At 38.1% G+C, this 60,948-nt stretch overlaps 2 pseudogenes; both read left to right on the top strand.

Annotated features, from left to right (window-relative positions):
* Positions 1 to 4,964: 4,964 nt before the first annotated feature.
* LOC114081191 (C-type lectin domain family 4 member A-like) lies at positions 4,965 to 12,389 on the top strand (annotated as a pseudogene).
* A 12,295-nt stretch (positions 12,390 to 24,684) lies between these two features.
* LOC139705100 (C-type lectin domain family 4 member A-like) lies at positions 24,685 to 38,437 on the top strand (annotated as a pseudogene).
* Positions 38,438 to 60,948: the final 22,511 nt, after the last annotated feature.

Raw genomic sequence — 60,948 nt, 5'->3', positions numbered from 1 at the left:
ATTTGCCCTCAATGTGTCAACAGCAATCCCTGTAAGGCGGCTCCTGGGAGTCTCTCAATCCTGTTGGTCCAGAGCCGTTTCACTTCTACAGCCCCTCCTCCCCTTCCTCCTGCCAGCCAGCCAGGTCCTGTGCACCGGAGGAGGTTCTCCAAGGATTTGGTTACACTTTCAGCCCCTCTGGGTGCTCTATTTCCCTAATGACTGAGCACTCTCTCTGTCATTCATCTAAGCCCCAGTGCTGTGGAGCTGTGTTCTGGGAGTCAATAGTTTAATTTTTCCGGACCCCTTTGGTGGGAACACCTTCGGAGTCTGGCAGCTAAGACCATTGGTGTCACCACTGGTGGTAATGGGAGTTGGGGGTCGAGGATCCCATCTGCTTCCCTCAGCCCCTACAATCACGACCACTCCACTGGCAGTAGGAGGACTTGGGGGTCTGGAGTGTCCTCTGTTTCCCTCCGCCCCTACGCCCCTACTGTCACGCCCTCTCAGTTGGCGGTTGGGGGAGTTGGGGGTGGGGAGTCTTCTCTGCTTCCCTCCACCCCTACAGTCACGCCCATGTCACTGTCAGTATTGGGAGTTGGGGGTCGAGAGTCCTTTGGCCCTTACAGTCACGCCCATGGAGAGATTTTGAAGTTTCCCGGTTGTTTGTATCTGATGCGGGTGCGAGTCACACACCTGCTAAAGTAGATTCCGCTGGGAAGGAATCTCTTTGGCCGAACTTTGGTGACTTCCCCTCTCTGCAATGGCGGGCCCCTGCCTCCTTGCTGCAGTGTCCGAAGGGAGGGGTGGAACTGGCTTGTCTCTGGTCTGACCCAATCTCTGGTTTTAGTTCCCAGTTCGCTATTTCATAAAGGCTTGGTTAGATTTCCTTCAGGGGGGGAGCCATTTGCCGGGTGGGCGGGGCCGTTCACAGTGGGGGCGGGGCAGTTAGCAGAGCTGGGAGGGCACAGGCCGTCTGCCGGGCGGAGACCCTTCTTGCTGTGCAGGGCCACTGGGGGCCGCCTGCAGAGCCTGGGGCGCTGGCCGTGGGCGGGGCGCCAGCAGAGCCTGGAGGGCGGGGGGCCCGTTTGCCGGGTGGGTGGGGCCGTTTGCAGAGCCAGGCGGGCAGGGGGCCATTAGCCGTGCGGGCGGGGCGTTAGCAGCGCTGGGAGGGCACAGGCTGTCTGCCGGGCTAGGCGGGGACCCTTCTCGCTGTGCGGGCCGCCGGGGGCCGCCTGCAGAGCCGAGCCTGCGCTGGCCTGGGGCGGGGCCACCAACAGAGCCGGGAGGGCGGGGGGGGGCGTTTGCCTGGTGGGCGGGGCTGTTAGCAGAGCCAGGAGGGCGCAGGCCGTTTGCCAGGCCAGGCGGGGACCCTTCTCACCGCACCAGCCGCCGGGGGCCGCTTGTAGAACCCGGTAGGCAGCGGCCTCGTGGCAAAGAGCCGGGCGGGCGGGGTGGCCCATCACAGAGCGAGCGGGGCCACCAGGAGAGCCAGGATGCCGGGGGCCGTCTGCAGGGCCAGGCGGGGACCCTTCTCGCTGCCCCGGGCCGCCGGGGGGCCGCTTGCAGAGCCGGTTGGGCGGTGGCTGCGGGATTGGACCTCTGCGCCCGCGTGGCCGGCCAAGATTCACTTGTCTGGGGCCAACTGTCACCTCTAATATAACTTACTACTTCCTTGCAGGTCTCCTTTCAGAGGAATTTTGCTAGAAGTTCCTCAGTAGGTAGAATGTAGCTGTTTTAATGGGTGTTTCTGATCCGGTTAATGTGGAGATACTGAAAGTGCTGCTTCCTTGCCGGCCGCCATGTTGGATCCCCCCTTAATAGCATTTATAAGGCTAGTCTTATTTGACTTCACAAACAATGATGTCTTTGGATGAGCAGGTGGAAATTAAGAGGATGGAAGAAATGTTTCAGGAAGTGTTCCCCAGGGAATTTCCTTCTAATAATTTCTGTGTGTTTCGTTGTGAGATCTCAGGAAATGTCAATTTAACAAATAGGTGGATTCATGCATATGTTGTATTTCAGAGTTTATCAAGCTTTCAAAAGTCATAAAACTTAGCATATACTAGAGTAGACATTTGATTTATTAATTTGGTCATTTTAAGTAACAATGGCCATACATATTGTTTGCTAGGCACTGTGTTAGAGAGTCCAGAAATAGCACAGCCACTGGTCTCAAGATATTCATAGAATAGTCAAAATAACCAGTGTTTACAACATGAGATGGGAAGTATTGTGCAGATAAGAAGTGAGCACAGGAAGTTGAGATAGGTTTCCTGAAGGAGGAGACATCTACCTCTGTTACTACCAAATGACATAGATATATTATATATATGTCATTACAACATGGAAAAAAATTGGGAGAAATATAAACATGCCTGACTGGGAACATATAGTGCTATGTGAAAAACTTTGAAATGAAGTTGTAGGTAGCAAACTGAAACAGAATTCAGATCATGAAGAAGGTCATATATTATTATAAAAAAATTTGATTTTTTCCCTAAAGGTTATATGATAAGATATCCTTTGCTACTTAATAAACATGCCTAAAACAGTGAATTGAAACAGCTATTTATTTAGCTCATGCATCTGTGGTTTGGCAATTTAGACTGGTCTCAGTTGAGAGTTTCCTTTGGTCCTAGCTGAAGTTACTCATGCATACGATATTGGGGACCAATCACAGGCAACTTGGCTTCTGAAGAAGAGCATGTGAGCTAGAATGAAAGGAGTAATTTTACCATATTTCTCTCAATATTCATCAGGCAATCCTTGCTTGGTGCTACAGAATGAAATCTATGGATCATCAGTTCTATATTAGATTCAGTGTGAGAACACATCTGTGTTTCCTTAATAGCATTTATAAGGCTAGTCTTATTTTACTTCACAGACACTGATATTTTTGGATGAACAGCTTACAGACTTCCATTTTAGAGGGTGAACGGAAACAAGGCACATCAAAGTTTCAGTTTGGAATTATCCTGGTTGCTTTTGCACATTCCATTGGTCAAATGGAGTCTTAAAGGCAGCTCATATTCTATTGGTGAAGAAATACACCCTACTTCTTGATTGGAGAAGCTACAAAGTCACATTTCAAAGGGGTGTAAATACAAGAAGGGTGGAACATTGAGGCCAGTTTTGCAGTGCGTCAGTGATGTGGAGCCATTGCTGAATTTTGGGCAGGACTTTGACATAGTTAAATTTGACTTAAGGAGGCATACTTTTACTGAGGTGTGGAAATGGATTTAGGAGGACAAAGGGGAAGGTAAGGAGAGGCATTATTTTCTAGAAAATGGACAAAAGCAGACAGCATTGTTTTAAGTGAGATCAAGCTGACTGAGGAAGTCATTGGTTGTGTGTCTTCTGTCATATATGATAATTTGGGAACAAAAAAAGAAAAAGGGGTCAGGTCTCATGAAAATTGAGGGAAAGGTAGTAGAGTAGAGGTAGGGGACCAGGGTGACAGAAGAGGGAAGGGATTGGGGAGGTACTGGGGAATTAAATTGACCAAATAATGTTTCATGCATGTATGACTATGTAACAGTGCATCCTATTATTATGTATAATTATAATGCACCAAAGAGATGCTAATTCACCTTCCCATTGGAAAACATTGAGAGCCTCATTTAAGAATAATGTTTGTGAAGAAAGAGAAGACAGGTAGATTAAAGGGTAAAGAAGTTATAATAAAGGAGGCCAAGGCTTGATTAATATTGAGGATTAAATGACCCAGAGATGTTAAGTGTGGAAATAATATTCTGACCTTGTAAACTCAGCAATGAAGAAGTTTTTCCAAGGCATAGGCAGTGTAGGATGAATAGCGGATTTGTTTTGAGAGATGATTATTTACCTTTTTGGTACAGTGTGTTAACTCAGAATGTACATGTCCAGTGGGAGGCATATTTGCCTAGATTTTAGTAGAGAGAGTTCTGGAATTTTGGAAGTCATTTACATAATGATAGCAAGTCCCAGCATGGAGATATATGCTATCACTCCAGAAGAGGACTTTAAATAAGACATTGGGATTAGGAAAGAACTCTTGGACATGCTACAGTTTTTTTTTTAAAGTGAATGGAGGAAGAGAGCTGATGGAAGAAGATAAGAAGCAGCAGTAAGAAAGGTGAGGCAGGAATAGGAGAAAACAGTGTACTAAGAGCTAAGGAGGAAGACCTGGGTTAATGATTGCAAGAAGGCCATTAAAAATGACTAATAAATGGTCCTAGAAAATTACTGATGATCCAGTTCAAGGAGGGTTTTAATGAAATGGTGGAAGACAAAGCCTGAATGAAGTGAGTCAAGGAATAAATAGGAGGTTAGAGGGAAAGAGGAAATTTAATTTCTTGCAGTAGTGTTTATTAACCCAAGGCCTTGCATATTCTAGGCAAGTGCTGTGATACTGAGATACTACTGCTGCCCAGAAAATCCAACTTCTAGAGGTGGGGGTGAGTTGGTTATAAATTGGGAGAGACACACAAAAGAGATGAAGAACAATGTCCTCTTGGTCAATCTTTGGGTTTTTGAAAAACATTTTTTCTGTTCTTTAAGATCACCCAGAATTGGTTAAAATTAGCAAATTCTTCCTTCCTGCAAAGTACCAGGTTGTGTACCTTCTTAAATAATTTCCATTTCCATCCCACAAAATTTAGCCTTTGTTTGCATATTGGGTTAACTCTGGATGAAGACTATGGATAACATCCTTCAGATCGCATTATAATGGAACTTTCACATCTTCTTTCAACTCCTCATCTTTTAGTTATTCCTGGAGATACCTAATATTTCCAAAGCAGTAGGATTAGAATTCCATTGACTGAGGGGTCATGGGGAAACTTTTTCTGTCAGGCTCTGTCCATTTAGGAAATTGGACATGTGTAGATTTTGTCCATAGAATGCAAGGAAGCAATGTAAAGAGCAATGACCTAATGCTACCAGAAAAATGATTGGTTTTATTCTATTTTCCAGCTTTTTTTCATAAAAATTCTCAGCTGCTTGAAGACAAAAATTATAAAAGATTTATAAAAGCAATGATTCACACAAATCTGGAGTGTGTAACAATCAATTCAACCATGGAAGGTAAAACTTCATGTGCCTAGAATTCAGTTGCTGACTGTAGTATGTAAGATTCCCAAATCAGTATTTTTGATTTCCAGGTAGAACACACTAAGTAGTGGAGTTTCATGGTGATTCTAAGCTACAAGTGTAGAATCATAGAATCTAACATTCTTTCTTAATTTTTTAGTTGTAGATGTGCACAATATTTTTATTTGTTGATTTCTATGTGGTGCTGAGGATCAAACCCAGTGCCTCACATATATGAGGCATGTGCTGTACCACTGAGCTACAGCCCCAGCCCAGAATCTCACATTTTTATATGGATATTTAAAGTTGTCCATGTGAAGCTGGATTTGGAAAAAGGATATATTGTTATTGTATCTCTTCAGACTGTTCTTCTTTCTGAGGTTTCTGCAAGGCTAGTGTTTTTCTCACATGTTAAAAAATTTGATAAAAATGAAGATGAATATATTATTGGGAATGTGAATTTTTTTAACCTTTAAATAGGGTGTTTTAAAACATTTTTAAATTGACAGAAAAACTGAGCAGATAATGTTAAAATATTGTATTTTAAGCCTACTTTGCACACACAGTGCCCATTATTATTATCCTATTCCTAAGTAACATTTGTTACAAAAAATGAACCAATATTCATGATTTTTTTCCCTTTGGTAGTAGAAATTGAAATCAGGTTTTCAAACATGGTGGGCACGACTCTATCACTGATCCACTTCCTTAGCCCAAAATTCTTGATTTTCCCAATTTTTAACTCATTCTTTTTCTATATTCTAATCCTGTACAGTCCTCTGCTTTCCATTGGTTTGTCATATCTCTTTAGTTTCCTCTTTGCTATGATATTTCTTCAGATCTTTCTTGTTAGATGACTCTGAAATTTAGTGGGAGAATAATATTCTGTATATTATTGTTTGTCTCGGTGTTAAAATTTGATGTTTTTTCAATGATTATAGGGGGATTATTTGTTTTGGGGAGGAAGGTCACATATATAAAATGCTATTCATCACATTATTTCAAGGGTATATATTATCAAAGTGAATGTTGACTTCTGATGCTGAACTTGATCACCTGAAGTGGTGTTTGTCAGGTTTCTCATTGTGAAGCTACTTTTCCCTCTCCTATTCCCACACTGTACAGTTCATAAGGTGGTTGCTAAGTGCAGCTAATGTTTTATGATGGAGGAGTCATGCTCCCATTTATTAGGGTGGTGTATTATGTTAGTGCTCTCCAGAGGAACAGAAGCCATGTGAATATGGATATTTATTTTAAGAACTTGATTCATGGAAATGTGGGGGCTTGATAAGTCCAAAATTTGATCTGGGTAACTTTTAGGCTGAAGAATCAGAAAGGAGTGTCAGAAGGAGGCCAAAGGAAATCTGCTAGGCTTTTAAATGTTATTAAATTTTTCAATGATAAAATTTCCATTTTTTACATCTTCTGTTTTTTGTTGAGTCTACTTTTTAATTTTTTTATTAAATTATTTATTCATCCTAGTTTGTTATACATGATGGCAGAATGCAATTCATTTCATATTACACAGAGAAAGCACAATTTTTCAAGTCACTGATTGCACACAAAGTATTTTCACACCACTTGTGTCTTCATACATGTACTTAGGGTAATAATGTCTAACTCATTCTACCAACTTTCCTACTCCCTTGCCCCTCCCTTTCCCTCCCTCCCCTTTGCCCTATCTAAAGTTCCTCCATTATTCCCATGATCTCCCCTTCTCCCCCCACCACCTCCTATTGCCATTATGAGTCAGCATTCCTTTGCTTGTTTTTTGGCAATGGTGGTTTGTGTGGGTACCAGAGGTTGAAGCTTGGGCTGCCAAACCCCTGAGCCACATTCCAGCCCCCTCCCCCCTTTTTAAAAAAATTTGATGCAGGGATTCTCTAAGTTACTTTGGGCTTTTACTTTGTTTCAAGATTGTTTGTATCTTCTTTTTGAAGCATTTTTATCATGGTTGCTTTAAAATCTTTGTCAGATAATCGTAACATTTTTATTGTCTATTTTTTATGGCTATTGATTATAATTTTTTTTTTACTAAAATTGAGAATTTTCTGCTCCTTGATATGATTAAATTTTTTTTGAAACCTGGATATTTCTATTTTGAGGTTTTGGGGTCTAGGTTTTATTTCAATATTATATTTTAGCTTTTTTTCCCCCTGATACCAGTTCAGCAGATGAAAGGGGTCTTGACACATTATTGCCTGCTTGAGGCAACTTGGCTCCTTGACACCTGAGGAAAGGGGTCTCCTTGTTATATCTGGGTGAATATGAGAGTTGCAGCTTTCATGCTGTTTCCCTTGGTCTGTAAATTTAATAATACACACACTTTAAAAATACACATTCATATAATGCACCTATTTGCCCTTCTTACCAATAAAGGAAAAGTCTGGAGCTGTTGCCCAAAGAATTGGAAGTCATTTAGTTCCTGTTGCTACTTTTTTTTCTACTGATGCAAAATCTTGGAAGGAGAGTCAAGAGAACTGCTCTAGAATGGAGGCTCACCTGGTGGTGATCAACAGCAAGGAAGAGCAGGTACTTTCTAAGGGACAATGGAGTCATGAGCCTGTCTGACCTTTGTACATGTCTTTGCTAAGAGGGGATATTGATGCTGTGGCAGAAGACTTTCCATAAGACAGATAGGAGAGGCTCCCTCAGCCTTCACATTCCACAACTTGTACCTTCTTCAGTGTAACTAACCTACCCCCAAGGAAATTGTGGCATTCAACATGTAGGACCTGGGGGTTTAGTGAAAGGATGAAAATGTTTCTGCTTACACCAGCAGTTGCTCTTTCAATATATAACTATTTTCTTAAGTATCAACTATTTAACAGAAAGGAGAATTAATTTGAATGGACAAAGTTAAATCAGGAGACTCAAAGTCAGCAACCAGGAATAAAATTTTAAGAATTTGTGAAATTCTGGTTGTTGTGTGCATGCTTGTAATCCCAGAGGCTTGGGATGCTGAGGCAGGAGGATCTCAAGTTCAAAGCAATGCTCCATAATGTAGCTAGATCCTGTCCCTAATTGAAATATAAGAAATTGTACAAAGAACTCAAAAAATTAGACAATAAGATAATAACCCAATCAACAAATGGGCCAAGGACCTGAACAGACACTTCTCAGAGGAGGACATACAATCAATCAACAAGTACATGAAAAAATGCTCACCATCTCTAGAAGTCAGAGAAATGCAAATCAAAACCACCCTAAGATACCATCTCACTCCAGTAAGATTGGCAGCCATTATGAAGTCAAACAACAACAAGTGCTGGCGAGGATGTGGCGAAAAGGGTACTCTTGTACATTGCTGGTGGGACTGCAAACTGGTGCGGCCAATTTGGAAAGCAGTATGGAGATTTCTGGGAAAGCTGGGAATGGAACCACCATTTGACCCAGCTATTCCCCTTCTCTGTCTATTCCCTAAAGACCTAAAAAGAGCATGCTACAGGGACACTGCTACATCGATGTTCATAGCAGCACAATTCACAATAGCAAGACTGTGGAACCAACCTAGATGCCCTTCAATAGACGAATGGATAAAAAAAATGTGGCATTTATACACAATGGAGTATTACTCTGCATTAAAAAATGACAAAATCATAGAATTTGCAGGGAAATGGATGGCATTAGAGCAGATTATGCTAAGTGAAGCTAGCCAATCCCTAAAAAACAAATGCCAAATGTCTTCTTTGATATAAGGAGAGTAACTAAGAACAGAGTAGGGACGAAGAGCATGAGAAGAAGATTAACATTAAACAGGGATGAGAGGTGGGAGGGAAAGGGAGAGAGAAGGGAAATTGCATGGATATGGAAGGAGACCCTCAGGGTTATACAAAATTACATACAAGAGGAAGTGAGGGGAAAGGGAAAAATAATACAAGGGGGAGAAATGAATGACAGTAGAGGGGGTAGAGAGAGAAGAGGGGAGGGGAGGGGAGGGGGGATAGTAGAGGATAGGAAAGGCAACAGAATACAACAGACACTAGTATGGCAATATCTAAATCAATGGATGTGTAACTGATGTGATTCTGCAATCTGTATACGGGGTAAAAATGGGAGTTCATAACCCACTTGAATCAAAGTGTGAAATATGATATATCAAGAACTATGTAATGTTTTGAACAACCAACAATAAAAATTAAAAAAAGAACTATGTAATGTTTTGAACAACCAACAATAAAAATTAAAAAAATAGATGAATATATGGCCCACCCATTCTAGTCACCTATTCTTAGAAGCATTTTAAAACATCTTTTGCTAATGCTAAGTGAAGTTAGCCACCCCCCCCCAAAAAAAAAAAATGCCAAATGTTTTCTCTGATATAAGGAGGCTGACTCATAGTGGTGTAGGGAGGGGGATCATGGGATGAATAGATGAATTCTAGATAAGGGAGAGGGGAGAAAGGGAAAGGGAGGGGGCAGGGGATTAGCAAGGGCAGTGGAATGTGATGGACATCATTATCCAAAGTACATGTATGAAGACTCGAATTGGTGTCAACATTCTTTATATAGAGAGATAGGAAAAATTGTGGTATATATATTTAATAAGAATTGTAATGCATTCCACTGTTGTGTATTTAAAAAATAAAATCAATTAAAAAACAAACAAAAATGAAAAAAAATAATTTGGGGTTACTTATCATGACAACATAGAAAGACAAGCAATGTCAAAAATATAACATTAATATAAAAACAATTTTCATAATGATACTATGCATAGAATATTGAAACCATGAGAAATAATGTTGTAGTTATTTATTGTGTATATACATAAATGTAATAATAAATTTTAAATATAGAAGGCCAATTGTGGTGGGGTACTTGGGAAGCTTCAATTATATGTGTAATATTTTATCTATTTTTTCTTAATTCAGAGTTTATTTGACAAAATGTTTGAATTTCATAAAGCTGAGCCTAGAGTAAAAAAAAAAGAAATTGTGCTTGGGGACTGGGTTTGTGGCTCAGTGGTAGAGTACTCGCCTAGCATGTGAGGGGCTCTGGATTCGATTGTGAGAACCATATACATATAAAATAAAGATATCATGTTGATATACAACTAAAAAATAAATATTAAAAAAATGGTGGGGATGTAGCTCAGTGGTTAAGCACTCCTGGGTTCAATTTCGGGTACCAAAAGAAAAAAAAGAAAGAAATTCATGATATAATGAAAAAATGATTAAATTTGTAAGGATTTTCTCCTGTACAACTTTGAAGAATGTTCTTAGAGTGCAGAAATGAGGGAAGTTGAATTTGAGATGAGAATTCAATATGGTTGTAGGTAGGAATTGCTTCTATATTTAATAAATTAAGGCTCACAGATGATGTCTTTGATCCTTTTGTGCTCAAAGATCTGCAGTTCTGAGGTCCCCATATGGTTCTTCCTAAACCATCTCCTTTTGTTTTTATTTCTGTATGACCATAAATAGCAATATGACCAAAAAATCACCCTGTACCTTTAAGTATGTATAATTATTAGTTGTTAGTAAAATCTTTAAAAAGATATAAAGAAGATGGAAATGTTAACTATGCCAATTTGATCATTTTGCACTGTGTATATGTATCTAGTTATCATGTTATCCGAGAGATTTTACAATTAAAATAATAAAGATGAAATAAATCTCCAAAATTCATTTTTTAAAGAAAGAGAGAGAGAGAGAGAGAGAGAGAGAGAGAGAGAGAGAGAGAGAGAGAGAGAGTTTTAATATTTAGTTTTTAGTTTTAGGTGGACAAAACATCTTTATTTTATTTTTATGTGGTGCTGAGAATTGAACCCAGCATACTGCACATGCCAGGTGAGTGCGCTACAGCTTGAGCCACATCCTCAGCCCACCAAAATTCTTTTAAAAATATTTTTATTGGAAATTATATTTACACATGAGTGTGGACTTCATTCTGTTTTATTAATACCAGTACATAGCATGATTTGGCAAATTAAAAAAATTTAAAAACAACTCAGTTCAAGCTGAGTATCTAAAGCCTATGACTTCTTTTCTTTTTCTTTTCCTTTAGGATTTCCTCACTCAGAATATGGATAAAAAAGCTGCTTATTTTGTGGGGCTATCAGATCCAGATGGTCAAGGACAATGGCAATGGGTTGATCAGACCCCATACAACCAAAGTGCCACGTGAGTACAGAATTAGATAAAGGAATCCTGGGTCCTGGATCATGCAGGAAGTTTAGAGTGTTCCAGCATCAGTTCTGAAAGTAAAACAGCTCACTCTTGTCATGTTACACACATATTTAATCAATTTTATTGCCTTATTAAATTATCACAGAACCCTAGGAGGCACACATTATTTTTTCTATTATAGAATTGAGGAAATTGAATTTGGTGAGTATAGATAGTTCAGCTAATGTCATCCAACAATAGTCTTTAGAACCAGGTGGATTCTACTTTGCTTTTAAAATCTCTATTTAGTCTGTAATAAAAATTCATGTTTTTAAAGATCATTATGGATTATTGTGATTTAATATTTCTCATAAAACTAAAATCCTAAATTTGGATACTATTACAATATCTCATATTTCTGTAATCTTTAAATGCATTTAAATACATTTGTGTACTTCCACCTTTAATCTTTATATCTTCTTTGTGAAATATATAGTGCTGTTACTCTGGTCCAGTTTTTAGATGGGCAAACTGATAATCTAAGAAATTAAATTATTTGACTTAGAGAACTGGAAAAATTAGAAGATCTAGAGATTTAACTTGTTCTCCAGATTCAAAATCATCCCATTAAAAAGGGGGGGGGGGAGCCTATATTGATACATGGGACCATGGTGACTTCTCTTCATCATATAAGAAAGCCCCATGGATTGACAGTCTCCTGGCAACAGGGCCTATGTTTAGAAGAGAGCCCATGGGTAACTTTAGTCAAATGCTTAATGCAATAAGGTATGAGAAAATATGAATGATGAGGGCACAATTTTCAAGATAAATGCAAGAGGTGTTGGTGGAGATGCTGCATGAGAATAGGGAAGGGTTGGTCTGGGCATATCTGACCCTGACTTCCACAAAGTTCTATCCCAGCCTCTGACCCTATCACTGACTCTATCCCCTTTAAAAGAAGTCTTGGAAGAATAACTTCATCCTTTTTCTCTGTTTCAGATTCTGGCATCCAGGTGAGCCAAGTCATAGTGAAGAGCATTGTGTTGAAATAAATCATCGTCCTACATCTTTACAATGGGGCTGGAATGATGTACCTTGTAAACATAGACACCGGTCAGTTTGTGAAATGATGAAGATCTACTTATGAATCAACACTTTTCATGGACATGTGCTTGGATTTGCATTCATTATTCTAGAGGTAGCTCATAAATTCTTCTTTATGAAAGACATTCCATAGACATTTAGGTATGTGGTTAACTATTCCACTTTTGAGGAAATATTAGTGTTGCATATAGAACTTATCAGTTTACTTCCTACTGAGCACTGAGTACAATAATTCTGAGGGACTTTTACTTTATGTACAATGAGTTTACTCCATATTATTTCTGTACCATAATGATGGTACAGAGTTTTAAAATGGTACATTTTACTAAAAATGCCTTTGACTGTCTCAATTAAGAGAGTGAAATATTGAATCCTGTGTCCAGCCAGTGCTGGAACTCTTCTCCTCACTCTACCTTGTGTTGTATGAGTGTGTTTCTGTGTCTTTTACTTATTTTTCTCTAGAGCATCTTTACATCAATGTGTGTGAACAGGTTTTATGTGAGGTTTATGTTTAAAGAGCGGTATAGAATCAGAAACCATCCTACTGAGTACTAATCACTGAAAAGAATTATAAGAAGTAATATAGTAGTTATGGTTTTAAGCCACTAAGATTTTGGGTAGAATGTTCAGTACTGGGGAGAATACTTTCACACAACTATCATTTTGTAGAAATGATAATGTTGAAGCTGGCTGATTTCTCTGAAGGTGGTTATTTGCTGCAACTCACCACCCTCCAGAGCCCTTTTGGTGTAAATTTTATTCAGATGATTTTAATTCTAAAACATGGATTATGTTACAGTTTAGATATGTGGTGTCTCCTAAAAGCTCATGTGTGTGACAATGAAAGAAAGTTTAGAGTTGATATGATGGGATATGAGAGCCTTCACCTAATCAGTGCATTAATCCCCTGATAGGGACAAAATAAATGGTAAATGTAGGCATGTAGGGTGTGGCTGAAAGAGGTGAGTCATTGAGGGTGTGCCTTTGAGGTGGGTATTTTGTTGTTGTGGGATGATTCTGTTTTTTTTTCTCCCTCTCTGCTTCCTGGTGGGCATGCTCTGAGCCACTTTCCTCTTCTACACTTTTGTTCTCTGATGGTCTATTTCACTTCAGGCCCAGAGCAGTGGGAGCTGGCCATCTATGGACTGACCTTTGAAAACATGAGCCCCAGATGAACTTTTCCTCCTCTAATTTTTTTTTTTGTCAGGTATTTTGGTCACAGAAGCAAAAAAGCTGACTAAAATCGATTCATAGTCCTTTCTTTGCCTATATAGAAATCATCAGTAGTGCACACTTGCTGGGGATGAGCCTCATCATTCAAGGACAGAAGAAATAATGAGGCACAGTCAAGCTGTATTGAAGCAATTGTTCAAAGTAAAGTTTTGATGAAATATTGTGTAATAAAATTTTGGATGAAGTGCTTTGGAGAAGTTAAAAATGTTGTAAATGAAATTTTTAAAATGAGGAACCACCTTTAAGGATTGTGGTTCATGTTTGTTGTCTATGCATCCCTTCTTCCTCAAAAACAATATTTCAATGTTGTTTAAAGTCACACTTTCCTTCTTGAAGCTCCTGTGACTTGGGATGCTGTGAGTGAACATGGAGTAATCCAAGTCAACAATCATACTAGTAGTTGGTTTAGGAATAGCATTAATTTTTAGTCCTGCTAAGAAATTGCTTCTTCCTCATTTCAAAGGCATCAGGGAGGGAATCTCCTTCTCCTAATGAACATGAAAGGTCCTGTTCACAACTGACAGTCATACTGTAACCATGAGGGGAACTAGCCTTCAAATGATAGAAATACCATGGATGGCAGAGTAGAGCCATGGAAAGGACCTGGTTATTTAAATTCTTTTTGGGTCAATGAATTGACTATTTTAACAGCATAGCCTACTGTGAAGTTTTATTGTGAAGACTAATAAATTTCAAATTATTTGTCAGATTGAGTCCTGATGGATTTAAGAAAATATATTTAGTGACTAGATTTTATTGAGATATAGTTTACATAAGTAAAAGGCACACACTTTCTGAGTATAGTTCCATGATTTTGGCAAGTGTATGCAAACCTGTAACCACCATGATTATCTACAATAAAGATTTCTAGCATTGCCCAATGTTCCTTGTCCTGACTGTATGAGTGCAGTGTTGTGATTCCTGCTTTTCAAATTCCATATTAAACAGATAATAAAGTTTGCTTTTTCTTTTTACTTTCTTTATCTCAATATGTTTGTAAGATTCTCCTAAGTTTTTTATATTTTTCATTGGTAGATTCAATTTTTTATGGAATTGTCTTTCATTGTAACATGATTTGTAACATGATCTGTTTATCTGATTTGCTGTTGGGTAAGCTTTGAATTATTTCTATATCTTATCTATTCTGAATAAAGCTTTTTCTTTTACATGTCTTTTTGTGTAACTCTGCATTTATTTTTCTTAGAAATGTGCTCAGGAATGGAATGTATTCACACCACAGTATTATAGAGAATGGTATTACTGCCCTAAAATTTCTCTATGTTTTAGTTACTATCCTTTTCTTCCTGACAACTCCTGGAATTTACTGATTTTGATGCTCTTGTCTTTTATAGGTTGTCATAATTTGGATCTTACACAGATTTTTCCAATGTCTTCTTACCATTAGTAAAGTGCACTTAAGTTTCCTCCATTTTATTTTATGGCCTGTTGACATTTCTTTTTATTGCAGAAAATATTCTACCACAGTTTATTCATCCATTGAAGTACATGTTGATTGCTTCTAATGTTTAACACTTAGGAATGAAGTTTTTATTTGGCCTCTTGTGTGGGTTTTTGTGTACACATGTTTTCTGTTCATTTTTGTTAACACCTAGGAATACTCTTGTTGACTTGGGTGTTAAGACTATACTGAGAACTGTCTTCCAAAGTGGCTATCATTTTGCATTTGACCAGCCATGAATCAAAGAGTTCCTATTGTTATATTTCCTTGCCAGCATTTGGAATTGACAGTGTTGTGAATATTGTCCATTAATATGTGTGCTGTGGTGTCTAATTTTTAAAATGTTTCCTCCCTATCAATTACAATGTAAACTCCTTGAGTGCAGGTATTTTGATTTGCTCACTGTTGAATCCTCAGACATAACAGTATCTGGCCCCAAGTATTCACTTAATAAGTACTGATTGAAATAGAAACTGAGTGTCTCTGCAGGAGTGGCAAAGAGTTGTCCAACACTGTCTGGGTAAATTTCATACAGGGTAAAATGTTTGAAAATTTATCAAGTTTGGAAATTTAAGCCAAATCCTACATTCTAGCTTTTGTCAATAATGAAGTCCATGTGTGATGTCTGTTATATGCATGCATCTATTTGGGTAGGGACAAGGGAAGAGAGGGGTATTATTTATTGGCTCCCTAAAGCCACAATCACAAGATCCATAAAGGATGAAATAAGTAGAAATTTTCTGGTTTGTTTTTTTATTGATTTAAAAAGAATCAATGACAACAGAATGCATTATAATCCTTATTACATGTATGTAGCACAATTTTTCCTCTCTGGTTGTATATAAAGGTGTTGACACCAATTCATGTCTTCATACATGTACTGTGGATGATGGTGTCTATCACATTCCACAATCAGAATATTTTATTTTAAAATTTTAAATTTATTTTTAAATGATACATAAATAATTAAATTGTGCATATTATGGGGTACAATGTAATGTTTTAACATATGTATGCGTAGTGTGGTGTTTAAATCACGTTAAACATATTTGTCTCCTCTAAAATTTATCAGTTCTTCATGTAAAAACAGTCAAAATGCTTTTTTAAATTAAAAATACATATTTTTAGTTGTAGATGGACACAATATCTTTATCTTATTTACTGTTATTTAATGTTGTACTGAGGATTGAACCCTTTGCCTCAAACATGCTAGGCAAGAGCTCTACCACTGAGCCAAAACCTCAGCCATTAAAATTTTTTTCCTAGCATATTTTTATTAATGCATTATAATCGAGGGCATAGAGTAGTGTCTGCTTTCAGGATCGGAGCTGTGCTGCAGATGTTAGCAGAGGGGCAGCCTGACAAGTGGAGATGCTGCTGACTTCCCAGCAGAAACCTGAGAACACTAGATGAATACAGTCCCTATTCAGTCTCCCAGATTCATGAGGTAAAACTGTTTTTATAACAAATCTTCTAAAAATTGTTTTTCAGAAGTAGCATTACCCAATCTGTCCTAAAGGAGCATGCATTAGTGACAGATAGTGGGACTTTACTTCATTGTAATACTAAAATCTCCATGCAGGGAAAAATCAAAGCCTCATTTCCATAACAAGGAAAGTATAAGGAAGCATGTTGTCAGACTTCCTTGTGCAGGAAAGTCCCCACCCACGTTTGTGATGATGTCTTTTCTGGACCAGGTCATGCATTCCAAATAAACTGCAGCTTGCTCTGGCAGACAGCAGGGCTTTGGGAGCAATTCTCCATTTGCAAACAAATTTGGCTCCATGTCATTATTTTTGGTGTTATGTTCTGCCTGGATTCTCACCAAGAGGTGGATCCATTAATTTGGGTCACACAGTCATTGTTCAAGAACTAGAAGAATTGTGATGCTGTGTGTAGAGGGGGTGTTGTCACAGCCCACCATCCCTAAGCTCTGGGTTCTTGCTGCTTATGGGGAAGGTGCAAAATGCAAAAGCACAGCAGGTGGGAACTACAGATTCTTATTTTCTCTGAAGTGCTTCAGGCTGGCCTTGGTGCAGCAACCTTGGTGATGCATACATTTCTCCTGCTCACCTTCTGAACCCAGGCCCAGGTTTTACTGCTGCAGCTGCTGCAGGAACTTGGGCACCTTCAAGATGGTTTCTGTTGCATGGACAGTACCCTGCAGCAGCATTTGCATACTCTTCCTGGAGACCAGTCTTTTTCTCCAAGAACAGGGCCTGAGATTTGGGGCTCTGGTTATTCACTGGGCTGTTGCCCCCACAACCCTCCAAGAACCCTATCAGGAAGTCAATCATTGTCAGGATTGGTCATATTCAAAGGGCACAGGTCCTGGAACCTTCAAACTTGGCAACTGTGTCTGCAAGATCTTCATTATGCCTCCATGTGTCTTGGTTTGTCGGTGTTTCACAATGTAATTTTTTAAAAAAATCAGGTATTGAATACTTCCAGCGATTTTATTTTTTAATTCTAAATTTTCTTCAAAAATATCAATTTTAATCAACACATTAATCGTGTTGGTTAAATCCTATTGAATCCTATTAATAGGATTCCCTGTGATATTTTCTTAAACCCATACAGCCTGCACTGATCATATCCATATCTTCTCTTCCACCTCCTCCACCCCAGCAGATTTCCCAGTTGCTAGTAATCACAATTTTACATTCAGGCTAACCTTTTCACATACTTTTTTTTTAATAGGTCAGAAAATAAGATACTTTCTTCCTCTCTCTGGTATATTTTGCTTGCCATGATTTCCTCTAGTTCCATTTTTTTTTTTTTTTGCTACAAATGACAGTATATCTTTCTTTTTTTAATAATTATTTTTTAGTTATAGATGGACACAATCTCTTTTTTAATATTTATTTTTTAGTTGTACACAATACCTTTATTTTGTTTATTTATTTTTATGTGATGCTGAGGATTGAACCCAGGGCCTTGAACTTGCTAGGCAAGGGCTCTACTGCTGATCCACAACCCCAGCCCCACAATATCTTTATTTTATTTTTATGTGGTGCTGAGGATTGAGCCCAGTGCCTCTCCCATGCTAAGCACATGCTCTACCACTAAGCCACAACCCCAGCCCGGACATCTTTCCTTTTAATGAGTGAATAATACTCCATTGTGTATATACACCATATTTTCTTCATTCCATCTGTTGGTTAATGGGTACCTAGGCTGATTCCATGTCTTATTTATGAATATTGCATGCAGTCAGTGTAATTGTCTCTTTTATATGCTGATTTCATTTTCTTTGGATATATACTCAGGAGTAATGTTGATTGATCATATGATAGTTCCATGTTTAGTTTTCTGAGTATCTCCATAATGTTTTTCATAGTGGCCATACCAATTTACATTTCTACCATAAGTATATAAGAGTTCCCTTTTCTCTATGGCCTCACCAACATTTGTTAATTTTTGTTGTTTTGGTAATAGTCATTCTAAATGGGGTGAGATTTTATCTCCTTTTAGTTTTGGTTTGCATTTGCCTGATGGCTAATGACACTGAGCATTTTAAAATACATTTATTGGTCATTTGCATTTTTCTTTTGAGAAGTGTGTATTTAAATCATATACCCATTTTTATTTGGATGACTTGTTTTATGTTGTTAAGTGTTCTTTTATTTTCTTCTATAGTTTAGATAATAAGCATCTGTAAGATTAATATTTGGCAAAGATTTTCTCCCTTCGTGTAGGTCATCTCTTCACTCTGTTGACTTTTCATTTGCTGTGTAAAAGTTTTTTAGTTTGATATAATCCAACTGTCAGTGTTGCTTTTTATTTCTATGCTTTTGGGAAGTATCCTGCTTTTGGTCCTACCTAGAAAGTCGTTGCCTGTACCAATGTCTTGGAGAACAGCATTAGGGAGGGGTAAGGAAGTCAAGAGTTCTTTAACTTGCTTGTCCTAAACAGAGCTGAGGAGAATGTTTTCTCTTTCTTCACAGTTAGATGACCTGATCATTGAGTTTGTTTCTTCATCTCTAAGGGGAACTGGAAATAAATGGCAACATGTTATAACCACTTCCTCCATTTCCGCTTAATGATTTATTTTTTCGCAAAGCCACCACGGGAGAAACTTTCTGGGTTTCTGTCCTGTTTCTCAAAATCTGTTTCATCATGTGCTACAGCTATGACTATCCCATTACTAAAAGTATCCTACTGAGTTCAACTCCATTATTTATGGAGGTCCAGTTATTATTAATTAAATCATTGTCTATTGGTGATGGCCCTTGGTTTCTAGTCATTTTCCATCCCAGGGTGGGATTGAATGTTTCAACTGTTCACTCACATGATTTGTTCCTCTAGCAAGCAGCTCCCATTCTGGAACTATCTTGAGGAGGATCAAGAGTCACATAATTGGTATAAGGTCAGGCCTGGCTGAACGGGGCATGTTATGGATAAAAAACTGTCTACTGTTATCTTTATTGTTCCAAACCTATTTTGGGTTTTTGGGGGAGGAAATCCTAAATATTATAAAAAGATGCTTTTATTACCCTAATGACTGAGAAAGTTTTAATGTGTTAGAAACTCTGTGTCAAGAATTGAGGATGAAAACAAATGTATAATTCTTTTTATAAACCAATACTGTGAGTTCAACATCCATATGTCCATAATAGATTTCCATGTATTCAGACTGAATTCTTAAGTATATTGAGATGTTTTTGATATTAGAAAGAAAAAAATCTACATAATCTACATTCTACAACCTACAAAATATTGAGGCAGGATCTCAAAGTCTTTCCTTGAGTAGTTACATGAAGTCTGCTTTTGAATTTAAGGAATTTCAGGCTTTCCTTTACCTGAGAAGGGAGGATTAAAAAAATTTATTGACCTTTGCTCAATATTTATCTTGACTGATGCCTCTGACAATATTGACCTCAAGAGCTGTAGTTCTGCCAAGAGGAGCAGAATTTTTATTTTTTAAGCAAAAGACAAATATTGTGAAACAAGGAAAATGTGTGGGTAGAATTAAAACACCTTCAGTAGGTACTCTGCGTGTACCAGTGGCCTTAGGAATGTCTTGCTTGTCCACCCCTGAAAGGAACTTTAAAAGACATGTAGTCTCTTATGCAATTTTACATGGAAAATATTTCTTCATGTTATAGAAACAAAGGTTTCAACTTGTGGAACTTCATAAATACTGACACTTAAAATGATTACATCTCTTTTAAAAATACATCTCCCAGTGTCTAGAAATCATAACAAAGTGTTAATCCCCATGACTGATTAAAATAAGAATAAGTGAAAATTCTGTTATTCTGGTTACCACTAGTTCTGTGCGTGATAAAGCCTTTTCCCTTTGGGAAAAAAAAAAGTGTTTTGTTTAGTGGTTATATGTTTTACACTCTTTTGCCCCTTGGACTAATACTTATGTCAACTTCTTTTATCCACTAAATACATACATAAGTAGATGTTTACAAATTTTCTTTCCTGTGGAGTGTTAGGCTTTAAGGCTGTAAAAATTCTTTTGGATTGGCTTATTGTTACAAGTATACATATTGAACACATCATGAGTTTACTATAAATTTTGATAAAACATTACTAATAAAATGAAATTCTATTTGAAATCTTAGCAAGGTGAATGGGGATTTAAAAACTGCAATATGATGTATCCATAATCAAATCATTATTAGCATGAGTTGGTTTCAACATCAGTGATATTCCTAATTTTCAACTTGATGACACAAACTGATAAATTTTGGTATCTTAAGGTAGTACATAGAAATGATATGAGGTTTGTTAGAAAGTCACCCAAATTTTTGAAAATTTTATTTCTCTATTCATGACCATATAGTAAACTATAATGAAAATTATTTGTAATGGTTCTCCAAATGAGAATTTGATTACGTTATTGTGTTAGCTATTTATTGATGTGATCAAAGGGTGTTACAAGAACAACTAAGAGGAGGAAAAGTTCATTTTGGGGTAATGGTCTCAGAGGTCTAAATTCATGGAATCCAGTGCTCTGAGCCTGAGATGAGTGAGAACATTATGGCAGAAGGGCATGGTGGAGGAGAGATCTCAGCTTGAGGAACCTGGGACAAGACATAATCCCCAAGGGCATGCACCAGTGACCAGCTTCCTCTAGCCACACTCTTGTCTGCCTAGTTACCCACCAGCAGTCCATTCAAGTGATTAGTACATCAAATGAATTAATCAGCTGATGGGGTTACAGTTCTCTTAGCCCAGTCTTTCCACCATTGAACATTGTTACATTAGCTAACATGAGCATTCAGCATTCACTAGATATGAACAATAATAGACATTCTTTGATGTTGTTGAATGTAAAGAATAAAAACTGGGATAATTTGCAAAACGTTTGCTATTTCTCATTTAGTTCTTATTTGTTTTCTCAATTTCTTTTTTTAATTTGTTTTAATTAGTTACACATGATAGTACAATGATCTTGACATATACAGTTGAATCAGATGGGATATAAGTTCTCTTTTTTCTCATTGTACAGGTTGCAGAATTACATGGGTCTTGCAGGAACTCTAACCCAAGTCCCCCCTACCCCCACATAGAAAATTTATTGTTCAAATGCTTGGATAATTGTGAAATGTGTTTCTAATGATTGGCTGCTTCTTCTTCTTCTTCTTCTTCTTCTTCTTCTTCTTCTTCTTCTTTGGTGTTTTTTGGAACTGGGGATCAAACCCAGGGCTTTGTGAATGCAAGGCAGACGCTTTGCCACTGAACTATATCCCAGCCCATCTAATGAATGGCTTGTATTCATGAAAGGCAGACATTGCTGACTCAGTTGGCATACTTACTGATAAAAGAGACAGACAATAAGATTTCCTTCAGAAGGAAAAGTATCAGCAACAAGGCAAGAAGAAGCTTGGAAAAACGAAAATGACTCTGGTGAGGAATGGTGTTTTCCCTGGGATCTGAAGGATAAACCAAATTAGATTCATCAGTAATGAATTCTATTTTTATTTCCAGTTCCTTATCTATGAGTTGGCTTTTTCTCACTGTGACCAAAATATCTCAAAAGAACAACTTAGAATAGAAAAAGGTTACTTTGGTTTCATGGCTTCAGAAGTTATTTTGGGTTCATGGTTTCAGTCCATGGTCAGCTTTCTCCATTGCTCTGGGCCTAAGGTAAGGCAGAACATCATGGAAGAAGGGTGTAGTGGAGGAATGCTGTTCAGCTCAAGACAGCCAGGAAGCAGAAAGAGCAAGCAAGGAGCCAGAGAAAAAATATAATCCACTGAGGAATGATGTTGATCAAATTATATTGTCATATCATGTACATGTATGAATATGTAACAGTGAATCCCACTAGTGTATATAATTAAAATGCACCCATTAAAATATGTAAATAAAAAGTGTATAATTAAAGGGCATGCCCCAGTGACCTAATTTCTTCAGTTGCACCACACTTAATTACCAAAGAGTAATGTGTTCTAATTATTAATCCATCAATGTCAATTAATCCACTGATTAGTTTATGGTTCTCATAACTATTTTATCTCCAAATGTTCCCAAATTGCCACATAAGCTTTTCAGGGCACATCTCATATCCACAACATAACATTCTGCCCCTGGTCCCCAAAACTTCATATCTATCTAACAATGGAAAAACCATTTAGTCTATCTCCAAGAGTCTCCATAGTTTTCAAAGTTCCAGGATTTCCCAATAGACCAAGTCCAAAGTCTCCTCTGAGACTCAAGACAAACTCTGGTAAAGATCCTGAAGTGATAAACTGTACTACAGAGCAATAGTAACAAAAACAGCATGGTACTGGCACCAAAATAGGCTGGTAGACCAATGGTACAGAATAGAGGACACAGAGACTAACCTACAAAATTACAACTACCTCATATTAGACAAAGGTGCCAAAAGCATGCATTGTAAAAAGGACAGAATCTTCAACAAATGGTGCTGGGAAAACTGAAAATCCATATGCAACAAAATCAAATTGAATCCCTATCTCTCACCATGCACAAAAGTTAACTCAAAATGGATCAAGGATCTAGGAATTAAACCAGAGACTCTGTGTCTAATAGAAGAAAAAGTAGGCCCTAATCTCCATTACATGGGGCTAGGCCTCAATTTTCTTAATAAGATGCCTATAGCACAAGAATTAAAACCAAGAATGAACAAGTGGGATGAATTCAAACTAAAAAGTTTTTTCTCGGCAAAAGAAATAACATATAAATAGGGAGCCTACATCCTGGGATATATATCTCTAGGGTATATTAAGAGATCAACAAGATAAACACCAAAGACACAAATCATCCAATGAATAAATGGGCCAAAGACCTGAACAGACACTTCTCAGAAGAGGATATACAATCAATCAACAAAATGCTCATCATCTTTAGCAATCAGAGAAATGCAAATTAAAACTACTCTAAGATACCATCTCTCTCCAGTAAGAATGGCAGCCAGTATGAAGACAAACAACAAGTGCTGGCAAGGATGTGGGGGCAAAAGGTACACTCATACACTGCTGGTGGGACTGCAAATTGGTGCAGCCAATTTGGAAAGCAGTATGGAGATTCCTTGGAAAGCTGGGAATGGAACCACCATTTGACCCCTTCTTAGGCTATACCCAAAAGACCTAAAAACAGCATACTACAGGGACACAGCCACATCAATGTTTATAGCAGCACAATTCACAATAGCTAAAATGTGGAGCCAACCTAGATGCCCTTCAGTGGATGAATGGATAAAAATATGTGGCATTTATACACAATGGGATATTACTCAGCACTAAAATAATAAGATCATGGCATTTGCAGGGAAATGGATGGCATTAGAGCAGATTATGCTAAGTGAAGTTAGCCAATCCCCCCAAAAACAAATGCCAAATGTCTTCTCTGATATAAGGGGGGTGACTCAAAAAGGGGTAGGGAGGGAGAGCATGGGAGGAAGATTACTCTAGATAGGGAATAGGGGTGAGAGGGAAAGGGAAGGAGAAGGGGAATAGCATGAATGGTGGAAGGAGACCCTCATCATTATACAAAATACATGTATGAAGATGTGAATTTGGTGTCAACATACCTTATGTACAAACAGAGATATGATAAATTGTGGTATAAAAGTATATTAAGAATTGTAATGCAAAAATTAGAGCTCATGTATAATAGCATAATTTGGTGTGAACATACTTTATATACAGAGTTATGAAAGATTGTGCTGTGAATGGATAATTATGATTGTAATGCATTACACTATTGTCATGTATGTAAGAAATAAAAATAAATTAAAAAAAAAGATCCTGAAGTGAGAATGGGACGTGTACTTGGACAATCCTTTGGTGCCAGCCACTTCCCTGAGAGGACAAAGGAGCTTTGGGTTAGCTGGTAAGAAGGCCTGGTGGGACCATGTGTGGGCACTGACAGGAGAAGAGAGGAGTGAGTGGGTGGAGGGATCCTGAGGGGGAAGGGAGAAGGATTGTATCAGTAGAAGAGGGGGCAGAGGAATCATGACTGTAGGAGAGAAGGAGAGAGAGGAGGGGGAGAAGAATGGAGGGGGAGGGTTCTGGAGCAGGGGAGGAGGAGCTGTGGTAGTTGGAGGAGGGGAGGGTGCCATTGTGAGAGGGGAGGAGGGAGAGGATTGACCTGCTTAGGGTGGGGGAAGACTGGAAGGTGGGGCTGAGAGCAGTTTGGGTGGATCTGAGAATGAGGAAGGAGATGGAGAAGAACAGGAAAGGGGTTTGGGATTTTCCCTAGCAAGGAAGACTTGAGCAGTAGAACAGGTAGAGCAGAGGGTAGGATGGGAGCAAATCTCAAAAAGCCTGAATGTAAGGGACTTCCCTATCTGGTGACAGAAATTGTCCAAATCAGTGAGGATTTAAAATCAAAAGTTCCTTTTGGTGGCCATTTTGACCCATTGTCTAAGTCATACTGGGGCCAGGCCATAGTGAAGTGAAAGACCAGGTGCTTACAGCACAGGTCTTGAGTGAGTCCTAATTTGACAAAATTGGAATATAGACAACCCAAAGGAGTTTTGGGGTCTAAGGGGGACTCGGTGGTTCCTGTGACCTGCTGGCACCCTCGGGGGTGGGTGGGAGCAAAAAAGGGTGTCCCAAATTCTTATTGCACACACTTGAGGGACAGATAAGGGCTAGGTGAGGGTTGAGGTGTTCCTGTAACCCAAATGGATCAGAATGAATCACACAAGGACTAGGGACATCTCCACAGTTCCCAGGGCCTTCAGCAGAACAGGTGGGAGTCTATGGCATGTGCGTGACTTACAGATAGACCCCCCCACCCCCCAGCCCAGGACCGATAGGGGCTGGAAGGTCAGGAGAAATGAGGGAATTTACCCCACTCCTGTTGGCCTGGGTGAAAGGAGAGGAAATAAAGAGCAGCTTAGAAATTTGTTGGTTCATTTGAAGGAGAGGGTGGATCTCAACCCCTATGGGTTGAGGAGGGCCCTCCCTATGGAGAGGGCTGAAAAACCCTCTCAGGTTTTGGCACCAGATGTGAGGTCAGGCACCAGTGATCAAAAGGAGGAAGATTAAAAGCAGCTGAACCAGGCTTTTTTGAGATTTGCTCTTGGGAGAGACCCTCCAGTCCAATAGAGCGGGTCCATGAGAATAGTGCCCAGGCTCATCCAGATTGTAATTTTATTGGGCTTACGGCAAGAAGGGAGGGCTTGTGACAGGAAAGGGAGGTTTTTAGTGTCCCTTGTTCTCCTGGGGTTGGTCAGGAGATCTTGCTGAGATATATGTCCTTCCAGGATTGCTCAGGAGACTCCACTGATTGACAGGTGGTTATGAGGCACTATCATTGCTTGTCTGTTGGCGCCTGATTGGTTGTTCTTTCACACACTTGGGTTCCCTGGTGCTCTGTTCCCTTAGACACCTCAAACCAACTTAACATAACTTACTTTTGATTTTTACAGAGGCTCACACCACAGTTTGTCTTGAGTCTCAGAGGATACTTTGGACTTGGTCTATTGGGAAATGCTGGAACTTTGAAAACAATGAGGACTCTTGGAGATAGACTAAATGGTTTTTCCATTGTTAGATAGATATGAAGTTTTGGGGACCAGGGGCAGAATGTTATGTTGTGGATATGAGATGTGCCCTGAAAAGCTTATGTGGCAATTTGGGAACATTTGGAGATAAAATAGTTATGAGAACCATAAACTAATCAGTGGATTAATTGACATTGATGGATTAATAATTAGAACACATTACTCTTTGGTAATTAAGTGTGGTGCAACTGAAGAAATTAGGTCACTGGGGCATGCCCTTTAATTATACACTTTTTATTTACATATTTTAATGGGTGCATTTTAATTATATACACTAGTGGGATTCACTGTTACATATTCATACATGTACATGATATGACAATATAATTTGATCAACATCATTCCTCAGTGGATTATATTTTTTCTCTGGCTCCTTGCTTGCTCTTTCTGCTTCCTGGCTGTCTTGAGCTGAACAGCATTCCTCCACTACACCCTTCTTCCATGATGTTCTGCCTTACCTCAGGCCCAGAGCAATGGAGAAGGCTGACCATGGACTGAAGCCATGAACCCAAAATATCTTCTGAAGCCATGAACCCAAAATAACCTTTTTCTACTCTAAGTTGTTCTTTCAGATATTTTGGTCACAGTGAGAAAAAGCCAACTCATAGAGGAGGAACTGGAAATAAGAATTCATTACTGATGAATCTAATTTGGTTTATCCTTCAGATCCCAGGAAAACCACCATTCCACATCAGAGTAATTTTGGTTTTTCCAAGTTTCTACTTGCTTTTTTGCTGATACTTTTCCTGCTGAAGGAAATCTTATTGTCTGTCTCTTTTATCAGTAAGTATGCCAACAGAGTCAGTTAGTAATGCCTGCCTTTCATGAATAGAAGCCATTCATTAGAAACTGACATTTCACAACGATCCAGTAATTTGAAAAATAAATTTTCTATTGTGGGGGCATGGGTTGGAATTCCTGAGAATTCATTGGGAATTTTGCTTTTGCAAAAATCATGGAATTTATGTTCACTGAGAGAATTTGAAGAGTAGATATATGTTTATTGTTTGGTGTTACAGAATAAGATCTATGGGTCATCAGTTCTATATTAGATTCTCTGTGAGAACACATCTATATTTCCTTAATAGCATTTATAAGGCTAGTCTTATTTGACTACACAGACAGTTACATTTTTGAATGAGCAGGTGAACATCAAGGGTTGGAAGAAATGTTTCAGGAAGTGTTCCCCAGGGAATTTCCTTCTAATAATTTTTGTCTGTCCCATTGTGAGATCTCAGGAATATGTGGATTTATTCATATGTTGTATGTCAGAGTTTATCGAGCTTTCAAAAATCATAAAACAGTATATATTTAGGTAAATATTTGCTTTATAAATTTTGACATTTGATAAGTTACAATGGCCATAAATATTGTTTGCTAGGACCATGTTAGAGAATCCAGAAATAGCCACAGCCACTGGTCTCAAGATATTAATAGAATAGTTAAAATAACCAGGGCTTACAACATGAGATGGGAAATATTGTGCAAGTAAGAAGTGAACACAGGAGCCTGAGTAGGTTTCTTAAGGAGGAGACATCTACCTCTGTTACTACCAAATGACATAGATATATTATATGTATGTCATTATAAAATGGAAGAATTGGGGGGAAATATAAACATGCCTGACTGGGAAAATATAGTGCGATGTGAAAAACTTTGAAATGAAGTTGTAGGTGGCAGACAGAAACAGAATTAAGATCATGAAGAAGGTCATATAGTATTATAAAAAAATTTAATTTTTCCCTAAAGGTTATATGATAATATATCCCATGCTACTTAATAAACAAACCTAAAACAGTGAATTGAAACAGCTATTTATTTAGCTCATGCATCTGTGGCTTGGCAATTTAGACTGGTCTCAGTTGGGAGATTCCTTTGGTCCTAGCTGAACTCCCTCGTGCATATGATATTGGGGACCAATCACAGGCAACTTGGCTTCTGAAGAAGAGCATGTGAGCTGGAATTAAAGGATCAACTTTACTACATTTCTCCTATTATTCATCAGGATAGTCTGTGTTGGTGCTACAGAATGAAATCTATGGATCATCAGTTCCATTAGATTATGTGTGAGAACACATCTGTGTTTTCTTAATAGCATTTATAAGGCTAGTCTTATTTAACTTTACAGACACTGATATTTTTGGATGAGCCACTTGCAAACTTCCATGATAGAGGGTGAAAAGAAACAAGGCACGTTAAAGTTTGAATTTGGAACTATACTGGTAGTTTTTGCACATTCTATTGGCCAAATGGAGTCTTAAAGCAGTTCCTATTCTATTGGTGAAGAAAGAGACCTTACTTCTTGATTGGAGAAGCTACAAAGTCTCATTGCAAAGGGGTGTAAATACAAGAAGGGTGGAACATTGAGGCCAGTTTTGCAGTATGTCAGTGTTGTGGAGCCATTGATGGATTTTGGGCAGAGATTTGACTTAAGGAGGCATGCTTCTACCGAGGTGTGGAAATGGATTTAGGAGGACAAAGGTGAAGGTAAGGAGAGGTGTTATTTTCTAGAAAATGAACAGATGTAGACAGCATTGTGTTAAATGAGATAAGCCAGACTGAGAAAGTCATTGGTTGTGTGTCTTCTGTCATATATGATAATTTGGGAGCAAAAAGAGAAAGAGGAGTCAGGTCTCATGAAAATTGAGGGAAAAGTAGTAGAGTAGAGGCAGGGGACCAGGGTGACAGAAGAGGGAAGGGATTGGGGAGGTACTAGGGAATTAAATTGACCAAATAATGTTTTGTGCATGTAAGACTATATAATAGTGAATCCTATTATTATGTATAATTATAATGCACCAAAGAGATGCTAATTCATCTTCACATTGGAGAACATTGAGAGCCTAATTTAAGAATAGTGTTAGTGAAGACAGAGAAGACAGGTAGCTTGAAGGGTAAAGAAGTTATAATCAAGGAGGCCAAGGCTTGATGAATATTTGGGACACATAAATGTTAAGTGTGAATATAATATTCTGACCTTGTAAATTCAGTAGTGAAGAAGTTGCTCAAAGGTGTAGGCAGTATAGGATGAATAGCGGGTTTATTTTGAGAGATGATTATTTACATTTTGGGCACAATGTGTTAACCTACAATGTACATGTCCAGTGGGTGGCATATTTGCCTGGATTTTAGGAGAGAGAGGTCTGGAATTTTGGAAGTCATTTACATAATGATATCAAGTCCCAGAATGGCAATATATGCTATCACTCCAGAAGAGGACTTTAAACAAGAAGTAGAAATTAGGAAAGAACTCTTGGACATGCTACATTTTTTTTTTAAAAAGGTAAATGGAGGAAGAGAGCTGATTGAAGTAGATAAGAAGCATCAGTAAGGAAGGTGAGGCAGGAACAGAAGAGAACAATGTACCAAGAGCTAAGGAGGAAGACCTGGGTGAATGATTGCAAGAGGCCGTTAGAAAATGACTAATAAATTATCCTAGAAAATTACTGATGATCCATATCAAGGACAGTTTTAATGAAATGATAAAAGTCAAAGCCTGAATGAAGTGGGCCAAGAAACAAATAGGAGGTGAGAGGGATAAAAAAGAAATTTAATTTCTTGAAGTAGTGTTTATTATTAACCCAGGGCCTTGCATATTCTAGGCAAGTGATACTGAGATACTACTGGAGCCCCCCAAATCCAATTTCTAGAGGTGGGGGTGAGTTAGTTCTAAATTGGGAGAGACACACAAAAGAGATGAAGAACAATGTCTTCTTGGTCAATATTTGGGTCTTTGAAAAACATTTTTTCTGTTCTTTAAGATCACCCAGAATTGGGTAAAATTATCAAATTTCCTTCTCATAAAGTCCCAGGTTGTGTTCCTCCTTAAATAACTTCCACTCCCACCTCATAAAATTTAGCCTTGGTTTGCATCTTGGGTTAACTCTGAAAGCAGACTATAGATAACATCCTTCAGATCCCATTATGATGGAACTTTCATGTCTTCTTTCAACTCCTCATCTTTTAGTTATTTCTGGAGGTACCTAATATTTCCAAAGCAGTAGGATTAGGATTTCATTGACTGAGGGTTCATGGGGAAAATTTTTCTGTCAGGCTCTGTACAGTTGGACATGTGTAGCTTTTGTCCATAGAATGCAAGAAAGCAATGTAAAGAGCAATGACCTAATGCTACCAGAAAAATGATTGGGTTTTATTCTGTTTTCTAGCTTTCTTTCAAAAAAAATTCTCAGCTGCTTGAAGACAAAAATTATAAAAGACTTATAAAAGAAATGATTGACACAAATCTGGAGAGTGTAAGAATCAATTCAACCATGGAAGTTAAAACTTCATGTGCCTAGAATTCAGTTGCTGACTGTAGTATGTAAGATTCCCAAATCAGTATTTATGATTTCCAGGTAACACTAAGAAGTGGAGTCTCATGGTCATTCTAATCTACAAGTGTACAATTTCATAGAATCTAACATTCTGTTTTATTTTTCTTTTTAGTTATAGATGGACACAATATATTTATTTATTTCTGTGCGGTGCAGAGGATGGTATCCAGTACCTCACACGAGCGAGGCAAGTGCTGTACCAGTGAACTACAGCCCCAGCCCAGAATCTAACATTGTAATATTGATATTTAAAGTTGTTCATGTGAAGCTCTATTTTGAAAGGAGTATATTGCTATCGTATTTCTTCAGACAGTTCTTCTTTCTGAGGTTTCTGCAAAGCTACTGTTTTTCTCCCATCAGTCAAACAATTTGATAAAAATGAAGATGAATATATTATTGTGAATGTGAATTATTTTTTACATTTAAATAGGGTGTTTTAAAAATATTTTTAAATTGACAGAAAAATTGAGCAGATAATATTAAAAGATTCTATATTAACCCTACCTTTCATACGCAGTGCCGATGATTATTAACCTTTTTATACATAAGGACATTTGTTACATCAAATGAACCAAAATTTATGAATTTTTCTTTGGTAGTAGGAACTGAATTCAGGGCTTCACACATGCTAGGCAAGTCTATCACTGAGTCACTTCCTTAGCCCAATGTTTTTGATGTTCCAAATTTTTAACTCTTGTTCTTATTTTATGCTAGAATCCCTGCAGTCCCTCACATTACATTTATTTGTCATGTCTCTTCAGGTTCCTCTTTGCTATGACATTTTTTCAGATCTTTCTTGTTTGATGACTCTGACAACTTACAGGAATACCATTCTGTGTAATATTGGTTGTGTCTGTGATAAAATTTGAAGATTTTCTAATGAGTATAGGGGGATTATTTCTTTTGGGGAGGAAGGTCACAGATATAAAATGCTATTCATCACATTATTGCAAGGGTATATATTATTAACGTGAATGTTAACTATTGATGCTGAATTTGATCACCTGAGGTAGTGTTTGTCAGGTTTCTCATTGAGAAGCTACTTCCTATTCCCACACTGTACAGTTCATAAGGAGGTTGCTACGTGCAGCTAATATTTTATGATGGAGGAGTCATGCTCCAATTTATTAGGGTGGTGTATTATGTTAGTGCTCTCCAGAGGAACAGAAGCCATGTGAATATGGATATTTATTTTAAGAACTTGATTCATGGAAATGTGGGGGCTTGATAAGTCCAAAATTTGATCTGGGTAACTTTTAGGCTGAAGAATCAGGAAGGAGTGTCAGATGGAGGCCAAAGGAAGTCTGCTAGGCTTTTAAAATGTTATTATATTTTTCAGTGTTAAAATTTCCATTTTTTTACATCTTGTTTTTGTTGTCTACATTTTTTGTTTCTTTTTTTATTAAATGATTCATCCTAATTTATTATACATAATGGCAGAATGCAATTCGTTTTATGTTACACATATAGAGCACAATTTTTCAAGTCACTGATTGCACACAAAGTATTTTCACACAATTCATGTCTTCATACATGTACTTAGGGTAATGAGGTCTAACTCATTCCACCATCATTCCTACCCATTTGCCCCTTCCCTTCCCCTTTCTTGCCTTTGCCCTAAAGTTCCTTCATTCCTCCCATACTTCCTCCCCACCCCACCCCACATCTCCATTGAGTCAGCATTCCTTTGCTTCTATTTTGGGGATGATGGTTTGTGTAGGGTACCTGAGATTGAACTTTGGGCTGCCAAACCTCTGAGCCACTTTCCAGCTCTTTTTTTTTTTTTTTTAATTTTGACACAGGGATTTTCGAAGTTATATAGGGCTTTTCCTTTGTCTCAAGATCAGTTGTACCTTTTTGTTGAAGCGTTTTTATGTTGGTTGCTTTAAAATTTTTGTCAGGTAATTGTAACAATTTTGTTATCTGTTATTTATTTATTTGCCACTATTGATTATCATTTTTTTTTACTAAAATTGAGAACTTCCTGGTCCTTGGTATGATTAATTATTTTGTGTTGAAACTTGTATATTTTTGTTTTGAGGTTTTGGAGTCTTGGTTTTATTTAAACAATATTTTTAGCTGTTTTTTTTTTCTTATACCACTCCAGCAGGAGAGACTGACTGGTGGAGGCAGACGTAGCTCTTTGGCACCTGAGGAAAGGAGTCCCTTTTATATCTGGATGCATATGAAATCTACAGCTTTCATGCTATTTCCCTAGGTCTTTAAATTTAATAATATACTTTAAAATTAAATTATTATATATTGTACCTATTTTCTCTTCTTGCCAATAAAGGAAAAGTCTGGAGCTGTTGCCCAGAGAATTGGAAGTCATTTAGTTCCAGTTGCTACTTTCTTTCTACTGATAGAAAATCTTGGAAAGAGAGTCAGGATAACTGCTCTAGAATGGAGGCTCACCTGGTGGTGATCAACAGCAAGGAAGAGCAGGTACTTTCTAAGAGACAATGGAGTCATGAGCCTGTCTGATTTTTGTATATGTCTTTGCTAAGAAGGGATATTGATGCTTTGGCAGAAGACTTTCCATAAAACAGATAGGAGAGGCTCCCTCAGCCTTCACATTCCACAACTTGTACCTTCTTTAGTGTAACTCATCTACCCCCAGGGATATTGTGGCATTCAACATATGAGACCTGGGGGTTTAGTGGAAGGATTAAAATGTTTCTGCCAACAGCAGCAGTTGGTTATTTCAATATATAACTGGTTTCTGAATGAGCAACTGCTTAACAGAAAAAAGAATTAACTTGAATAGGCAAAAAAAAAAAAATAGGCAAAAAAAAATAGGCCAAAAAAAAAAAAATAAATCAGGAGACTCACAATCAGCAATAAGGAATGAAATTTTAAGAATTGTGAAATGCTGGGTGTTGTGTGCATGCTTGTAATCCCAGGGGCTTGGGAGGCTGAGGCAGGAGGATCTGAAGTTCAAAGTAATCCTCCACAATGTAGCAAGGCACTAAGCAATTTAGTAAGACCTGTTCCTAATTGAAATATAAGAAAAGGTAGGGATGTGGCTCAATAGTTAAGCTCAATAGTTAATTTTGGGTACCCCCCAAAAAAAGTTCATGATGTTATGAGAGGAAAAAGATTAATTTGTAAGAATTTTCTTATGCACAACTTTGAAGAATGTTCTCTCAGTGAAAAAAGAAGGAAAGTGTGGGTGGATCTGGGTCTCTGGGCTTGACCTCCTGTGGTAGTCTGTTGGTCGGAAGGGATGGTCCTGTGATGGAGGCTAGGCTCCACAATGGAATATTACTCAGAAACAAAAGAGAATAAAATTATGGCCTTTGCAGGTAAATGGATGGAGTTAGAGAAGATAATGCTAAGTGAAGTAAGCCAATCACAAAAAAACAAATGCCAAATGTTTTCTCTGATATAAGGAGGCTGATTCATAGAGGGGTAGGAAGGGAGAGCCTGGGAGGAACAGACGAACTAGGGCAGAAGGGTGGGAGGGGGAGTTTTATAAATCTATTTATCTATTTAATCATCACACTGTAATGGTATAGAATATAATTTACTACAGAATATTCCCTCACCCTCCTTCCAATTACTAGCAAACAGGAATTGCTATTCTGATTTTTATTACCATAGTGTTTTTCCTGTTACTGAACTTTATATAAGTCCTTTTAGTTCTTTCTAATAGTCATTAACTATCAACCTCTTTATCTGATCCAAAATTCCTCTGTGTAATACTCTTGGAATGTATCCCTAAGCTTGACATGCCTCTAGATCCCACCAATCCCAAAGCCAACAATACCATAAAGATAATATCTGTAAAAGAAAATAAAATGATGGTGGAGTGTAGTTATCATTATTATCCAAAGTACAGGTATGAAGAAACAAATTGGTGTGAATATACATTGTATACAACCAGTGATATGAAAAAATGTGCTCTGTATGTGTAATAAGAATTATAATGAATTCTGCTATTATGTATAAAAATAAAAATTAATTAAAAATAAGAAAAAAGGGAAAGTGAATTTGAGATGGAATTTCATTATGATTATAGATAGAAATTGCTTCCATATTTAATAAAATTAAGGCTCACAGATGATGTCTTTGATCCTTTTGTGCTCAAAGATCTGCAGTTCAGAGGTCCCCATCTGGTTATTCCTGAACCATCTCCGTTTGTTTTTATTTCTGTATGATCATAAAGAGTTCAGTTGAAAAATCACACTGCAGCTTTAAATATGTACAATTATTAGTTGTTAGTAAAATCTTTTTTTTAAAATTTTTTATTGTTGGTTGTTCAAAACATTACATAGTTCTTGATATATCATATTTCACACTTTGATTCAAGTGGGTTATGAACTCCCATTTTTACCCCGTATACAGATTGCAGAATCATATCAGTTACACATCCATTGATTTACATGTTGCCATACTAGTGTCTGTTGTATTCTGCTGCCTTTCCTATCCTCTACTATCCCCCCTCCCCTCCCCTCCCCTCCCCTCCCCTCTTCTCTCTCTACCCCCTCTACTGTCATTCATTTCTCCCCCTTGTATTATTTTTCCCTTTCCCCTCATTTCCTCTTGTATGTAATTTTGTATAACCCTGAGTGTCTCCTTCCATTTCCATGCAATTTCCCTTCTCTCTCCCTTTCCCTCCCACCTCTCATCCCTGTTTAATGTTAATCTTCTTCTCCTGCTCTTCATCCCTACTCTGTTCTTAGTTACTCTCCTTATATCAAAGAAGACATTTGGCATTTGTTTTTTAGGGATTGGCTAGCTTCACTTAGCATAATCTGCTCTAATGCCATCCATTTCCCTGCAAATTCTATGATTTTGTCATTTTTTAATGCAGAGTAATACTCCATTGTGTATAAATGCCACATTTTTTTTTTATCCATTCGTCTATTGAAGGGCATCTAGGTTGGTTCCACAGTCTTGCTATTGTGAATTGTGCTGCTATGAACATCGATGTAGCAGTGTCCCTGTAGCATGCTCTTTTTAGGTCTTTAGGGAATAGACAGAGAAGGGGAATAGCTGGGTCAAATGGTGGTTCCATTCCCAGCTTTCCCAGAAATCTCCATACTGCTTTCCAAATTGGCCGCACCAGTTTGCAGTCCCACCAGCAATGTACAAGAGTACCCTTTTCGCCACATCCTCGCCAGCACTTGTTGTTGTTTGACTTCATAATGGCTGCCAATCTTACTGGAGTGAGATGGTATCTTAGGGTGGTTTTGATTTGCATTTCTTTGACTGCTAGAGATGGTGAGCATTTTTTCATGTACTTGTTGATTGATTGTATGTCCTCCTCTGAGAAGTGTCTGTTCAGGTCCTTGGCCCATTTGTTGATTGGGTTATTTGTTATCTTATTGTCTAATTTTTTGAGTTCTTTGTATACTCTGGATATTAGGGCTCTATCTGAAGTGTGAGGAGTAAAGATTTGTTCCCAGGATGTAGGCTCCCTATTTACCTCTCTTATTGTTTCTTTTGCTGAGAGAAAACTGTTTAGTTTAAGTAAGTCCCATTTGTTGATTCTAGTTATTAACTTTTGTGGTATGGGTGTTCTATTGAGGAATTTGGAGCCCGACCCCACCAAATGTAGGTCGTAGCCAACTTTTTCTTCTATCAGACGGCGTGTCTCTGATTTGATATCAAGCTCCTTGATCCATTTTGAATTAACTTTTGTGCATGGCGAGAGAAAGGGATTCAGTTTCATTTTGTTGCATATGGATTTCCAGTTTTCCCAGCACCATTTGTTGAAGATGCTATCCTTCCTCCATTGCATGCTTTTAGCCCCTTTATCAAATATAAGATAGTTGTAGTTTTGTGGATTGGTTTCTGTGTCCTCTATTCTGTACCATTGGTCCACCCGCCTGTTTTGGTACCAGTACCATGCTGTTTTTGTTACTATTGCTCTGTAGTATAGTTTGAAATCTGGTATCGCTATACCGCCTGATTCACACTTCCTGCTTAGCATTGTTTTTGCTATTCTGGGTCTTTTATTTTTCCATATGAATTTCATGATTGCTTTCTCTATTTCTACAAGAAATGCCATTGGGATTTTGATTGGCATTGCATTAAACCTATAGAGAACTTTTGGTAATATCGCCATTTTGATGATGTTAGTTCTGCCTATCCATGAACAGGGTATATTTTTCCATCTTGTAAGATCTTCTATTTCTCTCTTTAGGGTTCTGTAGTTTTCATTGTATAAGTCTTTCACCTCTTTTGTTAGGTTGATTCCCAAGTATTTTTTTTTTTTTTGAGGATATTGTGAATGGAGTGGTTGTCCTCATTTCCATTTCAGAGGATTTGTCACTGATATACAGGAATGCCTTTGATTTATGCGTGTTGATTTTATATCCTGCCACTTTGCTGAATTCATTTATTAGCTCTAATAGTTTCTTTGTAGACCCTTTTGGGTCTGCTACGTATAGAAGCATTTCATCTGCAAATAGTGATAATTTAAGTTCTTCTTTTCCTATTTTTATGCCTTTAATTTCTTTCGTTTGTCTAATTGCTCTGGCCAGTGTTTTGAGAACTATGTTGAACAGAAGTGGTGAGAGAGGGCATCCCTGTCTTGTTCCAGATTTTAGAGGGAATGCCTTCAATTTTTCTCCATTCAGAATGATGCTAGCCTGAGGCTTAGTAAAATCTTTAAAAAGATATAAAGAAGATAGAAATGTTAACTATGCCAATTTGATCATTATGCACTGTGTATATGTATCGAACTATCATGTTATCTGATAGACTTTACAATTAAAATAAGAAAGAAGAAATAAATCACCAAAATTATTTTAAAAATATTTTTATTGGCAAATTTTATTTACATTTCATTCTGTTTTATTACTACCAGTACCTTGCATGATTTGGCAAATTAAAAAAATGCCTCAGTTCAAGCTGAGTATCTAAAGCCTATGACTTCTTTTCTTTTAGGATTTCCTCACTCAGAATATGGATAAAACTTCTGCTTATTTTGTGGGACTATCAGATCCAGGGGGTCAAGGACACTGGCAATGGGTTGATCAGACCCCTACAACCAAAGTGCCACGTGAGTACAGAATTTAGATAAAGGAATCCTGGATCCTGGATCATGCAGGAAGTTTAGAGAGTTCCAGCATCAGTTCTGAAACTAGAACAGCTCACTCTTGTCCTGTTGCACAGACAGTTAATCAATTTTATTACCTCATTAAATTATTACAGAACCTTAGGAGGCACACATTATTTTTTCTATTATAGAACTGAGGAAATTGAGTTTGGAGAGTATAGATAGTTCAGCTAAGGTCACCCAATAGTCTTTAGAACCAGGTGGATTCTACTTTGTTTTTTAAAACTCTATTTATTCTCTGTAATAAAATTCATGTTTTTAAAGATCATTATGGATTATTGTGATTTAATATTTCTCACAAAGCAAAAATCCTAAATTTGGATATTATTATAACATCTCACATTTATGTAGTCTTTAAAGGCATTAAATACGTTAGTATATTTCCACCTTTGATCCTTATATCTTCTTTGTGAAATATATAGTGCTGTTACTATGGTCTAGTTTTTAGATGGGCAAACTGAGAATCTAAGAAATTAAATTATTTGACCTAGAAAACAGGAATAAGTAGAAGATATAGAGATTTAACCAGTTCTTCAGATTTCAAAATCATCCCATTAAAAGAGGAAAAAAAGCCTTTATTGAAACATGGGACCATGGTGACTTCTTTTCATCATATAAGAAAGCCCCATTGATTGACAGTCCCCTGGCAATGGGACCTACGTTTAGAGGAGAGCCTATGGGTAACTTTTGGTCAAATGTTAAGTGCGATAAGGTATGAGAAAATATGAGTGATGAGGGCACAATTTTCAAGATAAATGTCAGAGGTGTTGGTGGAGGAGAAACTACATGAGAATTGGGAAGGTTTGGTTGGTCTGGGCATATCTGACCCTGACTTCCACAGAGTTCCACCCCAGCCTCTGGCCCCATAACTGACTCTAACCCCTGTACAAGCAGTCTTGGAAGAATCACTTCATCCTTTTTTCTCTGTTTCAGATTCTGGCATCCAGGTGAGCCAATTCATAGTGGAGAGCATTGTGTTATAGTAAATCATCCTTCTCTGTCATTGCAATGGGGCTGGAATGATACACGTTGCAAAGATGGTCAAGTATCAGTTTGTGAAATGATGAAGATCTACTTATGAGCCACCACTTTTCATGAACATGTGTTTGGATGTCTGGCTCTATTCTAGAGCTAGCTCATAAGTTCTTCTTTTTGAAAGACATTCCATAGACTTTTAGGTATGTTAGTGTTGCATATGGAATTTATTAGTTTATTTCCTACAGAGCACTTAATACAATAATTGTGAGGGACTCCCTCTACTAAGGAACATGAAAGGTCCTGTTCACAACTGACAGTCATACTGTAACCATGAGGGAAAGTAGCCTTCAAATGATAGAAATACCATGGATGGCAGAGTAGAGCCATGGGAAGGACCTGGTTATTTAAGTTCTTTGTGGGTCACTGAATCAACTATTTTCACAGCATAGCCTACTGTGAGGTTTTATTATGAAGACTAATAAATTTCTAATTATTGTCCAATTGAGTCCTGATGGATTTAAGAAAATATATTACTTTTAGTTACTAGATTTTATTGAGCTATCATTTACATAAGTAAAAGGCACACACTTTCTGAGTAGTTTCATGATTTTGTCAAGTGTGTGCAAACCTGTAACCACCATGATTATCTACAATAAAGATTTCTAGCATTGCCCAATGTTTCCTGTCCTAAATGTATGAATGCAGTATTCTGATTCCTGCTTTTAAAATTCCATGTAAAACAGATAACAAAGTTTGTTTTTTCTTTTTACTTTCTTTATCTCAGTATGTTTGTGAGATTCTCCTAAGCTTTTTGTATTTTTTCATTGGTAGATTCAATTTTTTATGGAATTGTGTTTCATTGTAACATGATCTTTTTATCTCAGTAAGCTTTGAATTATTTTTATATCTTATCTATTCTGAATAAAGCTTCTTCTTTTACATGGCTTTTTGTGTAACTCTGTATTTTTTTTTCTTAGAAATGTGCTCAGGAATGGAATGTATTCACACCACAGTATTATAGAGAATAGTATTAGTGCCCTAAAATTTCTCACTTTCAGTTACTATCCTTTTCTTCCTGACAACTCCTTGTATTTACTGATTTTTATGCTTTTGTCTTTTACAGATTATCATAAGTTGGATCCTACACAGATTTTTCCAAAGTCCTCTTACTGTTAGTTATGAGCATTTAAGATTCCTCCATTTTATTTTATGGCATGTTGACATTTCTTTTTATTGCAGAAAATATTCTACCACAGTTTATTCATCTATTGAAGGACATATTGCTTGCTTCTAATGTTTGACACTTAGGAATGAAGTTTTTATTTGACTTCTTTTGTGGATTTTTGTGTGAATATATTTTCAATTCATTTGTGTTAACACCTAGGAGGACTCTTGTTAACTTGGGTGTTAAGACTTCCATAGTGGCTATCATTTTGCATTTGACCAGCCATGAATCAAAGTGTTCCTATTGTTACATTTTCTGGCCAGCATTTGGAATTGACAGTGTTGTGGATGTTGTCCATTAATATGTGTGCTGTGGTGTCTAATTTTTAAAATGTTTTTCTCCATATCAATTACAATGTAAAATCCTTGAGTGCAGTGACTTTGATTTGTTCACTGTTGAGTCCTCAGACAACATAGTATCTGGCCCCAAGTTGTCACTCAATAAGTATTGATTGAAATAGAAAATGAATGTGTCTGTAGGAGTGGCAAAAAGTTGTTCATCACTGTCTGGGTAAATTTCATACAGGGGGAAATGTTTGAAAATTTATCAAGTTTGGAAATTTAAGCCAAAACCTACATTCTAGCTTTTGTCAATAATGAAGTCCATATGTGATGTCTGTTATATGCATGCATCTATTTGGGTAGGGACAAGGGAAGAGAGGGGTATTATTTATTGGCTCCCTAAAGCCACAATCACAAGTTCCATAAAAAGATGAAATAAGTAGAAATTTTCTGTTTTTTTAATTGATTTTTTTTTAAAAAAATAAAGGACAGTGGAATGCATTATAATCCTCATTTCATGTATGTAGCACAGTTTTTCCTATCTCTGGTTGTATGTAAAGTATGTTGACATCAATTCATGTCTTCATACTTGTACTTTGGATGATGATGTCTATCACAATCCACCATCAGAAATTTTCGCTTTAAAAATTTAAGTTCAATTTATGTTTAAATGATACATAAATCATTAAATTGTGCATATTATGGGGTACTATGTAGTGTTTCAACATGTGTATGCATAGTGTAGTGTTTAAATCAAGTTAAACATATATATCTCCTCAAACATTTATCAGTTCTTTATGTAAAAACAGACAAAATACTTTTTTTTAACTAAAATTTTTTTTTTTAATTTGTAGATGGACACAATACCTTTATCTTATTTACCATTATGTGGTAATGAGGATTGAACTTTGTGCCTCACACATGCTAGGCAAGAGCTCTACCATTGAGCCAAAACCTCAGCCATTAAAATTTTTTTTTCTAGCATATTTTTATTGTTGCATTGTAATCGAGGGCACAGAGTAGTGTCTGCTTTCAAGACTGGAGCTCTGCTGAAGATGTTAGCAGACGGGCAGCCTGACAAGTGAAGATGCTGCTGACTTCCCAGCAGAAACCTGAGAACACTAGATGTATATAATCCTCTATTCAGTATCCCAGATTCATGAGGTAAAGCTGTTTTTATAACAAATCCTCTAAAAATCGTTTTTCAGAAGTAACATTACCTAATCTGTCCTAAAGGAGCATGCATTAGTGACAGATAATGGGACTTTACTTCCTTGTAATGCTAAAATCTCCATGCAGGGAAAAAAACTGAAGGCTCATTTCCATAACATGGAAAGTATAAAGGAGCATGTTGTCAGACTTCTTTGTGCAGGAAAGTCCCCACCTACGTTTGTGATGATGTCTTCTCTCAACCAGGTCATGCATTCCCTGCCAAATAAACTGCAGCTTGCTCTGGCAGACAGCAGGGCTTTGGGAGCAATTCCCCATTTGCAAACAAATTTGGCTCCATGTCATTATTCTTGGTGTTATGTTCTGCCTGGATTCTCACCTAGAAGTGGATCCATTAGTTTGGAGGACACAGTCATTGTTCAAGGAAGTGGAAGAATTGTGATGCTGTGTGTAGAGGGGTGTTGTCATAGCCCACCATCCCTAAGCTCTGGGTTCTTGCTGCTTATGGGGAAGGTGCAGAATGCAAAAGTTGGGCAGGTGGCAAGTACAGATCTTCAGCTTCACTGAAGTGCTTCAGGCTGGCCTTGGTGCAGCAACCTCGGGGATGTGCATTCATTTCTCCTGCTCACCTTCTGAACCTAGGCCCAGGGTTTAGTGCTGAAGCTGCTGCAGGAACTTGGCCACCTGCAAAATGGTTTCTGTTGAAAGGACAGTACCCTGCAGCAGCATTCCCCTACCTCTTCCTGGAGATTAGCCTTTTTCTCCAAGAATAGGGCCAGAACTGAGCTTTGGCGCTATGGCTCTGCATGGGCTGTTGCTGCCCACAGATCTCTACACGGAAAGAACCCTCTCAGGGAGGTCAGGTCATTGTCAGGACTAGTCATATTCAAAGGGCACAGGTCCTGGAACCTTCAAAATTAGCAACTGTGTCTGCAAGGTCTTCATTATGCCTCCATGTGTCTTGGTTTGTCTGTTTTTTTTTTTTTTGCTGCAAATGTCAAGACATCTTTCTTTTTTTAATAATTATTTTTTAGTTATACGTGGACACAATATCTTTATTTTATTTTTATGTGGTGCTGAGGATCGAACCCAGTGCCTCATGCATGCTAGGCAAGCGCTCTACCACTGAGCCACAACCCCAGGCTCTACATCTTTCTTTTAAATGAGTGAATAATAGTTCATTGTGTATATATACCATATTTTCTTCATTCCATCTTTTGGTTAATGGTACCTAGGCTGATACCATGTCTTAGTTATGAATAGTGCATGCAGTCAGTGTAACTGGCTCTTTTGTATGCTGACTTCATTTCCTTTGGATAGATAGCCAGGAGTAATGTTGATTGATCCTATGATAGTTCCACGTGTAACTTTTTGAGGAATCTCCATATTGTTTTTCATAGTGGCCATACCAATTTACATTTCAACCATCAGTATATATGAGTTTCCTTTTCTCTATGGTCTCACCAGCATTTGTTAATTTTTGTTGTTTTGATAATAGTCATTCTAAATGGAGTGATATTTTATCTCCTTTCAGTTTTGGTTTGCATTTCCCTGATGGCTAATGACATTGAGCATTTTAAAATACATTTATTGGTCATTTGCATTTTTCTTTTGAGAAGGTGTATTCAGATCATATACACATTTTTATTTGGATTATTTATTTTTTGTTGTTAAGTGTTCTTTTATTTTATTCTATAGTTCAGATAATAAGCATCTGTGAGATTAATAGTTGGCAAAAATTTTCTCCCTTTGTGTAGGTCATCTCCTCACTCTGCTGATTTTTCCTTTGCTGTGTAGAAGCTTTTTAGTTTGATATAATCCAAGTGTCAGTGTTGCTTTTGTTTCCCATGCTTTGGGGAAATATCCATCTCTTGGTCCTACCTGGAAAATCATTGCCTGTACCCATGTCTTGGAGAACACCATTAGGGAAGGTTAATTGGGGAGGGGTAAGGAAGTCAAGAGCTCTTTAACTTGCTTGTCCTAAATGGAGCTGAGGAGAATGTTTCCTCTTCCTTCACAGTTAGATGACTTGATCATTGAGTTTATTTCTTCATCTCTAATGGGATCTGGAAATAAATGGCAACATTTTATAACCACTTCCTCCATCTCCCCTTATGATTTATTTTATCTCAAAACAACCATGGGAGAAACTTTTGGGGTTTCTATCTTGTTTCTCAAAGTCTGTTTCATCATGTGCCACAGCTATGACTATCCCATCACTACAAGTGCCCTGCTGAGTTCAAGTCCACTTTTTATGCACGTCCAGTTATGGAGGTCTGTTTAATTAAATCATTGGCTATTGGTGATGGCACTTGGTTTCCAGTCCTTTTCCCTCCTTGGGTGTAATTGAATACTTCAATTGTTCACTCACATGATTTGTTCCTCTAGCAAGCAGCTCCCATTCTGGAACTATCTTGAGGAGCATCAAGAGTCACATAATTGGTATAAGGTCAGGCATGGCTGAAAGGGGCAGGTTATGAACAAAAAACTGTCTACTATTATCTTTATTGTTCCAAACCTACTTTGGGAATTTGGGGAGAAAAACCCAAATATTATAAAAATGATGCTTTTATTATCCTATTACTGAGAAAGTTTTAAGGTGTTAGAAACTCTGTGCCAAGAACTGAGGATGAAAAGAAATGTATATTTCTTTTTATAACCCAATATTGTGAGTTCAATGTCCATATATCCATAATAGATTTCCATGTATTCAGACTGCTGCTTCCTTAAGAATGTGCATATTTTTTGATGTTAATAAAGAAAAAAAAGTACATAATCTACATTCTACCACCTGCAATATATTGATGCAGGTTCCCAAAGTCATTGACATGAAGTCTACTTGTGAATTTAAACCATTTCAGACTTCCCTTTACCTGAGGAGGGAGGATTAAAAATTTTTATTGACCTTTGCCCAATATTCGTCTAGACTGATACCTTTATAATAATGACCTCAAGTACTGTAGTCCTGCCAAGAGGAGCAGAATTTTTATTCTCTAAGAAAATGACAAATCTGGTGAAACAAAGATAATGTGTGGGTAGAATTAAAGCACTTTCAGTATGTACTCTACCAGGACCACTAGTCTTAGGAATGTTTTGCTTGTCAACTTGTAAAAGGAACTTTAAAAGACATGTAGCCTCTTATGCAATTTAACATTGAAAATATTTCTTCATATTATAGAAGCATAGGTTTCAACTTGTGGAACTTCATAAATACTGACCTTTAAAATGATTACTTCTCTTTTAAAAATATACCTCTCAGTGTCTAGAAACCATAACAAAGTGTTAATCCCCATGATCCATTAAAAGAAGAATAAGTGGAAATTCTGTTATTCTGGTTATCATTAATTCTGTGGGGGATAAAGGCTTTCCCTTTGGAAAAAATGTGTCTTGTTTAGTAGTTAGATGTTTTATACTCTTTTCCCCCTTGGACTAATATTTATGTCACAATTTTTTATATAATTTTTTTATGTATATATGACAGCAGAATGTACTACAATTCTTATTACATATATAGAGCACAATTTTTCATATCTCTGGTTGTATACATAGTATATTCACACCAGTTCCTGTCTTTGTACATGTACTTTGGATAGTAATGATCATCACATTCCACCATTATTAATTACCCCATGCCCCCTCCCTTCTTATCCAACCCTATGTCACACTTCTTTTATCCACTAAACACATATATACGTACATGTTTAAAAATTTTCTTTCCTCTGGGGTGTTAGGCTTTAAGGTTGTAAAAATTCTTTTGGATTGGCTTATTGTTAAAAGTCTGATCAGTATATAATATTGAATACATCATAAGTTTACTATAAATTTTGATAAAACATTACTAATACAATGAAATTCCATTTGAAATCTTAGCAAGGTGAATGGGGATTTTAAAAACTGTGATCTGATGTATCCATCATCAAATCATATTATTGTTAGCATAAGGTAGTTTTCAACATTAATGATATTCCTAATTTTCAACTTGATGACACAAACTAATAAATTTTCATCTCTTAAAGTAGTAGATAGAAATGAAGTGAGGTTTGTTAGAAAGTTATCCAAGTTTTTGAAAAATTTAATTCTCTATTCATGATCATATAGTAAACTATTATGAAAATTATTTGTAATGGTCTGCCAAATAAGAATTTGATTATGTTATTTTGTTAGCTATTTATTGATGTGATCAAAGTGTCTTATAAGAACAACTAAGTGGAGGAAAAGTTCATTTGGAGGTCATGGTCCCAGAGGTCTAAATTCATGGACTCCAATGCTCTGAGCCTGAGATGAATAGGAACGTTGTGGCAGAAGGGCGTGGTGGAGGGGAGATGCTTAGCTTGGGGAACCTGAGACAAGACATAATCCTCAAGGGCATGCACCAATGACCAACTTCCTTTTGCCACACTCTTATCTGCCTAGTTACCTCCAGCAGTTTTTTCAAGTGATTTGTACATGAATTAATCCGCTGATGGCGTTACAGTTCTCATAGCCTGATCTTTGCATCTTTGAGCATTGTTACATCAGCTAACATGAGCATTGGGCATTCACTAGATCTGAACAATAATAGACATTCTTTGATATTGTTGAATGTAAAGAATAAAAACTGGGATAAGTTGCAAAAGATTTGTTATTTCTCATTCAGTTGTTATTTGTTTTCTCAATTTCTCAATATTTATACTACATTTTTCATTTTACATTTTCAAAGTACTGTATCAGGTTATTATTCTCAGAACAGTTTGGGAAAATAAAACAACTATGCCAATATACATTGTTTACATATGTTTTTATTTCCAACGGGTCTGAATACATATTTTTTGTTAACATTTGAGGTAGAAAGTTAGCATAGTCATGTTAAGAAGATTGTACATAATGAACAAATTGTTTCCATCCCAGGGATGTTAAGATGGTTTAACATATGAAAATTAATGAATGTAATTCTCCACAGAAATATGTTTCATGACATCACATAGTCATCTGAATAGATGCAGAGAAATCCTTCAAGAGAATTCAGGACCCATTCATGATAAAAGCACTGGAGAAAGTAGAGGTAGAAGGAACTAGATATAGAAGGAATGTTTCTATTGGTGAATTATAACTTTACATAAAAGCAGAATTTCTTTTGATATGTTCATAGGTGAATATAGCATAATTTTGTCTATTTTAACTCCCTGTTCTTCCCCTTTCTCCCCCTTCCTCACTTATCCTTGACTCTCTGCCTTTATTCTAGATCTTCCTTCTATTTTTGTGAGATCTTCCATTCTACTTTTAAAATTCCTTTTTTTCTCTCCAGCTTCCTTATATCAGGCTGCCCCCCAGCCCTACCCATTTACCAGCAAATCAGACAGTTTCCTTCTTTTATGGATGAATATAGGAAGAGCAGAACAGTAGTGGAAAGTGAACAGGGGAAGGGAGGAGGAGAGGGAAATGGGAAGTATTGGGGAATATACTGGAGCAAATTATGTAATGTGCATGTCCACAGATGACACAATGAACACCACTAGTATGCAAAATAAAAATTTAATGAAAGAACTAACAGGCCAGGTGTGGTGGCACACACCTGTAACCTCAGTGACTCAGGAGGCTGAAGCAGGATGGTTACACATTTGAGGCCCTAAGCAAAGTTAGACCCTGTATCAAAATAAAAAAAACAGCACTTGTTTGTGTGGGCTCTCTTTGTCCAGTGAGGAGGTCCAAGGAACAGGGTATAGGAGAGTGTGGCTGTCGAGTGGCTAATCAATGCCCTGGAGACCACGCAGGAAGCAAGTCTGATTTTATTGTGCAATTACCATGTATATATACTCAGGCGTAGCTAAACAGATTACAGGCAGCCATCAATGCAATTTCTGCTAATTCTACTTGCAGTGTCCAATGGAGGAGTGGCCATGGAGCAAGCACAGGGACTGCAACACATGGCCTCATGTCCCAGCCTGTGCCTACTGGGTAAGTGGCCTGCTGCTTAGACACCAAGCATGGGGGGAGTGGCCTGCCACTCAGATGCCCTTAAGGTATGCCATGTATGAAATACTCCATACACTTGTCCCCACACTTGCTGTCTTGCCTTTCCTTTTTCTTGCACTTTGCCTTCTGTGATGAGATGAGATAGTACAAAGGCCCTCATCAGATGACAACACCATACCCCTGGACTTCCCATCCTCCAGTTCCATGAGCCAAATAAACTGTTCTTCCTAAATTTCCAGTCTGTGGTATTTCCTTATAGCAGCCAAACCTGAAGTAAGACATTAGGTCAGAGGTGACTTCCCAGACTGTGTTCTTTCTTGTCATGGTGGAAATTTTGAGAAGAATGCTTCTGCTATTCTAACTCTCAAACTTTTTATTTTGGGGAAAATGTGGATGATCATTTCTCTATGTAAATTCCCTCAGTTGCATTTGATGTCTCCCTTCACTGTCAGAATGTGAGCCTGTAATATGTCTCACTTGCACTACTGTATGCAGTCTGCTTTCCCATAGCTTTCTTCTTTTCAATTCAACTTATGTGTTGCCAGCACAATAAATTTTCTCTGGTCTGCTCATGTTTCTTTCTTCCTTATTCTTCCCCATATTATTCTTTGCATGCAGATTGAAGTCCAATATATTGTCAATCCTCAACTTTCTGGTTTTCCTTTCAGTTGCTATATGTTCCAGTAAACTGAAGTGCCAGTCATTCTTCAAACACCACAAGCATTGAATGCTGGCTAAAATTCCCTCCACCTATATTTTCCCTTTTCACCTGCCTGTCAAAATCTTTCCTATTATATAAGGCTTGTTCAAATACTACTCCAACAAACATCTACCTTTTCTTCCCATCTAAAATGTGTCCTCCATCATTTTGTTTAGAACAATGTTGAAATTCTCTTTCCAAGATTTTTAGCTCTTTGAACACAATAACCATGTTTTTTATTTTCTTGCGTTACTTCCCATACATCTTTCTTGTTGGCAGATATTCACAAAGTACTTGTTGAATTAGTGATATCTGTGCAGAGGGACTATAAGTCATCAATGTTTATCTTCATTCTTTTACATTCTGGTAAAACTCCTTATCTACACTCTGGCTGCTCCTCTATGCTCAGATCCCTTTTGTAATGTATCCTTCCAAAAATATTTTAGTCTTTTTTTATAGATTTCTTGTCTGTTTTTTTGGACGTTCTTGAGAAACTCTATGAACTCCTTAGACACTGTTTCAATACTGGTTTGAGGGCTTATGGAAGGACTGGGAGCTTTTGCTTCCTAAATTTCTGACCTTTTTGATCCAACTCTGGAACAAGCACTGAAGAATTTCTTCCCTGTGGTTACCTTGTGGAACTTTTCACTGGTTTTCTTTTCTTCAAATTTGGAAAATGCGAGGGAGGGAGCCCCCTGGCTGCTCTGACTTATGTTGGCAAATGCCTCTTCCTCCTCCTGCTAAAGTCCTTCAGCCAGCTCCCAGTCCTTCTGGATCTGCTTCTCCTGGGCTCTGTGGTACTCCTCTCTCCAGCACTGGGAGCAGAAGCCCTGCCGGGCAGGGTTGTCATAATAGCCACAACCCTTCTTGCACTGGTCCAAATGAATTCTTAGGCACTCAGATTTAAGGCTCCTCTTCTTTCTGCTGGGCAGCCCCTGGAGTCAGCACTACAGCTGCAAAGGCTGCTCCAGGAGGTGCCTCCTTGTGATTTGATTTGCATTTTGCTTATCACTAGTGATAACAAAATTTTTTACTATACATGTGGATGATTTGTTTTTTTATTTTTATTTATATAATTTATCTTTCTGCCCTAGTTGTTCCTCTTTTTAAAAAACCAGGGCACCAGTAATCCATTTTGAAGATCACTAAGAGATCCTTTAGCTCTATAATTTAAAGGGCTTGTGCATAGATTGCATCACAATTCCCAAGTGTATATATCCTTCTACTGAGAGCCATAGCCGAGTAGGAATGACGCATGGCATTTTTGCCAGTACAGAGTGGTTGAGAGGTGACAGCAGCAAGCCATTGAGATAATAATGGGATTCCCGGAGAGTTCCCATTGGTTGGGGAAGTGCCGGAGGAGGGATTTCCGGAGGAGGGATTTCTGGTTGGTGGTTCCTGGAGGAGCTGTGTGGCATTCGGGAGAGTTACCGGGGAGCGTGTGTGGAGTGTGCTGGTGGAGCTCAGAAATAAAGTTTGTTCCTGCTTCAGTGGCTCATGATTTGTGCCCAGACAGACTGAGGCATTTGGCGGCCCGTGCAGGGAACGCCTGACTCGGAGGTAAGTGAAATTGCTCGCCCCTAAGGGAAGGCGAGAGAATGGGTGACCATTTCAAAAAACAATGTGTTCATGTTTTGATTTTTTTTTTTTTTTGTTTCAAGCTGCCTATCCCTAGAACTTTCTCAGGCAAACTGGGAAAAATGGTTGGCTCAAGGTTTGAAGTTGTTTGCCCCTGAGGAAGAGATAGAAATAGACCACAAATGCACATGTCAAGAAATAGGAAAATTGATACAACGATTTTTTGTTCCATTTTTGTTTCATTCTGTTTCGGTTTTGTTTTGTGCTATCTTGTTGTGTTGCGTTATCTCTGTAGTAGATTAGAAATTAGTAAAAAACAAACTGAAAGAGTGTTAAGTAAATTGTTAGAGGTTCAGACCACGGAGAAAGACATTTTGGATCAAGCAAAAGAGAAGGTCTCTCAAGCTAGTCAGACAGAGGAAGAAAATTTAAAGGAAAAGGGGCTATTAGGGAAAAAGCTACAACAGAAGGCTGCTACTAACACTGTTCTATCACCAGAGGGTGTAATTCAACCAACAGCTCCACCTACGGAGACAGCTGAGTGGCCCTCAACCCCCATAGTTGATAGATGGGATCCTGAGACAGGACCTCAAAGATTAGCATGCCCTGTACTTGAGCAGGAAGGAGGGCAGTGAATTCACCGTGCTTTAGATTTCAAAACAGTGAAAGTTAAAGTAGGCTGTAACAACCTATGGTCCCCAAGCACCCTTCACTGTAAGCATGGTCGAATCCATTACCAACTTGGACATGACACCAGCAGACTGGGCTAGTATGTGTAAAGCTGTGCTAAATGGAGGGCAATATTTGTTATGGAAGGTTGCCAATGAGGAATTTTGAATGGAGACGGCTAGGCAAAATGCAGCAGCCGGTTACCCTCAAAGAAATTTAGATATGTTGTTAGGAAAAGGACCTTATGAGGGTCAACAGCATCAAATTGAATATGATCCTGCTTTATATTCACAAATTGCTGCAGATGGAGTTAGGGCATGGAAGACTTTACAAGGACATGAAGATTTACAAGGTCAATTATCTAAGGTAATACAAGGAGCTAATGAACCTTATGCTGAATTTGTGATAGGCTTATTCAAACCCTACCAGAGTTTTGGGGGATACAGAGCAAGGAATGCCATTAATTAAACAGCTAGCCTTTGAACAAGCAAACAGATGGTGTAAGGAGGCTATTAGACCATGGAAACATGGAGATTTAAACACATATATCAAATTATGTAGAGACATTAATGAACAAGGGCAAGTCCTGGCAGCTTCAGTACAACAGGTTTTAGATGCCAGGCTGAAAACATGCTACAATTGTGAACAAACAGGACATTTTAAAAGGAATTGCCCCATAGGAGGAGGGTTTAACAAAGCTAGGTATCAAAGGAGTATAATACCAGGTATTTTCCCAAGATGCCGTAGAGGGGGACATTGAGCTAATGAATGCTGTTCTCAAACCACCATAGAGGGTACTCCATTATCAAAAAACAAACAGGAACCAGGTGTTTACGCACGATATCCTGGAGAAAGGCATTGGGTCTATTGCCAAAAAATGGACACAGGGGCCCAATGCTCCGGGGCCCACGGCCACAAATATACGGGGCACTGGAGGAACCCAGCAACACCATCAGGGTAGTGCCCAGGACACATTATGCATCAGATCTCTCATCAGACGAACCAGAGGGAGCGCAGGGTTGGACATCTGCGCCTCTGCCAGAGCAGTACTAACTCCAGAGATGGGAGTTCAAATCATTCCCACAGGAGTAAAAACCTCTTCCCCAAGGAACAGTAGGCTTATTGTTAGGATGCAGTTCATCTACTCTAAAAGGACTTATGATAAGTCCTGGGGTAATTGATCCCAATTAAGGAGAAATAAAAATTATAGCTAGTTCTCCAAAGGGTATATCAGTAATTTCACCAGGAGATAGAATAGCACAGTTATTAATAATACCCAGCCTACATGAAAAATTTTCCAATTGCACTATAGAAAGAGGTTCCAGGGGATTAGGCTCCACAGGTGTAGATTGGGCTATGCTGTCTTTAAATTTAGATTCTTGCCCAATGCTAAAACTAAATATTCAAGGACATGAATTTAATGGGCTACTTGATACAGGTGCAGACCTTAGCATCATATCTCATCAAGAATAGCCAAAACATTGACCATTACCACAAGCCACTCAAACGCTTCGAGGCCTAGGAGTGGTGACTAATCCCTATAGAAGTGCAATGGTATTAGATTGGAAGGATCCTGAAGGATGTGAAGGAACTATACAGCCATATGTATTGGATCATCTTCCTATAAATTTATGGGGATGAGATGTCCTAGATCAATTAGGTTTGACATTAACAAATAACATCAATCAAATGCACCCATAATTAGGGCTAGACAAGGTTTTAGGAAAGAAAAAAGACTAGGAGAACAAGAACAAGGTATAGCAGCACCAATACAAATCGATCAAGAAATAGATAGACATGGATTGGGTTATCAGAAGGGGTCACTGAGACAATAAAAATTACTTCGAAATCAGAAAGACCAGTATGGGTTCCTCAGTGGCCCATGACTAAAGAAAATATACAAGCAGCACATGACCTGGTTAAACAACAATTAGCGGAGGGACATATACATCCTATGTATCTCCCTATAATACTCCCATTTTTGTCATTAAAAAGAAATCTGGTAAATGGAGATTATTGCAAGATTTAAGAGCCATTAATAATGAGATGTTTATTATGGGACCTGCTCAATCAGGGATTCCTCAATTGTCTTCTTTGCCAAAAACCTGGTATGTTTTAGCTACAGATATTAAAGATTATTTTTTTTTTCAATTCCAATTCATCCTGAGGATAATCCACGTTTTGCATGTACTATCCCTGCACTAAATCATGAAGGTCCTGATCCGAGATATGAATGGAAAGTACTCCCTCAAGGGATGGCTAACAGCCCACCTATGTGTCAAATTTATGTTTACAAAGCAATCCAGCCACTTAGAAATCAAATTCCTGAACTACAAATATTTCACTATATGGATGATGTATTATTAGCACATAAAGATAAAAACACATTGCTAGAATGTTATGCCACACTTACAAACTTATTAAAAAATTATAATTTAGAGATATCAATAGATAAAGTACAATTAAAATTTCCAATTAATTATTTAGGCGTTCTATTATCCTCAACCATGGTCCATCCACCAAAAATTCAAATACGAGTAGATCAACTCAAATCACTTAACAACTTTCAAAAGTTATTAGGAGACATAAATTGGATAAGGCCTTATCTAGGCATACCAACAAGAGAGTTGGGACCTTTATATGATATCCTAAAAGGTCCATCAGATCCAGATTCACCCCAAATGTTAATGCCTGAAGCAAGAATGGCATTAAAAATTATTGAAACATATATGGAAAATATACATTTTGATAGAATTGATATAAATGTGCCTTCATTGTTTATTGTAATACCAACAAAAAATATTCCTACAGGAGTATTTTGGCACGAAGGTTCATTATTGTGGATACATTTATCTTATTCTCCTAACACTATTCTTACTAGGTATCCTGAGGCTGTAGGACAATTAATACTCAAAGGAATAAAATCAGCAAAGAGAGTGTTTGAAATTTCTCCCCATAAAATTATTACTCCATATACTATGGATCAAATTGATGAGTTAGCTAATGAGTTAAATACTTGGGCAATAATCATGTGCAAATCTAATGTTTCATTTGATAACCACTTACCATCTAATCCTTTATTGTCTTTTTGGTCTTCGCATCCTGTAGTTTTTACAAAAATGACAAGAAAAACACCTATCATGAATGCTCCAAATATATTCACTGATGGGTCAAATAATGGTACAGCAGCATTAGTTACCCCTGATCAAACTTTTACGTTTTTAGTACCCAAACAATCAGTTCAAAAGGTAGAGCTTAATGCAGTATTACAAGCTTTTGTGATGTTTAAATATTCTGTATTTAATTTATTTTCCGTTAGTCAGTATATAGTTAATGCTATAGTATCCCTTGAAGATGCTGGTAGGATTTCCCCTTCCTCTACTGTTTTCTCTTTGTTTTCCACTATACAAAGTCTAATCTGGGACAGAAAAAATCCATTCTTTATAGGACATATCAGGGCACATACAGGATTGCCTGGAGCCCTTAGTTTGGGCAATGATTTAGCAGATAAAACTACACATGACATACATATTTTCTCTACACTAGAAGAAGCTACAAATTTTCATAAGAAGTTCCATATCAATGTTAATACTTTACAAAAGTTTTTTAAAATAACTAAGGAACAAGCTAGACAAATAATAAAACAATGTCAAAATTGTGTGACCTTTTTACCACAAGTTAATCTTGGAGTCAATCCTAGAGGATTGATACCTAACCATATTTGGCAGATGGATGTCAGACACTTGCCAGAATTTGGAAAATTAAAGTATTTGCATGTTACAGTTGATACTTCTTCCAGATTTTTGATGGGCTCCCTTCATGCTGGAGAAAAAACTAAAAATATTATAGCTCATTGCTTACAAAATTTTGCCACTGTGGGCGATCCAAAACAGTTAAAAACAGATAATGGTCCTGGTTATACTTCCACCTCCTTTAAACAATTTTGCTCATCATTTGGCATTACTCACATAACAGGAATTCCATACAATCCTCACGGACAAGGCATAGTTGAAAGAGCTCATCCAACTATTAAAATGTACTTATTAAAACAAAAAGAGGGAATTGGAAAGGGGTATATATCCCCAAAAGATAAACTTAAAATAACCCTTTTTACTCTAAACTTTTAAAATTTGGATTCATCAGGGCTTAGTGCATCGGAAAGACATATGTATCCAAAAAATGTACATAAGCCTAAGGTACGTTGGAAGGATATTCTAACAGGACAATGGAAAGGTCCTTACCCAGTGATTGTCTGGAGTCATAGTTCTGTTTGTGTGTTTCCACAGGGAGAACAGCAGCCGATTTGGATTCCAGAGAGACTAACCAAAGCAATTTCTACAGACCAAAAAGAAGATGATTTGATTCAAATCCATAACAGCTGATATCCAGAGCTCCAGCTTGGCTATTCTTACATCTGTGATAGTGATTAACCAGGATGCTTTTTTCAATATCTATTTTATTATTGCCTTTTCCCACATCATAAAGTTCTATTTTATTTTTTGAGCTCATACAGACCTAGGTTAATGTTTTTCTGATCAGTTTTATTTTTTGACTGTGGAGTTTTTAAACATTGCAATGGAGATTTCACCTGTGTAAAGCTACAGGGCCTTTACTATTGTCTTATGTGTTGTATGTTTGTGTGCACACTTGTGTTTTGTGTTGTATGTCTGTATGTGCGTATGTCCATATATATTAGGAGTGCTCATGAAAAAATGAATCCGAATATTTTTTTATTCACGTGATTTAAATGGTTTAATTTAAATTGGGTAAACAGCTGTTGAGGATTGTTTTAATATGTGAACAAATAAGGAGGTTAACAGATCTGTTTGTTTACTTTCACCTTTCCTTTTCATTATATTTAATAATTCTGTTCAGGATAATGTTAATTGTTCAGAAAATTGTTTCTTAGTTCCTGTTGGAATGTTACATAATTTCTTTTTAGCCATCATTGCCAGAAATCCTATCTTCATTCCAGTGGTAGTGAAGACAAAGATAAAACCAAACTACTGCTTTTTAGATAGCTATCACAGTAATCTGTATAAACTGATGCATCAATGAATAATAACTCAACAAGTGATGCTCCATCAAGGAGTCAATTTACTTTGGGAGGAAATGGACATATTGATAGATTCCTCTGCTTTCAACTGCTTGAAGAACTTGCCTGGACTCTGTATCACTTGTAAGCATTGTGAACTATCTGTTGGTGCAGCGAATTGTGGTAGTGCTGGCATATCTTTGCTGATGGTGTCACCGGTGGTACAATTTTTCCATAGGAGCCGTCAATTGGCTTGGTGTCATGGCATTTCTGTATCCTCCTCCCTTCTTCTAGTGATGGTCTAAAATTTGGGGGCCAACAGAGGTGAGGCAAAGAACCTCACCACCCCCCCCACTGGCACCAAGGCCAAATTTGGGAGCCAACAGAAGTGAGGTAAAGAATCTCACTCCCGCACTGGTGCAAAGGCCAAATTTACAGGCCAACATAGGTGAGGCAAAGAACCTCATCCCCCCACTGGTGCATAGGTCTATCCACAAGTATGGCTGTATGCTGGACCAGTAGTCAGTGATGCGTATGATCCAATTGCAGTGGTACCATCCTAATACAGGAGGCTGACGCCTTGAGGTCAGCTCATCTGATGATGGGTAAGAACCATATGTAGTATTGGACAGCCTAACAGGCACGGTCCCTAAGCCACATGTTTGGTGCTTAATTAAACAGAAGGAGGGAGGTGCTGAGAGCCATAGCCAAGTCGGAATGATGCATGGCATTTTTGCCAGTACAGAGTGGTTGAAAGGTGACGCCAGCAAGCCATTTAGATGATAATGGTTATGTTAAGATGTGTATTCAATTGGATATTAGATCCCTGCTGTCCGCCTCAGCCTGCTACTTTGGAGCTCTCACAGGATTCTCGGAGAGTTCCCATAGGTTGAGGAAGTGCCAGAGGATGGATTTCCGGAGGAAGGATTTCCAGTTGGTTGTTCCTGGAGGAGCCGCGTGGCGTTCGGGAGAGTTCCCGGGGTGCGTGTGTGGAGTGTGCTGGTGGAGTTCAGAAATAAAGTTTGTTCCTGCTTCAGTGGCTCATGATTTGTGCCCAGGAATACTCCGGCATCCTTCTATGTGAAAGCATTAAGTTTTTATGCTATTAATATGTTTTCCCACGTATTGAGTGTCTTTTTCTGCCCATTCACACATTTATCTAGGTGACATCCATTGGTCAATAGATCAGAGTGAATATAATATGCACTTGATTCAAATTGAGGATGCTACTGCACAGTTCAGATTACAAGGAGCCACTCAGTGATTGTGGATACCTTCTAAATCCTCTTGTACCCTGGTACTGTGCTGTGGGACACTGCATGTGTGGACATCCTCCTCACTATGCCTCCCACTTGGATTCCTGAATGAGGAAACATTCAGAAAGGATCCAAGTCAAGTTATAGTCAACTTAAAGTACATCCTAAGTCCACATGTTCTGTGTGTATGAAAGCAATGTTACAAACCACTCAGCTTTGGGGTTGTTTCAGACACAATGTAATTTATTTGCAATATGGCTTATTCTAGGGAGAGAGACATAACTTTAGAAACCCATTTTGCTGAAGGAACTTGGATGAGACAGCCTCCTAGAATCAATTATTATTATTGGGAGGAGGGCGTGTGTAAGCACAACTGTCTAAAAGCATGCACTTTGTGAAGTCCAAAAATTAATTGAAGAGAACATAAAACTACTTTTTGCATTGTAGCACCCTTTCCTACTAAATTTTTCAGTCCAAATTTTCACTAGATGGCACAGAGCAAAGTACGTGTTTGCTGTAGGATATGATGATCAGGTGGAAGAAATGTAGCACAGGGCCTTCGAGCTCAAGCAGGGAAAGATGGCAATGAAGGGGTTTGTCTTGACAGTGGAATTGGAGCCCATGAAAAGTGAAAAACCTCACCATGGTGGTGGGAGTGTCTTCTGGTGTGGATAATCAATACCTGAGCATGGTGAGTAGGCTGTCCATAAGTAGCAGTAGTCCTGAGTAGAGTAGCAGAGGACAGGAGAATTGAGGAGGTGTGCCCAATAGGGGAAGGCTGGTGTGAGATGTCAGTCTGTGAGAAGAGGCCATCTATGTGGTGGTGCGGTCAGGTATGGGGAACATAAATTAAGCAGGATAGGGAAGTCATCCATGCATGAAGTCACTTTCTGTGAGAAGTCAGAGCCCCTTTTGTGTTGATAGCCACGACCAGGTCAAGATGGTGCCTGGCATTTTGCCAGAAGGGGTGGTTACTGATGCCTCGGGTGCCCGCTATTTTTGAGTTCTCGCGGAGTTCCTGTTGAGTTCCAGTTGAGGTCTCGTGGAGTTCCTAGAGAGTTTGCGTGGGTTAGTTGAGTTCTGTTTGAGCTCGCGGGGAGTTCCTGGAGAGTTGTGTGGGTGGCGTTCGTGTGAGTTTGAAAATAAAGTTAATTCCTGCTTGAATCTACAAGTGGCTCAACCTCCTGGTTATTTGTGCCCAGCCAGACTGTGGCATTTGGTGACCTGCACGGGAACACCTGAAGTTTGGGGGTAAGTGAAACTGCTCAACCCTGAGGGCAGGGTGAGAGAATGGATGACTATGTGTTCTTGTTTTGTTTTGTTACGTTTCTGTTTCAAGCTGCCTGCCCCTAGAAATAAATAGGATGCTAGAAAAGTTGTTCGGCTCTGAAGAAGAGATAGAGATAGAACACGGATATACATTTCAAGAAAATAGGAAAATTGATACAATGCATTTTTGTTCCATATTTGTTTCCTTCTGTTTCGGATTTGTTTTGTGTCATCTTGTTGGGTTGTGTTATCTTTGTAGCAGAAATACGGGGTCAGAAATTAGCAAAAAACAAACTGAAAGAGTGTTAAGTAAATTACTAGAGGAAGGAGGCACCCCAGTAAAACCAAGAACAGTTAGGGCATACATTGATACGATACAAAAATGTAGCCCATGGCTTTTAAAGGAGGAATTGTTGAATATATCACAATGGGACCATCATGGTGAAGACTTAAGGAAGAGGGAAAAGAAAAACCCAGGAGCTTTGCCAGTTGGCACATTGCAATTGTGGATGAAGATACGATTTTGTTTGCCTAGTCCAAAGGTTTTAGTTCAGATTATGGTAGAAGACATATTAGATCAGGAAAAAGAGGAGGCCTCTTGAGATAGTCAGAAAGGGGAAGAAAGTTTAGAGGAGAAAAAGCTATCAGGGGAGAAGTTACAACAGGAAGCTGCTACTAACACACCATTCTATCACCAGAGGGTGTAATGCAAGCAACAGCTCCACCTATGGAGACAACATATGCTGAGTGGCCCTCAAACCCCATAGTTGATAGATGGGATCCTGAGACAGGACCTCAAAGATTAGCATGCCTTGTATTTGAGGAGGCAGGAGGGCAGCGAGTTCACCATGCTTTAGATTTCAAAACAGTGAAGCAGCTAAAAGAGGCTGTAACAACCTATGGTCCTCAAACACCCTTCACTGTAAGTATAGTCGAATCCATTACCAATTTGAACATGACTCGAGCAGATTGGGCTAGTATGTGCAAAGCTGTGCTAAATGGAGGACAATATCTGTTATGGGAGGTTGCCAATCAGGAATTTTGCACAGAGATAGCTAGGCGAAATGCAGCAGCCAGTTATCCTCAGAGAAACCTAGATATGTTGTTAGGAAAGGGACCTTATGAGGGTAAGCTGCAACAAATTAGATATGATCCTGACATATACTCACAAATTGCTTCAGCTGCAGTTAGGGCATGGAAAATTTACAGGGGCATGGAGACTCACAAGGTCAATTATCTAAGGTAATACAAGGAGCTAATGAACCATATGCTGAATTTGTAGATAGGCTTATACAAACAGCTACCAGAATCTTTGGGGATGTAGAACAAGTGATGCCATTAATAAAACAACTAGCCTACGAACAAGCAAACAGATGGTTCAGGGAGGCCATTAGACTATGGAAGCATGGAGAATTAAACACATATATTAAATTATGCAGAGACATTAATGAACAAGGGCAAGTCTTGGCAGCTGCAGTACAACAGGCTTTAGGTGCCAGGCCAAAAACATGCTACAATTGTGAGCTAACAAGACATTTTAAAAGGAGTTGCCCCATAGGAGGAAGGTTTAATAAAACTAGGTATCAAAGGGGTAGAATACGGGGTATTTGGCCATGATGCCATAGAGGGAGACATTGGGCTAATGAATGCCATTCTCAAACCACTATAGAGGGTACTCTGTTATCAAAAAATGGAAAAGGACCGGGTGTTTACCTACGATATCATGGAGAAAAACATTGGGCTCCATTGCCAAAAAATGGACAGGGGGGCCCAATGCTCTGGGGCCCATGACCACAAATATACGGGGCATTGTAGGAGCCCAGCAACACTTTTAGGGTAGTGCCCAGGACACATTATTCATTAAATCCCTCATTAGACAAACCAGAGAGAACACAGGGTTGGACATCTGCGCCTCTGCCAGAGCAGTACTAACTCCAGAGATGGGAGTTCAAATCATTCCCACAGGGGTAAAATGACCTCTTCCCCAAGGAACAGTAGACTTATTATTGGGATGCAGTTCTTGTACTCTAAAAGGGCTTATGATAAGTCCTGGGATAATTAATCCCAATTATGAAGGTGAAATAAAAATTATAGCCAGTTCTCCAAGGAATATATCAGTAATTTCACCAGGAGATAGAATAGCATAGTTATAAATAATACCCAGCCTACATGATAAATTTTCCTGTTGCACTATAGAAAGAGGTTCCAGGGGATTAGGCTCCACAGGTGTAGATTGGGCTATGCTTTCTTTAAATTTAGATTCTTGCCCCATGCTAAAACTAAATATTCATGGACATGAATTTAATGGGCTACTTGATACAGGTGCAAACCTTAGCATCATTTCTCATTAAGAATGGCCAAAACATTGGCCGTTACAACAAGCCACTCAAATGCTTTGAGGCCTAGGAGTGGTGACTAATCCCCATAGAAGTGCGATGGTATTAGATTGGAAGGATCCTGAATGATGTGAAGGAACTATACAGCCATATGTATTGGATCATCTTCCTATAAATTTATGGGGACGAGATGTCCTAGATCAATTAGGACTAACATTAACAAATAACATCAATTCAAATGCACCCACAATTAGGGCTAGACAAGGTTTTAGGAAAGGAAAAGGATTAGGAGAAAAAGGACAAGGTATAGGGGCACCAATACAAATCGATCAAGAAATAGATAGACATGGATTGGGTTTTCAGAAGGGGTCACTGAGACAATAAAAATTACTTTGAAATCAGAAAGACCAGTATGGGTTCCTCAATGGCCCCTGACTAAAGAAAAGATACAAGCAGCCCATGAGCTGGTCAACCAAGAATTAGTGGAGGGACATATACAACCTTCTGTATCTCCCTATAATACTCCCACTTTTGTCATCAAAAAGAAATCTGGTAAATGGAGATTATTGCAAGATTTAAGAGCTATTAATAACTAGATGGTTATTATGGGACTTGCTCAATCAGGGATTCCTCAATTGTATGCTTTGCCAAAAACCTGATATGTTTTAGTTATAGATATTAAAGATGTTTTTTTTTTTTTTCAATTACAATTCATCCTGAGGATAGTCCATGTTTTGCATTTACTATCCCTGTGCTGAATCATGAAGGTCCCGATCAAAGATATGAATGGAAAATACTCCCTCAAGGGATGGCTAACAGCCCACCTATGTGTCAAATTTATGTTAACAAAGCATCCAGCCACTTAGAAATCAAAATCCTGAACTACAAATATTTCATTATATGGATGATGTATTATTAGCACACAAAGATAAAAACACATTGCTAGAATGTTATGCCACACTTACAAACTTATTAAAAAATTATAATCTAGAGATAGCAATAGATATTTAGGAGCTCTATTATCCTCAACCATGGTCCATCCACCAAAAATTCAAATACGAGTAGATCAACTCAAATCACTTAACGACTTTCAAAAGTTATTAGGAGACATAAATTGGATAAGGCCTTATCTAGGCATACCAA

The sequence above is a fragment of the Marmota flaviventris genome, chromosome 3, assembly GCF_047511675.1.
Source record: "Marmota flaviventris isolate mMarFla1 chromosome 3, mMarFla1.hap1, whole genome shotgun sequence".
Lineage (NCBI taxonomy): Eukaryota > Metazoa > Chordata > Mammalia > Rodentia > Sciuridae > Marmota > Marmota flaviventris.
The sequence above is the reverse complement of the archived record's forward strand: the minus strand, read 5'-3'. Positions and strand labels throughout refer to the sequence as shown.